Genomic DNA, 72,089 nt, shown 5'->3' with positions numbered 1-72,089 from the left:
AGAGTAGACTGGCAGAACAGAACGATGTAACAACTTGCCTACGTCTGCTTTCTAGTTATGAAGCATTATTTGCGAAGTTAAATTCAACATCTGAAAGTAAGGCTATTTTCTCTGGTAACTGGTGTTAGAATGGACCCTGGAGACAAAAGTTAAATCAAGCTGCTGTTCCACTGCAGCTGAAGTTGGGAATTAAGTAAGTTTTATGTGGTGCTGGCCCATCAATATATATTCATAATTCAAAATGGTAATTTTTAATTTTGGTTATGAGGAAAAAAATCAAAAGCTAAAGTTGTAAGCAGAAAAAAATACTGTTAAACAGAAATGCAATTTAGTATAAGAGAATACATTTATTTTGAAATGTAATTTCTAGGCTCATATCCAAGAGGCACTTTAAACACATAAGTAGAGTGAGACTATATATATATGCTGGCAGCTATACATATGTTTTAACACCTTGTCTAATTGGCAATCTCCATTGTTTATTGCTTGCATCTCCAAAATTACATCTTTACATCTGCATACAAAATCCATTCACTCTTTTTTGTTGTAATAGAAAATAATGCAAATTTATAGTTACATGTGAATTTCTGAGAGTATTGATCACATCCTTACTAGCTGCTTCTATGCTCTGCAGAACAAGGATTAAATAAGAATGATGAATAAATATAAACCTAGAAAGCAAAGTAGTCAAGTAATTTCCCTCTTTCACCCACCCATCTACCCATGTTTTACAGTGGGATGTGGATGATAAGGTGGATGCAGAACACAAACCCTACACTTGCCCTGAGGCATTTACAGTCTCAACAGGCAGTGAGTAAGACACAAGTTCTTGGTCAATAAAATATACTCATTGCAAAGTTGTGAAACTGCTATTTCTTATTCATAATTCTAGATTCTAGAGAACTGTCACCCATTTCACCACTGAATCATAGATTCATAAAATGATTCATAGAATGTTAAGGGTTTGGAATGGATCTTAAAGATCACCTAGTCCCAACCCTCCCTACCATGGGCCTCCCACTAGACCAGGTTGCTCAAGGCCTTATCCACCTGGCCTTGAACACTCCCAGCGTTGGGGTATTCACAACCTCCCCGGGCAACCTGTTCCAGAGTCTAACCACCCTCACCATAAAGAATTTCTTCCTAATATCTAACCTAAATTTCCCCTCTTTCAATTTGTGCCCATTCCCCCTTGTCCTATCCCTACAGTTCCTGAGGAAGAGTCCTTCTCCTCCTTCTCTGTAGGCCCCTGCAGATACTGGACGGCTGCTGTGAGGTGTCCACACAACCTTCTCTTCTCCAGGCTGAACAGACCCAAGTTTCTCAGCCTGTCTCCTTATGGGAGATACTCAGTCCTCTTAACAACTTTGTGGGCTCCTCTGGACTTGCTCCAACAGTTCCATGTCCTTCTTATTTTGGGGACTCCAGAACTGTATGCAGTATTCCAGGTGCAGTCCCACAAGAAGACCGGGTCCCTTACTCAAAGCAATGCTTCAGATATTGGATCAAAACACATATAAGTTCAGCAAAAACATCTGTCAGGCAGCGGTGGCTCAGGGAGGTGAAAACAGTCCTTTTTCTTTGTTGTAAAATCATATTCAACATATGAGGAGTCATTTTCAACATACAAGGCAAGCATGGAAGAAGCAGAGGGGAGAGTAACAGAGAAAACCAATGAGCCATGAGGAAGAGAAGATAAGAGAGAAACTGAAACCTCCTCACTCTAGATCAGGCATGGGGTTTCTGAAGCCTTACTGACAAGGAGGCAGGTAGTATTTTTTAAATGGGATTTTTACCATAATCCACCTGAAAACCAATCACAACTGCCCATTTATTGTGATATTAACTGAAACACATCTCTTTATAGAGAGAATGTCAGTGTGTGACAGAGCAATGTGAGCAACCATCACAGCCAACTGAGTTTAATGCACTATTCACCTAATTGTAAAGTTAGTGCCTACATTTGGTCAGATGAATCTTGTTAACCCTGTTGACTGTGTTGAGTTGATCTTCACAATTACAACTTTAGTCAACACAGTTGGTTCAAATAGAGAAGTCTCTGTTGCACAGCTCCACATTTAGTCAGATGAATGGGAAACCTGACTCCATTGAATCCACTTGAATAATTGCAATGAAAGAGATCATTTTTGATGTTGAGTGGTAGAGCAAGCCAGGGAAAAATCCAGACTTTAAAATACAGTCAGAAATTTGCAGCAGGAAAAAGAAGACAGTCTTAGCTGTCTGCACAGAATAAACATACTCAAGGAGGGAGGAACATATGGAGGACACAGGAACATCTTGCGCTAATCCATAAACTACATTTTATAAGGTTTAACATGCTAAGTAGACACAATTTAATTTTCAAACTTGACTAATGTTAGGAATAAAATGAGATTTTCTCTTGAACACTCATTGTCTTGATGTTCAAAGTATGTATCCTAAATTTAGACTTTGCCATAGATGTTGTACTTATTAAGTTATTTAAGGAATGGTGTTAGTGCAGAGTAAAAAAGTAACTTTACAGCAACCAAAATATCAGAGCCATAGTCTTTTCTCCCCCTGTCCCAACTTCTGGCCAATTTGGATAGTGATCACTTTAAGCCCAGATGTTACCTCATTCATTTACTCACATTGAATCAGTTGGCTCCTGCTCCCAATGGGAGACGTGTTCCCTCCCCTTTGGTATCACACTTGCAGAGTTACTGGTTGCTTGTTTCTCCTTCAACATAAAAAAGTGTATCATTTGTGTTCAGCTGTGAGTTGTCTTGTTATTCCAAGATATGAACATCATTTAAGCATTAAGAAAATTGTTACAGAAAATGATGAGGAAGGAAAAAGACAAGACAGATTTGTAGCAATGCGCAAAACCACAGAATGTAAAACCAACCTCTCAGATTGGAACTCATGAAATAAGTTTCAGCAGACAAGAAGGATATGTGGATATATACGGATATAGAAGGACATATCTGTTCTGAGACAAACTGAATAAAATCTTTCATGGTCACAAGTAACCTTTGATTTCTCCTATCATCCAAAAATAGGGATGTAAACACTACTGGTTTAAAAATACCCCAAGAAAATCAGATGAAAAAGCAGATCAGTAGTTGAAAAGCGACAATATTTCTCAAAGACTGCAAAGCAATGCAATTTAAATAGTCCTCACACACCTATATTTCAAAACTTCAGCACACAGGCAGAAAACTTAGTCTCCAGTGTAACCATGTTTTATTAACTTCTGATGCTTAGGTAGCAAAAAGGGTGATCACATTGTAATGGATAGATAGCTAAACTCCTATATTGTGTGCACCAAAACAGAGCGATACCCTCTCCTTTCTTCCTCCTCCAAAGTTATCTATTATTTGATTAGGAGGAAAGAATCCCTCATTCAGAACATACACAATTTTTTCTTCACCTACTGCCATTATCCTTTCCTGCTATCTTTTCTTAAAGAAAACAGAATTCTTCTAACTTGATAAATCAATTATTAAAGCTAAAAAAAATGTTTTAAATATTCTTTTCTTAGTCTGATTTCATTTTTATAAATCCATGTTAGATGCTCTTTATTAATCCTTTGGAAGTATAACCATGGGTATTTTTTCCCCTGCATGATTATGCCTTTGAATATGAACAAATTAGTCCCTCTATTAATCTTTTTATTTTCCATGTTAATTAAAAACTTGTCCAGATGGCAATGTACAAATACCTTTCATGCATATTTCTGGCTTTGAAATGCAATTCCCCACCTCAAAATACAGCATTTCTGTCTGCTTGGGAAAATAGCTCTCCGTGGTTCATTTTATGTATAATATTGTGCGGGGGAGAGAGTGTGTCACTTGGAGTAAAAGGAGTGGAGATTCATTTCCAAACCTCCCATTTTCCATGAAAAAATCTATATAACTACTTGTGAGTGTATATGTGTGTATGCATGCCTGGATGCCTCAGAAGTGAGAATAACTGAAAAATTCTTATCACCTTAATATAATGTATACATATAATCCTCAGCCAGGTGGTTAATACAAGCAGAAACCAGTAACATCAACGTATTTCACATCTCTTGAGGCAAATGATTAAACCAAGTTGGAATTCCCACCCAAGAAGTGCCAGAAAATCCATACCCTCATTAGGTCTGATTTCCCCACCCATGAGGAATGAGAAAATGTACAAACAAATATTTCCCTTTATTCAGGGAAAGACAAAACAGTAATATATTTAGCACACAGTAAAGAGCAAATCCTCCTTCCTTGTTCATCCACCTCCAAATGCCCCTCATACAGGAGAAGCTCTCTATCTGCAGGGATCCCTTTGCACCCAGAAGCTGCCTGCTCAGTCTGACCAGGCACTGTCCTGTCCCCCCACCCTGACTCTAGGGACTCCCCCATGGGTGCTTAGATCACTGCAGTCCTCTTCTGGGCTCCTCCACACCAACATTCTTGTTCTGATTGCATTCAAGGAGGTCTCACACTAAGGCATTTCTCACCAGACATATCCGTCTCACACTGAAATAAACCCCATCAGAATGGAAATAGCATTCAGGGTTGTGTGATGGAGACCTGTTTGCTCAGGAACCAGGTCTTTGCCACAAGTTAAAAATTATCTTCTCTTTTTCAAGGGCCAACCTTCCTGCAAAACCCATCCTGTCTGTGCTGGCTCCCCAGACATTGACAGAGGAACTGTTGGTAAGTAGTCAATGCGAACTAATGTCTCTTTGGTCCTGCTTTCTGCTTTTCACCAACAGTGGGATAGAGACATCTTTGTTTTCTTGAAGGGATAGATAGACATGTGTATGTATTTATTACAAAAAATATTGATTTCTCATAAATAATGTATTAGGAGCTCTTCAACTGCTCAAGTGACTGCTTTTTTTTAATACAGTACCCACAGTCCTGCCTGCATGTCGCAGATTTTACTATAACTGCAGTTCTTTTGCATGCATAACATAGTAACCAGATAAAAATGACTCTGATGAGTCAAGAATAAAAAAGTTGAAAACATTTTCTGTAGCAGCATGTGACTCTAAGACTGTTTGTGAAGGAGCCAACATAGTGTGCTGTCCCTATTTGAATATATGGCTTCAAAACACATTGCAATTAAAAGCTTTCAAAGAACTGGTTTAATATAGAAGATGACATCATATTTCCTTCCATGCCTCTTAACTCAAAAAAAGCAAACCCATCAAGTCAGGTTTTAATTTTCCCCCATTGATTCCAGATACCTGTTAAACTCAGCCTTAAGAAGAGATGTTACTCCTTCCTCCAAGGCTATCAAAGGAGGACAACAAACAGAATGACCTTAGGAATATGAACAGTGGCTATGTGACAAGAAAAAGAATGTTAACAACTTTAACCATACCTGATGAATTAAATGTTTACTGCTCTGTGGGTGTTTGGTCTGCAATGCCTGCCACTGATATCAATAGAGGTCTTGTTTAAAAACCTCAAGTTGGATTCTCAAAATTCAGGGGACAGACTGGACACTAAAGGTCTGTCTGTTTAAAAAGATGAAATATTTTTCCTCCTAGTTTAACTCTGATCACACCCCCTTGGAAAGTAAACAGGATCAAATCACTGGACGTCAGAGAGGAAAATGTCTAGATAGATGGTCTAGCTCATTCATGTGGCCCCATAGAAGGACTGCTCCTTGCAGTTTATTTTCTAGCACTTTGTTCAAACTGGTTTTCAATTTTGTACAAGAAATGTTGCCCTTTGGAAAAGTCTGCCAGATCCGTCAGGGCCTGTATTACTGTGATTAGTCTTATTTTTCCTGGTTTTTTTTTTTCCACCTACCCCAGGTTTTAGGCTGTTGTATTTCACTAGGGTTTTTTTTCCACTCCTTGCAGAAACCATTCTACAGGGAACCTTAATATTATTAGGAGTTGGGGAAGGAGAGTGAGAAATCCTGGTCTGTTTTGAAGTTGAAATCATTTTCAGAAATGCTATAGTGATTGGGATGGGGCCAGGAATAGACACATGGGCAAGGCTTTGCTCCACACACATTCAGCATGATACTCAGCTTAAGGGACTGTGGAAAAGAGGAAGAGAAAGGAGAGGAGAGCTCTGCCTTGCACCCTCTTGAATATGGGTTGCTGTGGCTGCTAATTTAACTACAAATGCTACCATTAGGAGTCTGCATGGACCGTAGCACTGCTTCAAAACCTCACTGATGCACTTTTCTGGCATATCTTACTCTGATGTTGTGATTTTTGACCTTAAAATAGCTCTATGTCTCTCTTCCCTCATGACAGTGGTTCTCCTCTAATTAGGTATGAAGAATTTAGTTCCCTCCTATGTCACTACTTGCCCAATTCAGTTGGCTAAAATGGGTGGAAAGAGGAACAAGGCTCAAGGCCCAGTTCTTTCATCTTAATTTTGATGCCTTGATTTTGGTTCTGTGTTGTCTGGCTTGTGACAAATTACACAAGTTTCCCATGTTTCATTTTCTTCGCCTTTAAAATGGGAATACTGATTTCAGCTTTTTAATGTACTTTGTAGTGTGTGGACATTAAAACACCACCAGGAAAAGACAGTTCTACTATTTTTTTATGTTTAGTCTTTTTAACACAGGTAAATTCCATAAATCATCAGCATTATCTCTCAATGTGAACACATCTTTTCTGTTGCAGTTGAAGATACTCTTCAACACATGCTAATAATATAGAATCTCTGCATACTATTCCTGATAATTTCTATAAAACCTCATTCTGTCACCAATAATATATATATTACTGAAGGCTGTGTGTCCTTTCTAGTCAGAAACTGCAGCCTTCACTTTCTTCTTTTACCCAGTTTTATATGTACTGCAACAGCTATGAGTAATTTTTGTTTCCAGATTCAGTATAAAGAAAAATCACTAGTTATGGGTCAAGCTATTATCTTCTCATGTTATGCTGCAGTCCCCTTTTCTCCTGCACTATCCTCTGTCCTTTAAATCCCTTGCTTAAAATCTCCTTGGTGATTTCTTTATTTCTCCCCCAAGCAGCCTCTGAGTTTCAGCTGGGCTTCCCTCCAAGGTAGTCTATTATCTCACTTTTCCTTTAAATTACTACATTCCATAATTAGCATTTTTAGGTCTGTGCTGAATAAAGGTGCACTGCAACTCCCAGATCTACCATGTGGTTACTGGGAGTGAATCTGTCTTTCAATGCAAGTACACAGAAAGATGAAGAGAATAACCCTCCAGGAATGCACCTGGAAAAGCCAACAACCGGAGTCAGGCATGTGCATGACATCTGGCACTCAGCAGCCACAGAGGGTTCAGGGCTGTAGCCTTCAATCTATGGGGTGACCCGGGAGAAGTGTGTCCTTAATGTCTCAGGTATGACCATGGTGGGAAATAAAGGCTCTCACAGCACAGTGATGGTATTTTCCCATTAGTGGGCAGACACCTGTGGGGACATGCGGCAATACCAGGTCTACAGCAAGGAGGACTTGTTTGGGCACTGCCAAGGCTCCTCCAGAGCACAGCACACAGCTCAGTACTCAGCCTCATGGAGGCATGCAGGGAGACAGAAGGCATCTCCTCCACCCTGGTGTCCAAAGTTTAGGCATTTAAGTGGTATCCAGGTACCTGGCACTAAGCAGTCAGTCTGCTTTTGGCACAGCAGGGCCAGCTCAGGTATGTCCCACTGTGCAACCTGAGCCCAGACTGCTGAGAAAGGGCTGTGAAAAAGTCAGTAGGACACTAGAAAAATTAAAGCACAGTCAAGGATAGGCCTGTTGGGACAGGGGTGCTCAGTTGCTTAAGGATTCAGGAGGGAAAATGGCTGAGTATGACTTCCTGAAGGAGGAAAGCAGGGAGGCTGGTCAGGATGAAGAGCAAAACTTGGGGCAGTGGGGTTGGTCAGGTCATCAGATCAAGTCACTGGTGTGGGCATAGCAGGTGGCAAACAGCAGCTCTGGGACATCCAGATTTGGTCCTTCCCCTGTTGGTGCTCTGTGAAGGCTCCACAGGTGCTGCACTGGTGAGCAGACATCAGCCTGACAGCCCATTAAATCTCACCTGTCCTTCATGTCTGTTAGCTCATACACTGGGCTACAAAAAACATGTTTTTCAAGTGGTCAACACCACTCTCCCACTCTTTGCTCCTCTAGATGATCCTTTGTTTTACGATCAAGTGTGACTTTTTTTGTTCATCCTCAGGAGCTCCAGTTATCCAAACCATGATTTCACTTACTCAGACATGGGAAGCAGAAGGCTTTAGCAAGGATTTAATCTAGACTTGGCAATTCTGGAACATCATATCACACATCTACAGTTTCTTTTATCTCTGTAAAATTATTTACTTATTGTGTCTTTTATTAATGCACAATGGATGTGCATTAGTGAAGCAAACAAAGCAGAATTAAATTGCTTTCCTGTCTACTTTTGCTTTATAAATCAATAAATCTGTGACAGTAATGTGTTTTAAACACACAGAAATGCTGGATACTTCTTTTCATACTGAGTTGTCCAAATATTTGCTCGTTATCCTCAGAATACTTATATTCTCTAAGCAAAAAAAAAACTATATTGTTTTTTCTTTTGCACTTATATATAAGCTTAGCTTTACCTCTTCATTCCCTTCTATTACCTTTGTTATTTTTCACAGATCAGTACACAGGTCCATATATTTCTTTAGTACGTTCTAAATTTTTCTGCAGAGCCATGTTATCGCCTCCCTAGACAATTTCCTTTACTTAGCAGTATAATCTATTCAAGTGGAAATGGGAAGTTTATGCAATATTCTCTCTAGACTTCTCTGAATATATTACGCTCTGGGCCACACTAGTTGGAGTGCACCTTTATCTTAGAAGCTGTGCAGCTGCAACACTTGCATTGGAAAGGACCACTGGAAACTCAAGGTCCTGTGACTGTGTGAGGCAAGGAGTTGAAGATTCTGTGAACACGAGATCACTGAAAGACTGTGTACATGTTATGAAGCTGAGAGGAGTAAAAAGAATAAAAATGTTTGGGGAACGCTCTACTGAGAACCCCATGAAGCACTGAACTGGTAACGGCAAGCGCAAGCAGAATATTTCTAAACTCATCCTTCATCAGACCATGATGGAATGGTCTTGTTCCAGTTTCTGATGCCTTCAGGTCTGGTCAGGCCCTCAGCAAGGCTTCAAATAGAAAGGGTGAAACAGCTTTTAGGTTCTCACAAGCCTCCTTCCAGTCTCATACTGAGCATAGGTTATTGAGAACAGAAAAGCCATATACATCTCGTTCGCATATTCATTTATAGGTGGGTCAATTGGAAGAGAGCTTCCAAGTAGGTCCAGAGCATGGTTTAAATTTAACTGCATGTATCTCAACTGAGACACCTTTATCAGTCTACTGTCACAGCGTTGGTATCATAGCCCTGCTCAGGCTCTGAAAAGGCTTTATGATGTGGTAGGCTGCAGCAGAGAGAATAAGACTCATCAACCCTGACAGTCTACTCCAATCTTTTATTCCTGTCCCATTGTGTGTCCATCACTCTGATTTTTAGCTCTACGTAGCCATTTTTTCTGTGACAAATGTTCTTACTCTCTGCCCTTACTTGATTAATCTTTTCACCAGCTGTACTTGTGTTCGCAGAGTATGTGTTGCTATGCATTCATTTCACCACCTCCACATCTCTGAGCATTGGCAACAATCACATTCTTTAAAAGAAAATCCTGTTAACTCATTGCATCCAAAGTATGAAAAAGAAATGTCAGTATTATGGATTGTGGCTAGACAATGATTTTGCTATGAGTGTGTGCACTGTACTAGGCAAAGGAGGGGCAGCATTGTGACGGAACACGATTCAGGATGGGAACAGTTCCAGGCACGGAGAAAAGCATACAGCAATTGGCAGGACTTTCATATGGACTTTACTGTTATTATGTGGTTTCATTGTATTCACGCTACACAGTGCACAACTGCACATGCCCAGGCTTGCCATGAGTTTGCCTGCTCCCTGCTTCCCCCACTCCTCCTCCTTTTGCCTGTGCCCTATTCTGATTTGCTCCCCCATTTGTCTGTCTGATACCCCACCCTATGTTCTGCCTCCTATCCCTGGCGGGACGGATAAGAATCGGGCACACGCCTGAATAAAGAACTCTGCTTGCACCCTTCCTCGTGTCCTGTCCCCTCTTCGGACCGCGACATATGGTGCCCAGCGTCGGGCAGAAAAGGTTTTTACACAGCATCACATGGGAACATACAACATAAGAACAGACAACACTTGGCTTAGTAGAGATGTGGTTCCCTCTGTTTGTTCCATAGTTTGTGAGAGTGCAATTATTATCAACAAATTAATATACTTGCCCAACAAATGCTGGCACACAACAGGCAGGATTGGGTGGCAGAGCAGCGAGACATTTGTGTGGTTAAATAACAATTAACTAAGGCCCTAGTAAGCAGTCCAGAATACATGCTGTATCTCCTGGGTTTTGAAAGAACAACAACATTTGTTGTGTGCGGAGAGTTTCCTGTCTCTAGTGGTTAGGGTGCAGGACTCTCACCGCTGCGACCCGGGTTCGATTCCCAGTCCCCCGGGCAGATGGAGCTCGTTAGCCTTGTAAGGCAATCCATCTAAGAGAAGGTCACTCTAAACAAACCTACGTTCTGAGACCCTCACTGCCACTGTCCAAGCTTGCTTGGCCCCGGCAGATGAACCTCAGGATTAAAGGGTGGGCTCAGTTCAGCGCACGCTGGGTCTCACCTAAAAAATCCACTGCGCAGGCATGGATTGACCTTTCCCAAATCTTCGCTCGCGAAGACTGGCCATTATTATTATCAGCTACCAGAAAAAAAGTGCCCACCCAAGGCCTTAACAGGTTGTGCTGGGGCCCAGGAGAGGTGCTTGTGCCCTTCCAGGCTGCATTACTGGGGCTGAGCACCATATTTTGTCCCATCAGTCACTTAGTTAAGACTTGTCTATTGGATGTGGCAGGTGCAGCTTGAGGTGTCAGTCGCCAACATCTGTATGTTCATATTCTGCTACTTCTCAAATGGAAATGTACAATAGCCTTAAAGAGAGTTTATTTCTGCCTTTGCTTTTAGCTTAAAGTATTTGAACAATTTACAGATAAGCTTCTTTGTTTTTTTGATTAGGTTTTATTTTCTCCTTTATATTTATCTCAAAGAGGGCATTATTACAAAAAGCTCCGAGGACAGCCTGTGCCTTTTTTGCAACTCCATAATTTTCTCCTTACAATTTTTCTTCAAAGAGTGAATAATACACTATTCAGTGCATTGAAACTGCACTCTGCTAATGGAAACACTGCCTGGAGCTGCTTTGAAATGCTGTCCAAAGCAGCCCACAGCATCGAGCAATCTGTGAGATGGGCACTGCAGGTCCCCTGTTATTACCATGTCCTGCCAAGCAATTTTGACATTCAGGGGAGCTTTTGCCATAAAGATTTGAATCTTCTGTGCTGGGTCTTTTGCGTCTCAGCAGGATATGTCTTCAAAACTTTGACTTAATTACTTAATGCATTCTTTCAGAACTGGCTAAGAGTCCTTACACAGAATCACCCTGTCGTCTGATGTCAGGACAACTCCTTCAGACAGTCTGTAGTTCTCTCTTCTGATTCCTTCCCAGCTCACTTTCCATCTTATGCCCCTGCTTTCCTATTCAGCTGCTTTCCTATTCAGCTGCTATGCAGGCCAGTGCTGCTCACTTCTACTTCCCATGTGCATCCTCATTTCAGCTCCTTAGAAAGGTCCCTCCGCCAATGCTCTTTGTTCCCCCAGAAACTGGTCTTTCTCCAACCACATAGTATCCAGCTCTGATAAACCTCCAGTTCCTGCTTGTGGCAATGGATTTGCCATATGCAGGATGGAAAAAGTCCTGTCAGATGGATTGGTGAGGAAAACAGCTCAAACATTATGGAGACAGAAGTTTTTACTGTGGTTCAAACATGTTTTCAAAATGCCTTTTTGTATTTTCTGCAGTGTCACTGTCTCCTTCTTCCCGACACCCCTTGTGAAGCTATTGTCTCACACAGAGTGTCCTGGGAAGGTGTCCTGGGGTGTTTCTCATTGGTCCCTTGTTAACCCCTTTCTATTGGTTGTTGACCCTTTACCTGATGGTTTTTTCTGTGTGACCCTGACCTTGTGATTGGTCCCCTTTTGACCCTCCTAAAAGCCTTATAAACCCCAACCCCACAATAAACTTCCTCTTTCGTCCGTCCATCCCTGTGTGGTCTGTGTGTGCTCCTTGAGGGGTTGCCGGGCCACGTGCAGGGGCGGGGGGAAGGGCATTCACCTCGCAGGTAATGGGGCTGGCACCCTAAGGCCTGGAGGTCTCCCCAAATCCCACTAATCCGCCGTACTGCTCCTCCACAATTTATTTTCATATTCTAGTTTATCACTTCAGATAAAGAACTATCAAGAAAGGTCAGTGAAGGTTTGTACTAACTGCTCATTCATTTCATTATGTATTTCTTGGCAACAGTCTTTTTTTTTTTTTTTAATAGTCATTTGTGCCGGCCGGGGAAGCGTGTGGAGTCTGCCAACATGGTTGGCTTCTGCGATCTTCCAGTAAGTCTTGCAGCAGCATGTCTCTTGAAGTCTCAGGTCCGGGAGTGCTGCGACCATTTGAGAATCCGATTTTATCACTTATCATTTGAGAATCTGATTTTTATCTTTCCCTGAAGTAAGTCGCGAGCTCCCGTGACCATGGAAAACAAGTCTGGCTGATGACCGAGCTAGTCACACGCACAGGGCTCGCTGCACTGAAGCTCGTCTCCAGGCACGTGCCAGGAACCGGGCGCTCGGAGGGGACAGTGTGGTGACTGGAACGCGGGAAGCGTGTCCCTGCAGGGACATGCTGAGCGCCCCGGGAGCCGCGGGGCGGGCGCGGCTCCGTGCGCTGCTCCGAGCGCTGCCGCAGCGGCGCGGCCGCCGCCGCCCAAGGACTACAGCTCCCGGCGTGCCGCAGAGAGCCCGCCCGCCCCGCCGCTGCCCGGCTGGGCTGGGCTGGGCTGGGCTGGGCGCCACCGCCCGGGGGAGCCCCGCGGCGCTGGGCATAGCGGGGGCGGGCGCCGGCGGTGGCGGAGGCGGGCGGGAGGTAGGTGTCGGTGTGTGTCTGTGTGTGTCGGTGTGTGTCTGTGTGTGTCGGTGTGTGTCTGTGTGTGTCGGTGTGTGTCTGTGTGTGTGTGTGCCGGGCAGGTGAGAGCCCCGCTGGGAGGAGGAGGAGGAGGAGCACGGGGAGAAGGAGGAGGAGAAGGCGGCGTGCTCCTGCCTGCCGGGCAGTGCGTGTGTGCCTGTGCGTGTGTGCCTGTGTACCCTCGGTACCGCTCGGGTCACTCGGTGGCGGGTGGATCCCGCTACTCCCCGCGCCGGCGGGCATCGCTTTCCCCAGCGTGGCCGGTTCTCGCTGAGGTCCTGAGAAGAGCGTGAGTGAGCAGCGGCTGTGAGCGATCACGTATGTGCTGTAGGCGCACATGTGTTTCCTAGGCATGCAACACATCCGTCGGGCTGCAGACTGCGCCCCGTGACACCGGGCGGCCTCGGGGGGGATGGGGCGCAGGCGAAGGGGGTAATAACGAATTAATTGCAGATGAGAAGTAATATCCGTCTTTGAGTCATCAGTCCTTGAGGCATAATTTCATTCCAAAAGCTCTTAATCGAATGGGAGATCTGCTATAGGAAAGCACTGCTTTTCCCATAGGATTATCAGATTTCTACTGGAGAATACAGATCCTGGATTATTGAGCTACATAGGATTTGCATGTTTCTCTCTAATTAGTCTGTGAATCTGATTGTAAAATTCTTTTTTTGGAAGGGGGTGGGGAAGTTACTTGCTTCAAAAACAACAGACGTCTCTTTTCTCTGACATTTTACGCAGTTTTTCTGGTTATCCTGTGCTTTGTAGATGACTTATTGCCTTAATGGGATAATGGTGTCAAAGGTTGATTAGACTCCCTAATAGATTTTGGATCAGCAAGAGGATTGCAATTTTAAATGCGTGGTTAAAACAATCATTGTTTGTCATCTCCCCTTGATCAGTTGAGAGGAAGGCTGATGTATTACATTTGCGTTATCTGCTCCTTGGTTTATTAATATGTCATCGTGAGGTTGTCAGGTTTGGTTTCGTTGTTGGGTTTTTTCCCCTCTGTTATTTCATTTGCAGACCAAAAAAAAATGAATGTCACAGAGGATTTGTTTAATCATTTAACAGCTGACACAAGCCATGTCCCTAACAAAACATTGGTGAAAGAGTAGAAGATTTCTGGGATACAGCAGCTCCAGTACTGGGAAGCCGCTTCTGCAGGTTAGGGGCAGCACTTGCTGGAGGATGAAGTAGCCCAGGAGTCAAGGCTCACCGGGACAAGGTTGATGGCTTGCATGGAGCTTCTCTACCTGGCCAAGGAGAGCAGACAGGTGCCCCTGGGCACCACTACCAGCTGGAGCCTGCCCTCCCCTCCCTACAAGCAGCAGCAGCATGAGGGGGGTGAGGTAGACCCCAGAGAAGCCCTCCACTGTGAAAGGCATTGCAAGCCCTTGCAGACAGGCCCTGTGGCTGAGCCCCCCCTGGCACCTCAGCCCTCATCCCTGGACACCTCACCCCAGGAGCACCTTGCACCTTCCAGCAGCTCCCAGCCCTGCCACCCACCTGAGCACTCGCCCAGGGAGGAGGACAGAGGGAAGAAGAAAGCCTGCTGCTGTGCCCAGGAACTTGAGACATCATTCACCTACGTGGATGAAAATGTAAATCTGGAGCATGCAAGAAGTCCCCCCAGTCCTACAGGTGGACATTGCCAGGATGCCCTTCTGCAGCAGCATTCCTGCAGGGAGCTGCCACCTGCATGGGTGCATGATTCTCCTTCCCTGGTCTCTGAGGAGGAAGATGCTGCCTCGGAGGCGGCAGCCGGGAAATCTGTTGACTATGGGTTCATTAGTGCCATTTTGTTCCTGGTTAGTGGCATTTTGCTGGTGATAATTTCCTACGTGGTACCCAGAGATGTGACTGTGGATCCCAACACTGTGGCTGCCCGGGAGATGGAGAGGCTGGAGAACGAGAGCGCCAGGATTGGTGCTCATTTGGACCGCTGTGTTATTGCTGGGCTGTGTCTCTTAACCCTGGGGGGCGTGGTGCTCTCCAGCCTGTTGATGATGTCCATGTGGAAAGGGGAGCTGTACCGGAGGAGCAGGTTTGCATCCTCCAAGGAGTCTGCAAAGCTGTATGGATCTTTCAATTTCAGAATGAAGTCTGGAGCAAATGATAATATGCTCGAGCTGTCATTAGTTGAGGAAGATGTGCTTGCCATAGATAATTAGTGTAGTCATGATTTTTAAGGGAGCATTTCTGCAGGAAAATAAGTTTCATTAAAGAAAGCAGATGCAGCTAAAGATAGCTGGTGATGCAGTTTGTTTGTCTGACAAGAATGGTTTTATCTTAAGCTCTATAATCAAATGTTTGCAATATATGAGCACTTGTAAAGAGGAAATGTGTCAGAGGAAATGCAAATGATGCAAAATAATGAAAACCACTGAATAAAAAAAATTGTGATAAGTAGGTTCCTCAGATACTCGTTTATCCTAATATAAAACATTCCACTGGTGTCTTGCCTATATAGTTTTCTTATTTCTCCATATAGAACAGGAATGACCTTGACACTTTAGAAGCCGTTAATTATTGCGCCTGCAGGATTATTAACAGTCTACTTGATAGAATGTTAAGAAGCAGGACCAATAATCAAATAGCAGGGCTAATATTTCATTAAAGAGATTCTTTTTTATTCTTTAATTTTCAACTGATCCCTTTTCTGTTGAGGGAAGAAAGAACACCACTTGGTCATGACTTGCCACAACCCTGCCATCTTTTCAAACAATTGTACAATTAGTGATGATTATTTAAAATATAAAATAAGAGGCAAAGGGCAGGAAACCATATGGCTCATGGTATTGGTAGGAGACAAAAGGCTCTTTCAGCTTGAGGTCAGTGGCTCCATTTCATTTCAGATTAGCAATGATTGATAGTCATTAACTTCTGATAGCTATAGTGACCCATATAAAAGAAGTTTATTTCCTGGTGGACAGATGTCTTTGTATGAAAACTGCCATAACTTGAATTAACAGAGCTCTTGTCTGGAGTCTCAAAAGACCCAAAGAGTAAAAAAGCATGGGTATGCTGAGATTGATTCTCCTTCAGTACAGATGCCAGAAGAAATTCAAGCTCAGCTGCAGGGCTTTGCTTATACTGGGGCTGTCTGCATCTTATTAGTCCTTTCTGAAACTTCAGTTTTATGTCACTAGGCTGTCAGCTTTCTCATAACCAGCAAGGAAAGGTCAGGAAGGAGCTATCTGAGGCTCGTTCAATAAAACCCAATTTATTTGTAAAAAATAAATCACCGGGAAGTACAAAGGTTAAGTATCAGGCAGTTTACTGGCTGACATGAGACTCACTTAACATAGATGATCAAGGGTACATGTTACTTTAATCACAGTTCTGTGGCACCATAGCTAAAAACCCGTACCACTGATGCTATTTCATCAGCAGATTCTGTGGAACACTGAAGGTGTGTTCTTGCAGTGTTGAGAAAACCAACAAAAATTGGCCTATGCACCACTGTCACTTCTTACTGAACAGTGGTTAATATATATATGTCCTCCTAACATGTCTGTCATATATATGTGTGTCCCTGACAAAACCAAACGTGAGTGAAGAGCTCTGTCTGTACAGTCTCTGCAGAGTCTTAGTAGAAGCATGTGATTCACTGTCACAGCCTTTTCAGTCATGAGTTAGGTTTCAAATATCAGGAGTATTAAATATTTTTTCAATTATACTTTTTTCCCCACTGTGACATACAAGAGAAGAGTTCTCTTGGGAAAGGGTGACAAGATTTCCTTTGTGCTTGCTTTACCCAGGAATATGTGGCAGCACAAAGTTCAGAATAAGAAGTGGATGGTGGAAACGTGGGTTTTTCACTTGGAGAGACTGAATGATGTTTTGCCACCTGGTTGCTCATTCCCTGTTTTCTGGCTGTTTCTGTCAGGAGATGAGTGCAGCACCCAAGTCTGGCACTCAGCCAGTTCAGTCCCTTGTGCTTGCTGGCCTTTGACTGAGGACTCAAGGATCTGCGCTGCTCCAGATTCATGCCTTTGGTTGCTGTAAATAGCAGAGCGTGGTACCCAGGCTTTAGCATTGGTCCTGTGAAAGAGATGCTGCTCTAGACGGTGCTTTTGTTCAGTGTCACTGGGTAATTAAATGAGCTGCCTTGTTAGGAGGTGCTGCTGCCTATTAGATGATTTTCCCAGTTTATGTCATGATACACGGCGTGTTCACAGGCAGTAACTCAACAGTGACCAGCATGTCCACAGTTGTCTTTGGAGAGCTTACATCCCTCTGGATATGTCATCAGGCATTCAGGATTGAATGTCTAGAGTAAATACCTGGAATATCTTTCAGATGTAAGAAGAAGCCTTCAGCCTGTTGTCATCAGTGAGAGTGAGGAAGGAAATAGCCTAGGAAGCAGGACACAGGAGGAGAGTTCCTCCTTAGCTGACCTTTGCCTGCTGGTGGGTATGTGGACGCTGCCTGCAGGGCTTGACACATGTCTTGAGGTGGGGTGTTGGGAACAGCACTGCTTCTCATCCTGGCCTGAGGATGGGAGGGGGTTGGCCATGGCCTCCACAGACCCAGGGAAAGCCTTGTCAAGCGAGAGGGTAAATGGTGCTGAGCTGGAGTGAGCAAGACAGTGTGCGGCCGCAGATGGGTGTCATGGGGGATGAAAACCCTTTCACCTGCCTGGGATCCTAGTGGGAATCACTGTTCTCATCTACACAACAGAAGCTCTAAAACTGAGGGTGGTGGTTTTCAGAGCTATTATTTTTATTTTTTAATGATACATATGCATGAAATTGGAGTACATTCCATTACTGCAGAAAGATGACAGCTAAAGCTGTACGGATCACAGATTTCTTGTAGGAACCATGGCATGCCTTAATGCTGATTATTAGCACTAGAAAAACGAACTCTCCCTCAACTGTCAGTATGTTATTATAAAGAGAGAAGTTTTCTGACACTTTGTAAAATGCCTGTCACAGATCATGAGCCTGCAATACTTTAATGAACCCTGAAATTTTCTCTGAGCATTTTAAGGAAACCTTAGTCAACCTAATAATCTAAATATACTCTGCAGGAGTGTGAGGAGTAAGAAAATTCAAACAACGGGACTAACAGAGTTTCTTCACTTTGGTGTTACTGTGTACTAAGACGTGAAGGAAGGCCTTCAGAGTGCAGGAATTTAGCAGATAAAAACTCTCAGGACATTCCTCTGACCACCTTTACAAATTACAGCATGGTGTGAGTTGGTGGTGCGATATAAAACCTCTGGACTCTCAGGTTCTTGTGCTGTGTGGTGCGACAGAAACCAAAGCACTTGCTGTCTGATGACCGATGGTGAAAAATGAATGTATGAGCCCACTGGCCAGTGGACAAGCCAGTGGACCTCACACGAGGCCATACCAAAGGCTGAGGCCAAGGGACACTGATTGCCCTCTCATGCACTCTCACAACTTGATTTCCCCTGCTCAAAATTTAAGTGCTTTAAGGGTACAGGTGTGGGAAGAATTGTTGGTGCTTTTTCATTGCCTGAGCTAAAGCTGTCACAGGGATCATTGGAGAGCTTTCTTTTTTGGGGATCTAAATTTTGGCATATACCAACTGGGTTTTAGGTGCCCTCTAAACTATCAGGATTCCAAGTACAGATTTCTGAATACCCCAGAAACGCATCAGGATTTATACCCTTAGTCAGTTCATTTCTGACCAACCCTAACTGCCAGACATGACACTTTCCAGTTTTCTACCTCATGACATGTCTGCAGGCTGGGCTCTGCTCTGGCCTCTGCCTTCCCACCAGAGGGGCCCCGGAGGTGCCTGTGCTGCAGGGAGGGAGGCAGCCAGCATCTGGCTCCCTGCTGCTCAAACAGCTCCCCGGTAACCCGTGTTCTCAGTTCCCTTTTCTTGATCAGACACATGTGGCCGAGGCTGGCCATTTGGGAGCTGCATGGCATCTGCTGGGGATGGATATTCATTGGAATGGAGGCCTGTTGCCACGTGGTTCCCAGCCCCCAGGCCGCAGGTTCCCTGCATGGCTCCTGGGCACAGCCAACCTCACCTGCTCCTTGCCAGCCTGAACTCAGCCCCATGGCAGAAATGTCCAAGACTCTCTCCTAGGAAGCTATGCTGGGTTACTGCTGTTTTTATGTGTTTACAGTTTTTTAGTCTTTGTAATCCTTTTAAAAATCTGTCTGCGATGAATATAAAGTTTACTGACTAGGAAAGCAACTGGTTTAATCTTGTAAAGCTCCTTTTTGATCCACAACAGGGCGAAACGTCACAGTCCATCATGAGCTGTTCAGTAGTGCATTTGATGCCTTATTACAATCACAGACGTGTTCTGTACAGAGTGAAAAATAAAAGTCTGTGAAGCTGTGCACTGTTGTCCTGGGCCTCTTTGCTCCTCACTGGTTCCAGTTTGGCTCTTGCCCTCCGTGCCGCAGGCACAGCCCCTAGTCCGCAGCTGGGAGCCCATGTAGGCAGCAGGGCCGCCCTGGATCGACCTGTTCCCAGCTCACATCTCCATCGTGTCCTGGCTGCACATGTGTCCCACCCAACTCCATACAACCAGAACAAAAAAGAGAAAAGGAGAGTGGGAGCAGCCGGGGCTGCTGTGGGAGCAGGCAGCTGGGGAGGTGCTGTGGCAGCAGGTGGGTGTTGAGCCCCTGTTCACCATCATCACAAGCGTGACCACTTCAGTACCATGTCCTCACCTTGGCCCAGCTTGGCTGTGGCCAGGGCAGGAGGGCAGATGGTGCCAGGTCCAGCACCAGCCATGGTGATGATGGGTGGGCATGGGGTCCCCAGAAAGCACTGGAGGTGATGGAGGATGCAGGGAGAGGCAGGAGCTGTGTTCCCAGGACGTCTGTGGGCTGGCTTCACCTCCCGTCTCAAGAAGAGCTGTGCCAGAGCGGGCAGCGATGGGAGGGTGATGGTGCGGGGCCAGCAGCAACCAGCACCATCAGCTGAGCAGGACTTCCAGGGAGCTGCAGTTTGCTCCTGGCTGGCTTTTTTTGTTCCTCTCAGATCTCCAGTGTACGTCAGTTAAGCACCTTAACTTCCTTTGACAAACTCTACTCCCTCCCAAATGCGATATGAAGGTGTGCCATGCAGGTTATGGTCTCTTTTCATTCCAGTGTGACAGGATCGGACCCTTCTCTGCCACTGTCATGTGAATCACCATGTGGGTGGGAGCGCTGTGGTGGGTGTGAGTCCAGGCTGGAGCAGGGACTGTCTGCTCTTATTACCTGTTTGCACAGGACTGAGTACAACAGGGCCTCAGTTCACAATGAATTGCTCTTACCTCTACAGCAGTAATAGATGTCTCCCAGAGGTGGCCAAATTGGCTGCAGTGACTGCACTGGTGCCAAATGCAGTCTATGGTGTGCAACTGATGGTTAGCAAGAGGTTAAGAGAGTAGATGTATTTATAGATATGAAAATCCATCAGCTTAAAGATCTGGGAGGCTTTGTAACTGAAAGCAAATATACAAATTAATTTTTACTCTTTTTAAAGGATTCTTCTTAATCATATCTTTTTATGCTTATGAGTCCTCGCAAGGTCAAGAGTCCTGTAGACTGCAGGGAGGTAAGCCTACTCTGATTTTCTTATCAGTTTAAATTGAATTGTGGGTGTTATAAATTTGCATAAAACCAAACAATACGAGAACTCTTATTTGAAATGAACCTGGTTAATATTTGTGCAAATGAAATGCAATGTCCACTGTAGAAACTGAGCCAAAATGCAGTTTTAATTAGATTTTAAATAAAAAATCATAGTTAAAATACTTTTGCAGACTTGCCATATTAAAGACTTGTAAAGAGCTCTCTGCTTATTTGTGTGTAGATTTGCCCACCTTTACATATGGTAGAAAATACTGAGCTATTGCCATTAACTGAGCTGCACTTCAAAGGCATTTTGGCCATTGTTGTGAATGAGAGCATTACAACCTAACACATGTATTTTTTATTCACCTGCACCCAGTGTATAACCCATAGCACTGAAAGTTCTTCCATCTCCATTGAGAAGAGATGCTGAACGGCACAATATATAGTATTTTCAAGAAGTCTCCTGCACATAGATGCCAAAGCTCTGTATAGAACATACAGTGCCCCCATTTTACAGATGAATCGAGAAACCTCCTCTGCCCAGAGAGCCAGCTGGAGAGCTGGAGAACCAAGGCTTCTTAAGTCCCAGTTCAGCACTGCAGAAAGGGCTTAATTAGTACAGAACCACTAGAATAATCCAAAAGGCAAAAGGCAAATATTTTTTTCTTTTTCTGAAGAACGATACTAAAGTTTAATTTAAAAGTACAAAATAATTTTAAAAATTTGGAAAAGGTTTTGCACATTGAAGGCATTTGTATTATAGTAAGGAGGATTTTTTACAGTATAAAAAAATCAATAGGCTTATGTTGAAATAATAAAACAGATATCATTTTATCAGCACAAAAGGACTCTCTTTTCCATAATTGTTTCTGCTTTGGCAGATGCGTATGCAGGGAAATTTAGCTATTGTTGAATAAAACATTTCCAGAAGGAAAATTGATTAAGTCCCTTTTGTAGAGGAAAAAAAATCAATTCTTCCCATTAGAAGGATCTAAAATATGTTGATCAGCTAGAAATGTAAATAAATTTCTTTAATCACTATTCTCCAACTGCAGTGTATCCATCTACAAGAGATTGTCTTGTCTCTTTATAGCTTAAAATAAATTTGGTTGAACATGAAGCAACTTCTGACAAACTAACCAGAGTAACCGTGCTCGAATGTAAATAATATGAAGTGGCTATCCTGACGTTTTGGTGTTTCTTTTCTGAAGGATTAGCTGTTCATGAAATGAATGTATACATGATAACAATATATCCAGGCTGGGAACAAAAGTATATTCACTGAAAGGCAGAATAGTAGAAAATATGTGACTATTTTCAGTTTTTATGTATTATTTTCTGGTTTCATGTAATAAAGACAGCACTGTCAAGATCTCTTGATTAGTAATGGTTGAGGGCTAATAAGGGTCATGGAGGGCTATTAACAGAAGGATGCAAAGTCTCTAGCTCTGTAAATCCCTAAGCTTCTGATTGCTAAGAGCTGAGAGAACATGCTACTGTATGCTTGCCCTACCCTTGGTTTTAGATACAGCAGTATTTGCTGCAGGCTACTATCGGAGACAATTTTGTGATAGATGGACCTTTGATCTGAGCCAGCCTGACCCTGTGTTCTCAAAACTTTATGGTTTGCCTATAGTGAGAATACCAAGCAGTTGTTTCACCACTGTGGCTTCCTTAAGAAGGAATCAATAAGTCACAGTCTTACCTTTGTTTTTCCCTCCTTACAGGAATGGTAACCATGGCTGGAAGAGCTCTTGAGAGGTCATTTTCCAGTCTTCTGGAAGTTTCACCCTCCATCAGTCCTCAAAGATGATTGCTCATGCCTGTGAAATTGCTTTACTCAACTCCCTAAGCACTCTGGGGTGAATTTTATGTCTCACATGATTTGAAGATACATTGTGTGTCTATATAGCCTCTTCTTCCTTCTACCGGCCTAAGTTCTTAATAAATTCTGGTCTATGGATAGCCTGAATAGTTTTAGATTTTTTTAAATGAGGTAAAGAAAGGCTGAAGCACTTCAGCCTTCTCAATGTCATTCTTAATTGTGTTTCTGTCTCCCTCCCCACAAAGGAGAAAACCTGTTCTTTCTTTGTCTTTTTTCGTTGTAGTATAAATATAGAGCACTTCCTTATGACCTTTTCTATAAGGATCTCACTTGCTTCCCCCCCAAAAAAGAAAAAAAAAATTATATATATGTCCTAATTTCCCCAGTGGGGAAATTTCTTAAATTTTATGTCACTGTCATGGTTAGACAAACCAATGTTTATAATTACTATTTTACTTTCATATTTTCACATATGCTTCTCTTGTTTCCTTAATTTTGGTTAAGGATTTGCTAAATTTCCTGAGTGTCTTTTTACTTTAAACTTCTGTTATGTGGGAGCATGCCAATTAGTGCTTTGAATTTGCTGAAGTTTCTTGTTCCTTGGGACCAATTGACTGGAGGCAGAAATAATCTGCTGTAGCAGCCCTATACAGTGCTTTTTTTTTTACAGGTTGTGCTTGGTGAACAGGCTGGTGACTGGGTTCCCCATTCCAGCCCACTTTCATTCGTTCCCCACTCAGCCTTTCTTCGATGTGGGCAGCAATGGTCCAGGACAGAGATTTTGTGGCACTCTTGCTCTTTGAGCCAAACCACGTTGCTAAGGAAAATACTACAGGCTCGTCTATGGTATCAAATAACAATGCATGGATATTGAGATGGGAAATATCTTCACTTCAACTTCACAGGATATTGAAACCAGTCTTAGCAAAGAGGCAAGTTAGAAGCAAAAATCAATATTGGACAATGCTGAAATGCCTCTGTTCAACTGCTGTTTTAAGTGGCTTGTACAGACCTTTCAAATCGTGTTGCCAACAAATGGAGGGAATACAGCTTTTAAAAAGTCAGAGCATTATTAATAGCATGCTTGACCTCCAGCTCTGCGTAGTCTACAAAAAAAGCATCATTTGTCATATGCTGCTGCCTTATGCCTTGTTCTGCAGCCCCTGTTGGGAAGCAGTTGCGCATAGGAGAAGTGTATTCAGAGAGTGAGGGTCAAAGCTTTAGATCCATGGACAGTAGGAGGGAAGGAGGGTAGGAACAGATCATGGTCAACCCCTGAAAAAAAAGGGAGGGGTGCCGGAACTGTTCACCTCACACATCATTCACACTCCAGTGGTATTTCTGTGAAAATGGATGCTGCAGCCACCACCGTGGGGTCTGAGGAGCGATCGCGGGCCCAGCACCTCCAACTGGGCTCCTCAGCAGGCTGGTCTGTCGCGCAGCATTTGCAGCACAAAGAAGCAGCCTGAACCTTTATTAACTTTAACCACTGTCTGAGTAACCTAAAGTGACAATCCATCTCTCTTGTTGCTGTTGCTAAGTCAGTTTTGGACAATGCCTCATCATCTGCAGAAAAAGAGAAGAGGAGATATAATGCAGACAGCAAGTTTCTAGGTAAAATTAGTCTGTCTGAGAAGGGGAGAAAAATGCCACATACTGGGCTAAACAAATCTCTGCATTGATTTCTGGAACCAGAGTCATTCTAGGAGCACCACAAATGTATGTCTTTATTTAGTGCTTGGATTCAAAGAGCTGTCAATCTTTCTGTATCCAGACAACTCCCATTTGTGTTCATGTCTGGGGTGGTTCAGGGTCATACTATTTCTGCTTGTGCTATTCTTGCTGTACACTTTGATGCCAGCTCCACAGTTCTTCAGAAGCTTCACACAGGTGAACAGAACCACTCAAACACCGCTGCCTTGGTGGCCGTGGGCAGTGTCCAGCTGACACATGGCACTACTGCATCTCCAAGAGTGCAGGCGCGAACCTTGGAAAAGGAATATGTGTCTGTTCTCATAGAGAGTCTTAAATATCCTTTTTAATATCCATGGAGATCTCATTTGTATATTGTCATTTGAGAGCCCGAATCTCATCTGTCAATGGGCATGCCCGTGGTGTATGCTCTGTGGCCCAACAAAGAACTAGTTCCTCCTCTTTGGCTGTCCTACCTATTATCTGGTTGTGGGTCCAGTGCATAGGAATAAAAATGCAATTCTTTTATACCTCCCTTCAATTCAAATGGGATTAAGCCTACCTTTCAGCTGGGTGGCCAAAGTAGCCTGAGATAAAATTTGAGGCCAGTAATAAGTTACTGCTCCTGCACAGAGCAAGATGAAAGGAAAGGAATTGTGACTCAGAGAGATAAACAGCTCCACAGCACAGTGGTAATAGCTCAAGACTGTGGTTTAAAATCATGGTCTTACTTACTACAGTAAACAGAACAGTTTTTTAGTGGCTTTATTTTTGCAAGGGTGAAGGCCTTGAAGGACTGACATGGAGAGTTTGTACACGACTTAAGAATTCTTCACTGAAACTGTCCTACATCCCATTAAAAATGCTAGGACACATAACAAGCTTATATAAATAACTAAAGTCATTTACTTACACAGGATGAACCAATGCATCCAAGTAAGGAGGTCTGTATCCAAACACCACAGGATGTGAATTTGTTAAAGCTTCAAGTGAGATACCATCTTTCTTTACCTGGGGCTGAAGTCTCCCTCATGGGATCCCCAAGCTAATTGCTATGTTCATACACGATGTTTACTGTCATGTATACAGAGCAATGTTTGATTTAGTTCCTGTTTTAAGTAAAGTCTTTTAAGCATTCACAGTTACCTGTGCATCTTATTATTTTGACTTGGTGACCAGAAGGGGGAAAAAATAAGAAAAATATGTTTCATTTTTTTTATCAGAGAAAGTATATGGGACTAAAAAGAAGAAATGGGAGGGAGATGAAGGTCTTGACAGCAAGCAGGTAGGAATATAGATTTCATAATGTTAATAGCTACAGTTAATAATTATTGGGGAAATAGATTTCACAATTTGTATTGAATTGATTTGAGTCAGCTTGATTGATGCTGTTGATGTACAGGAGGCTAGTCAAGACTGTGAGTCAAAAAAAAAAATAAATCCAAAGGCAGGCCTCTTACAGATTAGTCATTCTTTATCCTAGTAAGCCAATTTATCATCAATAATAAAAAGTCCTGATTTTGAGAGCAATGACTCATTTTCATAAAATATGTCCTCTAGTTATGTTCCGTGTGTTCAAAGGCTCCTATCCCTTTCCTGTTTTAATGGAGGGGACAGTCAGATGCAGGGAGTTTCTTACACCACACTGTATAAGACTAATTATTTTTCTAGTGACTTTTTTGAATTTAATTGCTTTGGACAGACCTTAAATTCTCTCTCACATCATTCAGTTGTCTTTCAGAATAAAAGTTGATTTTGCAATTAATTTGAGGACACTACACTCTTCAAGTACCCCTAAGGGCACAAATCACCCCAAAACCTTAGGCAGTGTCTTCATGAACAGCTGAACAAATCCAACAGTTTTGTGATGTACCGAAGAGGAATCTCGTTTCTTCTCCGTTTTTTCTCCTTCACTCCCCCCACCTCTCTCAGCCTTGCAGTCCTTCTCTGCCCTGTGTACCAGCCCTCTTATATTATAAGCCAGTGTTAGGCCCAGCAGAAGACTATTTAATGATTATTAACGCAATTTTTTTCTCTTATTTCTGTTTTCATATGTCCCATTTGCTTTGCTTTACAATATATTTCCCTTTCTCAGCTTGTTTCAGAACTAGTTACAGACTCATGAGCACCCTGAGGAGAAAGTAAGATGCTTCTGGGCATTTACTCCTCAGGGCACCCCTGTGTGCATGGGGACAGACAGCCCCTTGCTTCAGCTGTGCAAGGTTTTGAGCTAACTGGACACGGAGCCAGCTCTGGTCCCAGGCAGCACAGAGCTGCCGTGGTGTGGCACTGTGCCTGAGCAATATGCTGTGCCTCTTAGCATACTGCACAGCTCTGTGGTTTGTGGGGTGGAATTGCCTCATGCATAGTCTGGGCAAAGAAAGCTTGAGCTAAATGCAGCTGCCTCTATATCCTTACGACCTTAACCATCATGGCAATTGTCCTCACTGCTCTGCCAGCTCTGCCTGTATCCTCACCCCTCTCCTCGTTCAACATCTCCTCTCTTGTTCATTTTATCTCTCTCGTATTATTCACAGTCTCTTTGCTGTCATGAGCTGCATGTAAATGCTGAGTTTATTGTTCAAGATAATGCATTTGTGCTATCTCGATGAAATATGTGTATTCCATTCGGTTTATTAGCTAATTAAACTAATCTCAAGCAAACCTTCAGAATGCCTTCTGTTCTTCTGCAGTGAAGCTAATTTATCTTTATAGTGCTGGCAGTAGGAAAATGGTTTATATGCCTCTTCAGAAAAGTTTGATTCATATATTTTTATCCAAAATGTTTCAAAATAATAATCTAAAAGTCAGATTTGGATATTCAGGAAACTTTAGCTGAATGATCTGCAGCAAAAGAAACATGTGGGAAGTACAGGCATAGTCTGATCTTATCTCTCAAGCTGATAGATAAATAATTTGCCAAAATAAAGATTGATTAGAAGTTAAATAATTTTCTTTGCTCAGAAACATGTCCCAGTGACTATTCATTTACTTTGAGCTGATCAGTGTGTCAGGTTGCTTTCAGAACTTCATAAAAAGTACTGGTAGAGAAGCATTCATTTCACAGAACCACAGTGGAGGCTGGTGGACACCTCTGGAGCTCATCTGGTCCAGTCCCTGCTCAAGCAGAGTCAGTGAGAGCAGATTGCCCATAGTTCATCCAGTTGACTTTTGAATAACTCCATTAATGGAGACTTCACAGCCTCTCGGGGCAGCGTTTTCCAGTGTTTGGCCACCTGCACAGTCTTTCTGATCATTATCAGAATTTCCTGTGTTTCATTTTTTGCCCATTATCTCTTGCCCTGTCAGTGCACACCACTGAGAAGGCTCTAGGTTTATTTCCTTTATCTACCCCCCACACCCCCTCAGTTTTTGATACACATGGATAAGATCTCCCTGAGCCTTCTGTTCTCCAGGCTGAGCAGTTGACTGTAATAAAATCAGAACACCACATTTTTAGTCACACACAGAGGAGCACGGACCTTCCAGCAATGAGCACAGACCTTCAAACAACTTTTAGCACCTTCTGGCTGGGTCTAGAGATCTCTGCCTCTAGACAGATGAAAAGGGAAACACTGCTTCAAGGCAGATGTCTCCTAAAGAAAAAAGGTATTTATCGTTAACGCAAGCAAGCACTACAAGATACTTTGCTTTAGAAAGAGTTTCAGGTTTTTTGCCTTCCCCCAGCAAAACCAGAATATTTGGCTTAGCTTATGTCATTTGAAATTAAAATACATGAAATGAGAAGCTAAAGCTTTTTGCAGAAGAATGTTAACAGGTAATTTTATTATTTTGTGAATTTCTCCCAGTCTTTAGTTCATCTAAAACTATTCATGAACTGCAGTCTTTGACAACTTTACTTCTCATCACATCACTATTAACCATCCCCATCTCAGTTCAACATCTGTCTGGTGCCTTTTGATTTCCTCATTTTTGTGTGGATTTGATTCATAAACACCAGAAATAAAATGCAGTCATTGGGCATTGTAACTTTTTTCTTTTCAGCTGAAGAAAGCAATTTCTAAAATAACAGAGTCAGATATCTGGGGCATGTATCAGTTCATGCTTCCCATCGACAAAGGCATTTCATTATTTTGCCAGTTGCTTAGCTCATAAATGATGTAATGCACTTTCTTACTTTTAACTGTGCAGGAGGTGACTGCATGATAAAATCTCTCTCTCTCCTCTTAAATTTTAAGTGTCATTGCTTTTCTTTGTTCCTTCTTTCTTTTTTCCAGAGGAGATGTTCAGACCCTTTTGGATTAATACCCATTTTCTTGGCCTACAATAAAAAAAATCAGTAAATAATGATAAAAAAAAAATCCTCCAACTGGATTGTTAGCCTGAGTTAAAAATGCAAACAGCTTGTAATTAACTATGGCATGTAAAGAGGTTTCTTCTCTGCCCCTGAATCAGGGGGAGTTTTGCCAAGAGCTGTGGCCCACAATCTGCAAAATTCTCCAAAAGGAGGAAGTATTTCTTCCATACCTCTGAAAACATATAGCTAATGAAATTTGAGGTTACAATTGCAATTGATCTTGCTGATAGGGAGACCCAACCTGTGTTTGCTTAGTACCACAGTATCTCCACTGCAGTGTGAGCGCTTTCAGTTTCCTGCCCCTCCAGCAAAGCCCCAAGGGATGTGCTGTGCTAAGTAGTCCTCTGAACAGCAGGATGAAGCAAGTGCTACTTCCAGCACATTTTTGTCTCATCGCTAATTGAAGCTTTTCCAAAGATCTGGTTGCTGTCTCTGCTTCTTTGGATTGTCTGGTGTCTAAAAAGACATGAGCTGTTGCTATGCTGTTCTCTCAGATGGAGAACTTAAAAGGTCCCTCTCTCCTTTTCAGTTGCTAATGTTCACTGAATGTAGCAATATATGCGGCATTTAGCACCCCCCATGCCCCTAGTGTCAAATTGATTGGGATTGATTAATGCCATCAAACTTTATGGAAGAAAAGTTGCTAAGAGAAGAGTTCATGTGAATATATATATATATGGGGAAAGCACAGGATCCTCCTTATTTTCCTGTGTGGAAGTGGCCTACTGAAAAGTTACTGTCTATCACTAGGACGAACCAGGCTGGGGGTTTTTTTAATGGTTTTGTGCTTTGGTTATATTCACAGTTATAACAAATTTGGTTTTCTGAAGTATTTTAGTAGCAATTCTTGGTTGTTGAATGTGATTGTAATATATAAGAACTTGTTTTTTTATGTGCACGCTTTCAACATTGCCCATTTTGAGAGCATATTTGATTTGTTAATAAATCTTGCACAGAGATGAAGCTAGATTTTCCTATAGTAATTACCCATGAAAATTATATCAGTGCAGGCAGGAAGAAAGTACAGATTAAACAAGGTCTAAAACAAAGGCACTTTGAAGACCAAGTTTCTTACATTAGTCCCTCCTGGGAAATTTATAGGCAGATTAATTACTACCTTTTGCCTCTAAGTTATTTTGCAGTCTAATGGTATATATCCATAATACAGAGAGGATCTCTGTATTACCAAGCGCCAAGCTAGGAAAGCAGGGCATACTATTATCTGCAGTTCAACAGAAAATGATACACTGGTCTTTGACAAGCAAAGGACAAAAGGAGTGTTGTGATCTGGCATTTTCAAGCGGCACGAGTGAAGCAAATCCTTATCAACAGCACTCTAGCTCCAGCCCTTTGTCACAACAGAGTGAAAACCATTTGTCTGTATTGGTTAACCACGGGTAGACACACAGAAATAGAGGATGTTCTTGACTAGGTCTATCAATACTTACTGTAGACCAGAAATTGTTAGTAGAGGGCTACTGAATTCAGCAGAGAGATTTACAGCTTGACCAGCACTGGTAGTTTAAACAAGTTGGAGTAAGTACCAGGTGAGTACCAAAGTTTTTACATCCCTGGAAGTTTTGAAATCAAGATGGATGGTTTTCCTAAAGTAATAGCAATAATAACTATAATAATTATTATAATCATAATAGATACCCTCTGTACTGTGTAATACATGAGATCAGAGAGGTAATTACAGTCTCTTGTGACCTTAGATGCAGTAATTGATTGTAATTACTCTTCTTTGAAGCCTTATCATGCTTTACTGGCCTGAATTAGAGCCATGGGTTCACCTCATGCAGGTCATGTACCCTAACCACACTGCTTCAGTTCTCAACACATATTGTTTCCCTCCCTTTACATCCCTGCCCTACAGAGCAAGGCTGTGGAAGGAGCAGCCTGAGCATCTCTTCTCTGCTCCTATGCATCAGCCAAATGAGCTAGTGGGCACAAGGAGTGGAGTAAGGCCTTCCCTCTGCAGGAAGAAATGCAATATGCATCCCCTTGTTTTCCGGAGGAAAGGGGGAGGAGAGGCTATTTCCCAAAAAGCTACCTCTGGATAACAGTGTCCCTAGGTTAACTTGGATCCAGGACTCTGAGGTGTCACACTTACTTGGGCTGATGGCTAACAAGGCAAATTAGCCCCATATGAATAAAATAGCTGTCAGGCAGAATAGAGCCACACACATTTCCTCTGAAACGTCTGCGTGTGCCAAGAAAGGCAATCTGCTGGTACTGAGCATGCACAAAGGGGCCTTACAAAAAGCCAATTCTTTGCATGAGCAGGGCAGGAGGTTGTCATGTCCCATAAAACAAATTGCTACTGTTCATACCCCTGAGAACAAGCAGAAGCAGCAGCTGTTCTTGAGTGCTCTGACTCTCTTGCACTCTTTCAGGATAAATGGCTATTATAGAAAAGGCTGCCTCAGTATTTCTGGAATGCAGCTCATAGAACATCAGGTTAGTGGGAACAGGTAAATGAACCTTATTTACTTACATCAGAAACACTCTGTATTGTTAGATTTTGTTTTCTTCCAGTGTGTGATCAGAGTTTTACAAGGTCAAGTGTCATTTGACTACTAACATTCAATTTATTAGGAATGGGCAGGAGGAATTAGCCTAATGTCATCTCAGAACAAAATACTTTTACTAGAGACATCTTTTTCTATAGAAACAGGACTTCTGTACTGCCTCTGCTGCAGTTTCATATTAGTTATTTCTTAACTTCTTGGGAAATGTAGAACTTGAACTGACAGATGTCTCTCATTTTATTAAGCATAGCTATTATATAACATTACTTACCTATTGCTTCTTAGTTCACTTCAGTGATTAGCAATTTCTGCACCTCTTGAAGCAATGCAATAGAAATGAGAGCCAAAGGCAGCAGAGAACTTCTTCCAACCTCCTTCATTCTTTTGCACAAGCATTAGATTGCAAATGCCAAGCTCAAACTGGGTGTCTTCTCCCTGTGCCTAGTGTGAAATGCAGAAAGGACGAGCAGAATCTCCTTGGATTAATCTCTTACTTGACAAACAGATGTCCAGTTTCGAACCTAGAGTTCGAACCTATGCTGCATTATTCCAAGTAAGCAGAGAGGCAGAGGCTTCTGCTGAACCTCTCACAGGTTTTTTATGAGTTGTCCTGCTACAGCCCTTTTCTCCATGCACCAAGTGCATCTACACCAAACTAAGACCTAAGCCGATACCCACAGCACAGCCCACCTTACCTGCTTCCAAGTAACACTGATTTCTCAGCACAGGATCATGAACAGATATCAAGTGTGTCCTCTGAGAGCATTTCTCTGAGCAATAGGCTGGTTCCTACCCTTGTGCATGAGTACATTTGATGAATTTCCTTAGAAAAATGTAAAGTTGAAAGATACTGCTTAGAGTAGCCTGAGAGACAAATTAGGAGCTGGGGATGGAAAGCAGTGTAAAGGAATTCTCAGTAGACTCCTAGTGAGTCACAAGCTGCAGATGTCTCTTAGATGAGGAACAGTCCTGTAAGGCAATTACCAGGAGCCTCAGCACTTAAGCCACATGATATTAGATAAAAGACTTAAGGGAACTGTTTTTCACAGGCAGGAGAGAGAAACATAATCAAATCCATTATTTCCACTCAAGTGCATCTAATGCTATACAACATCTACATGTCCAGGGAATTAATTTTACTATTTACAATACCATACTGGCCAATTACATGACAAAGCTCTTATAAACCCTTCTATACTGTTTGTGAGATGGAAGTAGACAAAGAGCCACAGAGAGCCCTAAGATAAACACTGCCAAAAGAAAAACAAGAATGCATACTCTTACTAAAAGAAAATACTTGTGTAATGGAAGGAGGTGATGGTGGTGAGTAGGGAGTTAGGTGTTAAAGTATCTCCTATTAAATTCAATGTCTAACACTGGGTTGCTAGGGTTTGGTTTTTTTTAATGTCCCTAATTAATTATAATCCAGTCCCAGCACAATCACTCTAATATTACTGACTAAAGAAACATGTTAATAGACATAAAAAAATTAAACCTCAGAGCTAGAGTCATTAGTCTTGCCTTTGTATAAAATAAGGAAGAAATCAGGTCCATAATGATCTTCAGTCTTGCACTTTGAACATTGAGAATGAAGCAAAATAGTGTTCTTGAAGTGCTACAAAAAGAAGAAATCTCCTAATTATGTATTCAGAAAGTGATCCTGAAAACATGAGGGACAAAAAAAAAAAGAATAAAAAAAGGAAGAAAAAAGTATAAAGTAACTTGTAAAAAAGAATACTGCACATGAACAGCGACATTTTCCCAACTTTTCAATTTTCCTTACAGTTATATTAAGTCACAGAATGCAGTTCATAATTCATATGTTACTCACACATTTCTGAAGGCTGTTATTTAGCTTTTACAAATTACTTCTTGTTTTAATAATCAAGCAAGATCTTGATTGTCCACTATATCTCCTCAAAAATGTAGGATTAATCTCTTCAATACTTTTGCTGATATTACGTCCAGTCCACTTTTAGTGATATTCTCAGTTGCCTCACAAGCCTCCTGTTAGAGAGGGTTTCCTGGTCTTCCCTATCATCCAAGCCAGAATTACTTTTATCAACTAGTTTCATTAACACATGCAGGCAGTATCCTGTGTTTGAATTCTATGCATAGACATCACTCAAGAATTTATGATCCTTGGCTTAAAGTTTTCTTTGGGACATATTCTCCTCAGAGACATGTTTTACTTCAGGAACCCAATGTCTTTCTTCTGTTCATTCACTAATGCTACTGTGAGAGAAAACAGCTCAATGTTTGAAGCCATCCTTTGTCATATTTCGTAATTACTGTGGTATTTGCACTTCTGTAGAATGTCTTATCCTGAGGTCAATTCCCAATTTCTTCTCTTTTGGGAAGTCAGTGAAGAACATTTCAGAACCACACTGTTTCTTCCTTCATCTTCCAGTTTAATCTGATCTCTTTCCTCTTTATTTTTACCTGTAATTAATAGATCAGGTAAAAGTATTCCAGAATGGATGCCTGGGTTATATAGGATATATGACATAAAAAAGGAGTTACAGAATATGTGTGAACCTCTTGAGGTTATTTTGGCCAATATCTTTGTGAAAGAAATGCTGACTTCAAAGTTAGTTTAGTCTGCTCGGGAGCATGTCCAGCTGAGTTTTGAAGATGGACATTCCCCAACCTCTCTGGGCAGCTGCTTCCAGTGCTTGACCACTGGACCACATATGAAGAATATTTTTCCTTACATTTATAACCATAATATCCCATGTCACAAGTTGTAAGAGCTACCTCTTTCCCTTTATCTGCCTCTCCTCTAACCATGCCCCTAAGTAGCTGCAAGCAAGTGTTGTGACCCCTTCCTTACTACAGACCAGCTTCCTACATCTAGAAGCCAAAGCATTTACAAGAAGCAGCTGCGAGGGGTACAGCTCACACCTCATCTAAGCTTGGCAGGAGTTGCTGCGTCTCACAGGGGAAAGGAGTGTCAGAAAAGTGATCAAATGGGCACTATGTACCATCTCTACAGAGAGGCTTAACTTCTAATTTGGAACAAAAAATACAGTTGTAATAAAATATCACTTAGAAATACTTTCTGATGTTGAATGTAAGAGTCTAGGTGCTGGGTGCTGGAACTCAAAACATATCAAAAGCATCAATATGGCTGTTAGCACTGACCTGTTTTCCCTTTGTCTCAAATCCTACTGAAACACAGGAGCAGCAACCTTACCTCAATAAAAATGCTTCAGAAGGTCCTGTCCTCTACCACCACCTCTAACCTCTCAATTCTTGAGTGTTTAATATTGACCAAAGCTTTTGAACTTTCTCTCCTCCCCACTGTGAACATTAGTCCTGAAACATCGTAGTTTCCACACCATCCAACTGTTTTTAAAAGAAACCCAAAACACAAAAACTTTTCTCTGCTGCTCTTGTACTTTCTTTTCATTTTGCTGTGTTTGAGTTACCACAAATGAAAGAGGAAATAGTTCAGGCTGAGTGGCATTGACGCCGTATTAATAACTATCAGCCAAGCATTTACTTCTCCCTAAAGATTTTTTTGAGTAATTTTATTTAACAGTGAGATTTTAACATTTGACTTGATGTCTCTTGCAAAATTGATTAAAGCTTTAGTTAATCTTCTGTAAAATATACATTGAATTACAAGTGAAAAAAAAGAAAAGAAAAAGCAGAAAATACCCAGTACTTCTTGTCTATATTCTGTTGTCATTTCTATTTGAGTCAGTAATCACTTTCCATCTTTCACCAAAAAAAAAAAGCATTTACCTAAAAAAGATGCTGCTGCACATGAAGGAGGAAGAAGATAAAAATGCTTAAATGTTGCACTGAAGAGTGTTACATTAAAGATGAAACCCCAAATAAAAGCAGACAGAGACATTAAAGACATAACAAATTGCTTTCCTGATGCAGAAATCTTACCTATTCCATAGACATTGCTCCATCTAATGGGAAGTTAAAGTTCCGGGTAGTGCCTGCCTGATGTAATCCATTTGTGGATATGATTCACACCACTTTCTGGGGGATTTCTGGTCATACTTGGAAGTGAAGTTACCAGGAGATACACAGGGAATGAGAAGATGAATTCTATGGCAAGGGAAAAGAGCTTAGATAGAGCAGGACTGATTGAGCAATGGCTAAGAGAACAGAACTCATACAAGTTGCATGAACAAGAAAGAGAACTACAAACAGCACCTAGGAGTAATGGGAGCCTAGTGTAGAGGACAGAGAAGACATGAATGTCCACAAAAGTGGTTGCACAGGGATAAAGATAAGTTTGAGAGAGAACCAGGGGATATAAGGTGGAAGAGAGAAAAAAGTGCCACATAGTCCCAGTGTTTTGTAATTTCAGGGTACAGTATTGCAACGATGCACCTACTTCTCTTTATTTTGTTTCCAGTTGCAGATCAGTTGGAAGCTTGATGTACTCATGTGTTGTCCTGGGCTTTTCTTGGACTTCAGGAAAGAACATTAACTGAGTAGATTTGGTTTTGCTTGTTCCTCTAAATCTGTTTTTGCTAGGAGAGCTCTTAATGCATCATTGAATCTCACCCCTGATTCATCCTTTCCAACCTGACCTCAGAGGAACCAGGGACTGAGACCCAGCTCGTGAGCTATAACTCTGGCCTGAAACTAACAACAATTACCATCTGCTTCCCACAAAACTGGAAAAACAGAACCTCAGCTTTCTTCCATACTTCCTTGGCTGCCTTTCCTTCTCCAGGTTTTGTTGCGGGAACTGACAAGGCAAAGCTTGCAGCTGGGAACATATTGGCTTCCATGCTGATATTCCATCACTTAAGAAAAGGGTTAAGAAATTAAATGAGTGTTGTAATTCACAGAGAAAGTGTGTTCCAAAGTCCTCTGAAGTCAGTGGACTGAATCCCACCAACGTCACCAAGTACTGGCTTCGGGCCTTAGTAAATACAGTATTTATAAAGGAATCATTGTACATTGTGGGTGCAAAAAAGGATGTCTCAATAATTCAGAAACCACAACTGAGGAAGGAATAGAGGTAAAGATTGAGGCAAAGATTGCTAGAGGTGAAGGCTGAAAAAATATGGATGTTAGACCAAAGTGAGGTATGGAAGGGAAGTTGAAAGACAGGAAAGCGAGACTGAAGTTGGTCCCGTATCACCCACAGCTAAAAGGCAAACGTTGTACTCTGATGTGCTTCTTATTCCTTGAAACGCTGTTGCCTTTGCAAATTTCTTCATCCTTAGCTCATATTGACTACTTCTTGTCCTGACTGCAGCTGCACTGGTAAATTAACTAAGGTTTATGCGATCTGACCAAGAAGAGTTCTACCAGTCTTTTCAGCTCTTCACATATATGGACACATCCAAGCACACTGGCACCACAGCCCTTGTGTGGAGGAGCAGCCCATGGAGAGATGACATTGGAGTACCGTGAATGCTAGGATGTAACATCTCCCAGATCTGAAAGCTCTTAGATTCAGATTAATAAGGATGTCTCTGTACTTTGTGGAAATGTTTTAGTACACTGTATCTTCCCATGAGGGACTAGATGCTGCTGCTCCCAGCACATTCTGTGAAGCTCACTCAAGTGGGTGGAACAGATGTTCAGAATTTGGCCTAATCCAGTACAGCATTTGAATGTATTTTCTACTTAAATTAACCTGCATAAAATGGATTTGCATGACAGCTTGTCAAGCTCTTGTAAATCACATCTGTGGTCTTCTTACAGCCTTGTCTCCTCTCAGTGGGATCCACCACATGGCCTTCAGACATCGATGGGAACACTTTAAATTCTTTAGGGACCGGGTTCATAATTGCTGTCAGTGTCCATCGATCCTAGAAGAAACACTTCCTCTTTGCCTGCTTCTCTGGAATTATATGCTTGATATAAGATAGGCAGTGAAGGGTTCATCTGTTCGCTGGATAACATGGCTCTTTACACACTGAGTCAACAGGGACAGCTCTGCCTTTGCAGGCATGCAGGCATGTTGGATTTCACCTGAGGTACAAGAGCAGCTACCAGGCTGTCTCTGTGCAGCTTCTCTCATTCCTCTCTTGTGATTCCAAGGCCTTGATAGAGAGGATGCCCCAGTCCTCATGGCTCCAACTCCAGCGCTGTGGAAGAGCAGCCTTGCAAAACAACAGGGACGGTACAAGATGCGGCAGCATGGCAGTAACATTGATCCTTGGAGAGCTTACCCCCTGGGGGACTGCACTTGTCTGATTTTTAAGAGATATTTACATTTTTCACCACCTTTTTTTCATAAGGAAAATATCAGCAGACTACTGTACTGAGATTTTCCAGCAGGGAGCAGCATTTATTCATTTGTGAAGGAGAACAAGCTCCAGCCTCGAAAGGACCAGGCACCCGAAATAGAAATACAGACTCAGAAATCCTTTGCTTAAGAAAAAATGTTTGCACATAGACAGACAACCAGCACTGTGAGGGGTGAAGGAGGGAGAGCAGGTTAAACAGTTGGCATCAGTCCTCTCTCATGCTCTTCATCTGTGTGATGCCTCTGTAAGCACAGCTTGCTATTTAGAACTAGGGAGGTTGGATGCTCAGAGAGAGTGCCAGCAGATGAGCTGGATCAAAACATTCCCATTTAAGGAAAAATTTTCATTGAAAATCGCAGTGTTATTCTTGGTTCAGAATTATTAATTCAGGTACTGGAAATCCACATTAAGTTCTCACTAATCACGCGTGCATAATATTATCTCCATCCTAATATATAGCAACTAGGCTACTGGCTATTTTGAAAGCTTTGAGGTTTAAAAATGCCCTTCTAAAGATGTTTCTTACCAGGACACATCAAAAATTTCAAATCCACAATCTCAGAATTTTGAAATCAGCATTCCACAGAGATAGTCAGATGGTGAACAAGTGCAAAAGAGAATATTTTAGTACTTGAAAATGGGTAAAAAACTCTCTTTATCACATAAGGAAATTTCTATTAAAAAATTTATTAAAAACATATACCTTATTGACAGCACTGGTGGTACTGTTGCAATGCTTCCAACCTTGCCCCTATGCCCCGACTCAGCACAGCAGCCTCCTGTTGCTGCCCCCTGAGAAGCGGCTGTGTCCCAGTAGTGGAGTCTCAGAGTGGGTGAATCAGTCCATGCAGAGTTAACACAGTTACCTGTGCTTAACAGGTAAAGCCTGTGCCACCGACACCTCAGGAAGATGACAACAATGTCATCCTACCTCTAGCTGAAATGTTATATAACTTTCTAGAACGTTGGCCTTCACTGCAGTCAGAAACAAGCATAGTCACAAATTAGATTAAATAGATTTTTACAGGCACATTCACTTTTCTTTAGTAATATTTTTTCTCTTCATGTTGTGGCTAAAGATTTGTTTTAATAAGATTGTTATGATCGTTCGGTTGTCTTCTCTATATATTCCCTAGATTTTTTGCCTAGATTTATTTTTTAAGTATAAGATTACTTTGTTGAAACTTAACTTTACATGTCCTGGATTCATAAGGCTTGGTTCTGAGATAATAGCAACATTCCTGTAACATTTTTTTACTCCTTAAAGTACTTTGTCCTTTTAACAGTAACTCCAGATTAATGTAGCTTTGTTCTCTGGCATTTCTTATGACATTTTGTAATAATTAAAATGGTATATATGTTCTCTGTATGAGAAGTCCAAAGCCAGTACCAACAATGTATTTTCACTAGTTTGAAAACTGGTAGCTTTAGTATTAAATTCCTTTTATATTTTCAACTTTGAGAAGTAGTTCTATCAGTATAGAAGATTCTCCAAAACGCATCAGCCAATACTTCCCAAACTTTGCAACACTGGTATTATGCGGTGACCACAGTATCTTGGTAAATCTCTCTCTTAATTTGTAATGTGACAAACAAATAAAGATACCTGAATTAACTGGAAGGCTTGTGAAGAATAGGCTAGCATGTGGCTTGAAAGCGGGTGGGAGCAAGGGGCACATCTGTGACAAAGGGGGGAATAATTTTTCTGAGTGGATGGTGAGTCCAGCCCAGTGCCTTGTCTCCATCAGTCACAGGTGGCGATTTTGCAGATTTCTGAGGAAGAGATAGGAGCAGCACAAGGATCTAGTTTTACACGCTCAAAATGCTCTCATAGCCTTCAGCATCTGATAGCTTGAGACCTTTCTGAGGAAGAGTTGCTGTCTTCATATCTACAGCAATTTTTTTCTTCAAGAATAGATCCAGCTTCCCTTTGAACTCATGGGAACTGCATTCTTAGTCTCCTGTGGCAAGGACGTCTCCAGCTCCCTCACACCCTGAGCAACGAGCTTCCACCCTTTATCCTGAACTCATTACATGCTAGCTTCATTTGATAGCTCCTATTATTGTACCCGGAAAGGAGGCAAAATACATACAGCTACTGCACTTGATAGCTCTCCACCACTCACCTCTGTGGTCTCCTTAGTGTGCTGAAGATGCTTACTTGATCCTTAACAGGAGTGACCTGGTAGTGACCAGACTCTAAGGAAAGGACAGCCAAGGAGACTGACTTCCCTTAGGGCTACCAAGGCCACCAGGCCTATGGTGGCATGGCCACGACCAGCCCCCATGGATCTGCCCTCCCTGCAAGAAGAGTCAAGCCAACAGCTCTTGAGGAGCCCTCCGAGCCCCGCTGCCCAAGCTGCATGAAACCCCACATTTCTTTGCCTGCAGCAGATGCTGCTGTGTGGTGTGGTAATAGCTGAACTCGTTTTAAATGAACCACAGCCCAGCCACAGCAGCACAGAGCTCAGCAGAGAGTAATTGACTCTGCCTCTTAGCGGGGATCCTTAAAGAGTCATGACAGGTCCAAGTAATCCGTCAAAGAGCAGACTGAGCAGCCAGCAGTCTCTGGATGCTAATCCCTTATGAACAATAGACTCATTATATGCAAATTAACAGGAGAAGTGGTGATTGGCCACTGTATCTGCCCAGGCAACTGCCCCATTTAAAAGGAACTTTAAGTACCCTGAAATCTATAAGATGAAAAAATTAAGTGACCACATTCTTCATCTTTGTTTAAAAACAACCTGATTTCCTCAGACAGCCTGTGCGGGGATCCTATGAATGCTGCCAACAGGGCAAGCTGGAAATAGTGCTCAGTGACTGAAATCTGTGGGGAAAACAACAATAAAAAATCAATGCAGACACTGAATTTCTTCAACAGCTCTGTTTTTGATTAATTTTAATTCCCTACTCCATTACAGATTTACTTGTTAAATAACAGAAAATCCATCTGAATCCAGGCAGTGAGTTGAATATTTGTGGAAAAGATACATGGCTGGTTTTTCTGCATTACTGTTTTCTTACTGAGGAGTCAAAGCTGAACCTGAGCAGCAGGGCAGCAGGTAGACACTGCCTGCAAACCTGAGCAGGTTTCCACCTTGGTTCAAAGTTAAACAACAGCTCTGTGGTCAACTGCTTACTGCTTTCTCCAGTTGATATTTGACTGTTGGGAAGGTTAGGAGTTTACCAATGCCAGTGTGCAAAGCTGATCTTAATTAAAATATTCCATTGGAAATGTTTCATAAGATAGGAATACAAGACTGACGCCAGTTTGTCACAATTCACTAGACTACTTGAAATTTGGAATCAGCCTGGCAGGTAGCTGTACTGAAGCCAAATGGAGTCCCAGGCAGAGGGCTTGGCTTCTAGATGGGTGATTTTCTCTTTTTTTTTTTTTTTTAATGGTGCTTTAACATAAATAAGAAGCCTGTCTGGTCTTTATGTCCCTGTTTTTCTCATGGTAAAAACATGTAGGCTAAGTAAGTATGAACTTCTGTAGATGTGGAAATAGATACAGCATTTTTTAAAATTAGTCTTATAGGGATCATAGAATCATAGAGCCATTAAGGTTGGGAAAGACCTCTAAGATCATTGAGTCCAACCATTAACCCAGCACCACCATGTTCAACGCTCAAGTGTATCCCCAAGTGCCACATCCACATCTTTTTAACACTTCCAGGGATGATGATTCCACCACTTTCCTGGGCAGCCTCTTCAAAAAGCTGACCCGTCTTTCAGTCAAGAATTTTTTCCTAATATCTAGTCCAAACCTCCCTTGGCACAACTTGAGGCCATTTCTTCTGGTCCTGTTGCTTGTTACTTGGGAGAAGAATCTGACCCCCACCTTGCTGCAACCTCCTCTTGTGAGGAGAGTGAGAAGCTCTACCCTGAGCCTCCTTTTCTCCAGGATAAACACCCCCAGCTCCCTCAGCTGATCGTCACATGACTTGTGCTCCAGACTCTTCCTCAACTTTGTCGTGCTTCTGTGGACACACCCCAGCACCTCAATGTGTTTCTTGCAGTGAGGGACCCATAACTGGACACAGGATTTGAGGTGCAGCCTCACCAGTGCTAAGTATGGGGGGGGTTGATCACTGCCCTGGTCCTGCTGGCCACACTATTGCTGATTCAAGCCGGGATGCCAAGGATGGATCCAGTTACCCAAATATACAGATCTATTTCTGAAAATTTCAGCCAGAGTTCTACAGAGGTTGACTCCCTAGCTCGCCTCTGCACTTAATAGCTCAAAATCCCATTCTCATTTTCAGCTTTACAATGAAGAGACAATCTCTCTGTAGCTCACTAAAACACAGCTTATTTCCTATGCCAGTCCATGGATAATGCCCAAAGAGATGAAGCTCATGTGATGCTGTGGCTGTTGTAGTTATAGTGTGCTTCAGGAATGATAGGGAGCAGTTATCCAGCTGCCCCTTTTAGTCCTCTGTCCTACATCAGATGCTTTCATGATTGGTACCCTTCGATAATATATATCATCAATGTAAACAAAACAATTTGACATCCCCTTTCCCTGTGAAAAAAATCTACATAATTGCAAGGCTCAAGGCACCTATAGCAGATGTACACATTCATAAAAGAAGGGTCACCTGTGCTGGGGTTCTGTTGCCATATTTGAGTTTGATTTTTTTTTCATAAGAAAGCACTCAGCTCACAGGACCTCAACACCAGTGCTGTTACATCAGTGATGATCATACCATACAACCCACAGAACATTTTGCAGGCCTCTCCTAATTAAGACTAATACTAAACAGCTATTTCAGCTGTATTCATAAGACAGAGGAATGTGACTCAAAAAAGTACTTTGTACTTACATTGTGCTCTCCTTCCAAGGATTTTAGGTGCCCTCAAAAAGAATTCATTTACCCTCTCAATATCCCTGGGTGCTTACTGAAGGAACTACTTCACCACATTTACCAATAGAAACATTGACAGAGGTCATAGGCTCAATTTTCAGATGCCTTCAGTGCAGAAATGTGCATGCACAATGCAGGCATATTGCTGAAAACAATTCTTAATTTCATTAACTACATGTGGAGAAGACCAGACAAGCACATGAATGGTGCCTTCAATACACACCCAGCTCTTGTTTGGCCAAAGTAAACATAAAAATGTTTATATATGTTTGTAACCCCTAAACTCATGAACTTCAGGATTTAATGTCATGAAGGAAATCTGTAGGTGCATTTGATGCAGCTTTGGAGATAGCTTCAGTGACCCTTCTGTTTTACTACCAAAATATGCTGCTTTTTTCACTAAATCCATGCATGTTCTGGGAACTACTGAAGCAAACCTTTAACACAGATCTTTGGTGATGCTGCTACTGATGAGCATAGTGAGGATCTTTGTGACAAGCAAGAAGCACATGCATTTGGATGTGCCACACTCTGGCAGACTCACCTGAAATTCAGGGGAAAGTATGAACTACAATAACAGATACCTTTTTATTTTGCAAAGTCTCACAGAGAAAAATATTTTTCCATAATGCAAAGATCTGTCATTTTTTTTCATTTTGCGTTGTTCATTTTTATGATCTTCTGAGTAATTTCCCATTTAAAATTCTTTTTCTTCCCTCCACAGGCCACCATCCCCAAAAGTATCATATTCATCCTTCTTCTGACTGGATTTTTGAATGATTGTTTTGGAGTCTGGCTTTATCTCCCTGGAGTCTCATATCTAGGGATCAGCAAACTGGCTCATATAACTTACAAACTGACCTGAACCATAATTCAGCACTAAGGAAATGTTTTGAGGTTAAAAAAAATCAGTATGCTTTTCACATTCATATCTACTTCCACCTCCTAGAATCAGCTGGAATGCCAAATGATGCCAGGTTACCTGCTGCCTCAGGAGTTTGGATACAGTTTTGAAAGCCCCGTGGGTTTACAAAGCATCTGATTTCTTGAGTCCTTGTTTCTTCACCAAATTGACAATCGTTAATGACTGTCATTGAGAGGGTTTTCCCCTTTTTTCTTTTCCTTTAATTCACTTGTGCAATAATATCTGTGTTTGAAACCCTATGGGGGGGACAGTTGGAAGAGGATATCCAGAAAGGAATAGGAAACTCAGAGAAATTAGTAAAAAAAAACCTCTGTATTTTGTTCTTTACTCTCAAATCCACCACCCCCCCAAAAACCCCAACAAACAAATTCCCCAATATTCTTGAAGTGTTCACTCTATCTTTTATCCTAGATGAAAGATTTTGTGCAGCTTTCTGCTCTGTCCCCCTATTGCAAACATGTAAAAGTACACGGTCCACTACATTTTTATTGAGATAGTGGCTATAAATAAATCTCATCCAAAGACTTTCTATACATGCTTTCTATTTCCATCCTCAGATCAGGTGAGTCTAAGCTGACACAGCTCCACATCTCTGAGAAGACACAGGTGCCTCCAGAATAAATGGCTGGGTTTTGCCACGATGCCATTTCTTTTGCCTGATTTACCATGCATCTAACCTGTTCAATTCTTCAGAGTCAGACTGTGCAAATACACAGGCTCCTTCTCTAAGGCTGAAGGGAGGTAGCGAAAAATCAGCAGAGCAGTTTTGTGGAGCATATTGGTTCGGAAAATACCAGATGCCCTTTCATTTCTACTAGTTACATTCCAGTTAGCAATGACACTACTAAAATTCTCTCATTACCCTGTGTATAAGTGCTTTTCATGATACAGTGTTATTTCTCAAACAAAGAACATTTGTAGACACAGTTCCATCAAAACAAAAAGAAATACTTGATATTGTAATTTCTTGGCTTTCACTGAAAGGGACAGGAGCTTTCCATTGATTTTAAGGGAAATAGTCTCTGGTCCTCAGCTATCATAGCACTTCTAACATCTGCTAGCACAACTTTCTTTTTCCCTTTAACAGAAATGTATCTGTTTTCATCTCAGATTGTGCACACCAAGCTGACAAGGCTTATTTAGAATGCCTAGCTGGGTGTATGTAACATTGTTGAAATAACAGATGTTCCAGTCCTTGAACTAGGCATCAAGAGCGATAAAATCAAAACCCACTTGTCAACTGGAACCCATTTCAAACGTGGTAGTTGGATAAAATGTAACCTTGCTGCCTGTCTTTCTTTGGCTCTGGCTTCATAATCATATTAAAATCTGAGGAAAAAGAAACAATTGATGCCCAGTGTCTATAAATTATTCTTTAAAGACATCCCTCCTGCTGTAGCTGTTCATCTAACTTAACACATCTGCTGTTATGCCCATCAGCTCTGTTCCAGTGCTTTCCTTTCTGCACCACCCTGGAGTACCTGCTCCGAGGCAGTTGGCACTTGGCAACACTTTTAGATTTACAGACATTATTTAAAACTAATGAGCATAACCTTAACAGCTAATATTAAAAGACTGTGAATCTAAATGGAGGTACGAATATTGACAGCTTTTCTCAAAGGTTGCAAATCCAGTATTGGGACCCACTGAATATTCATTTGATGTGACAATTTTAGAACTACAGCTTCACCACTTTTAAGTGAACCATCTTTTTATATATTAAAATGCACTGTTTAGTTTTGGCTTTGATACTTGAGGAAAAATAAGGAAATTCACAGATTTTATATAACAACTGTAAGACTTAAGTGTTTTTCAGGGGAACTCACCCATGCATATTTCTATGTTTCAGCAGTGTTAATTCAATTAGCCTGAAACTAACTCAAACAGAGCATTATTGTCCACAATGGTGGAAGTTCTAGGATCTTCCTTTGAAAGCATTTTTATGTCCATGAAAACTTAATGTGAAAAACTAACTTAAGTATTCCTCCAGCAGTTTACAGACTCTAGTCCAATTCCCACTGAAATTAACAGAGCCGTTTCAATTACCCCTCCAGTAGATACAATATATTATGACAGTGTCTCAGTCTTCATTGACCACTGTTTAATTTGTCTTCAGCAATTATCCTCCCACTCCCAATCTCTTTGTTAAACTACTACTGACCTAATTTATCTCTCTTCACCTATTTTTACCTATTTCACAATTTCTTCTCCTTCAGACTACTTCATATTGGCCTTTGCTGCATCCCAACAGTTGATTCCAGCTCAGTTTGCCAAGACATCATCCTATAGCTGATTGGATTTTCAGTCCTCCCAGATCTCCTTCACCCAAAATTTAAATCTACTGTAGTCAGCAAGGCAAATATTGGGACTTTAAGATGCTGGCAAATGAAGTAGAAATACGCTTGCAGTCTGGGATTACTGGAACACTGGGAGCTTTTTTTTCACTTCCATCTTTGCTTTATGGATGGCAGAAATAATGTAAGAGCCACTTTGTCATTCGCACCTTTGGCAGTTCACTCCTTTGGAAAAGCAGCTGCCTCTGCCAAAGATTTTTATTGCTGGTATCACTAAGAGATTTACAGGAGGTGCAGGATGTAGGGAAAGAATAGGTACTCTATTTCTTGACTGACAAATGGTATCGTTCAATTTGATATTAACTAAGGACTACCAAAGAAAATGCTTTGGCATGATGACTTAGTAATCACTTAAACACCCTGTTGAATTAGGTGTCACAAATGATACTCAGCTTTAACTCAGCTATAAACTGGAGGGAGTTATAATGGCTAGAAGCCTATTATGACCAATACAAACCAAGAATTTTAGATCCTCAAAGTCCTCAGCAAACAACTGATAGCCTTAGAGTTGCCCGTAAGTCTGTTTCAATATAGTTTCATGGATATCACTATCAGTGTAATGATCTGCTGTGCGCAAGTATTGTGCTTACTCTGAGAACACAAAATTAAGGTGTTCCAGCAGAACACTTTTACAGAGGCCAGAGTGACAGGTATAAGAGTGCTGCCAGTCTCTGTGTGATGGTTTAAAAACAGCAGTCAGGAATCAAACAAAAGATCTGGTGGCCAAACTCTGTCAACAGCCAGTAACTGAGGCCAAGAGAAGAGTCCAAGGGCAGGTCAAGCATATAGTGATGATTCCCCAGACCCCCCTTCCAGCCTACAGCAGTCTGCAGCTCAGCAACCTCCTTTCCAGAAGAGGGATCTATGTGTTGAATAGCTCTTGAGGGACTTCTTTCCTTTTACTACAAATTTGGCTACTCAAGTTAGAAGCTACGTAAACCTTTTGGCATCCGCCACTGACCATACAACTGTGTGTTCCACAGCTTCCTTAGCAAGGGATTAAAAAAAAATCTCATCTTCTTCTTAATCAAAACTATCAATCAGTCATTTAATTTGATGTTCTCTATTTCTAATGTAGAGAGACAGTGAACAGCCATTTCATTCTTACTTTATTCTTTCCTTTATAGACATATGTCCTCTCTACCCTCATTCATCTCTTTCCCAAGCTGAAGCATCCTAGACCATTTATTCCTGATGTTAAAGCTTTTCCACACACTTGATCATTATTGCTGGCCTCCTGTGATTCTTTATGTTTAATTTCACATCCTCTTGAGATGTGACACCTGAAATATGTGAACTCCTCTGTAGATGTACAATGCACTTAAACGGAACAAAAATTTTTCTCGTTCTTCATTTTCTGACATTTCATTTGGTTTTGACAGTACTCAGGCCATGGATTTCTTGCTTTTACTTGGAGCTTTGCTGCTCTTACATACATCTACACTGAAAGATGATGCATTTTTAATAACTTTATTTATTTTGACTAGCTGGCATTAGAATAACAGTAAGAAAACAGTTTCATTTCGTACTAACAGCTCGATTTTGTCCTCTGACTTCCTTGTTGTCCCCAAGTCAAGTCTCTGACCTAAATTGCCCAGTATTCATTCTCGTTTTAATCTAGAGTAGCCAAGATTGCCACTCCAAATGAAGAATGTGTGCTTCTCATGATGTGTCTTCCACTGAACATTTTTGTTTTCTCACTTCAAAAGCTCACAATAGCAATAACCGGCCAAAGATCTTTTTAAAATTAAGAATTTTAAATCAGCAGTTGAAATAATACATTGGAGACATAAATATGTTAAAATAACAGGCAGTTTACACATCTAATCAGTCTCATTATTTTGTGCTTCACAATGTAAATTGTGTTGTATATTCCCAAGATTTTAACTAGGAGGAACTTTTTTTTCAGCAGGGTTTGGCTAATAGAGACTCTACCCATAGACTGTATGAATCTATTCATTCTTTGAATAAATTATTCAAACTATCTCAAGGTAGGATTAAATAATATTAAAGTAAACATTTTCGTGTATTCTTGTACATTTACTCTCAGAGGCCTTTTGTTTCTGCTAAACCATACTCCTCTCTCAGATCAAGAACAAACAAAAATTCTATGGATCAAAAAGGGTGAGCACAATGCCCTCTGATGTGTCACTAACCCAATGAGAACAACATCTGACAACAGCTGTGGATTTTGAATGATGCTCAGGTGAGCCCCAGTAGAGTTCAAAGCTGGATATCCTCTATAGGTTAAAGACAACACAGCCTAATTGCCTCACTGTGTTTGTCACCAGCTTGAGCATGAGAAGGGACTGGGGGAACAAAGTGTTGATGCACAGCAGTGAACCTTTGAAGCTGCCGATGAATTTTACAATAGTAACATCTGGCCCTCTGGTGAGAAAAGTTCTGTCCCACTCACAGAGAAATGCAGGCTTTGGTTTAAAAATGACTGTTGACAGACAGAAAGGTGAGGAGCTGCTTAACCATCAGCTTTTCTGCTTGCCACTGAAAGGGGACTGTATGCAGACTACAACGTTTCTAAGTTCAGTTTCATCAGTGAGATATATTTCCATTTTCAGCCAGTGGTATGAAGCTTCCAAAGGATGCAGGACATCCAGGGCTAGCACAGGCCCATTTTATGTAGAATACCTTGCCTCTGTCATCCACAAAGGATTTAGGCAGTGCTCTGAATTTGAAAGATGTTAATGTCATTTTAAATTTTATACTTCCTTCTGCCAACAAATATCCAACACTTCTTTCAAATATTGAAGCATTAAAAACAACTTTGGTAAAGATACAACATGAAAGTAGAAAAATCCTTTAAAAAAGGATAATTAAAATTAAATATTTGAATATAAAGCCAAATTCACAGTACCATAACTTTTTCTTGTCTGATATCAGGTATCTTTGAGCAGCTATCAGTATTGATGGCAGCCATCTTCACTGATCAACCAAAGGGCCACTGTTTTTTCAATAAGCAAGAAGAAAAAGTCAACATCTTTCCAGTTGGGGAAAAGAACTTTCCTTCTGGGAAGGAAGGGGATCTCTTCTTGCACAGACTTGGCAGTGGTTCTCTATTCCTCTACTACAAGAATTACAAGAGTGAAATAGAGTGGAAAACATCAGATCACCAAGGTCATGTGATGAATGAGGCTATTAGAGCAATTAGATGAGTTTTATCTGTTTTGCTTAGTAAAATAGAATTTTAAGTCGGCTCATCTATCTCATCACACTTGATTACTCTGGAGGTCAAACTTGCAGAAAACATTTAGAAAGGTAACAGCAGGAAAACTGCACATGTGGGCATCAGATTACTTGTAAACATATTTTGCCTAGCCTGTGCAAGAGAAGACTGCAAATACCCTGCAGTAAGGGTAAGATTCACTTGACCTAAGAAAATCTATCAAATGTTTAGGAGTTTAGTTTAAACCAACTCTCCAGGCGTATTCTGTAACCAAGGAAAAGAGCCAGACCCCTCCAATAAGAATAATTTCCTCATAAAATAACGGTCTAAAATAGGTGAGAAGAATCAGTCTCTGCAGATTTCTCTCTCTCTCTCCACTGCCCATAGAGCAAGCACAGATGTTGAGCTCAGACACAACACCTAACATTTTGATGGATGAAATTATCCCACACCCAGTGACTGACCAATGGCACTTAGCATTTCATGTTGATTCACGTCAAGTGACTAACGCTGAAAGACACAACTGGAATTATATCAAATGAGTTCTGCAGTAACTGCATCCACCCTGAAAAGGACCCAGGCTTCACATCGTTCAGCTCTAGGAATGCTTTGCTTAGAGCAAACCTTTTGCAGTTTGAAAAGCCAAGCTCATATGGGGCTGCATTAGCAAAAGCACAGCCAACAGGTTGAGGAAGTGTTTATTCCCTTTGGTTCAAGAGAGGAAGCTCATCTCAATTGCTGTGACCCACTCTGGACTCCTCAGTGTAAGCAACACCAACAGACTGGAAGAAGTCCAACAGAGGGCTATGGAGGTGATTAAAGGGCTAGAGCAAGGAGGGACATTCAAGAAGAGGCTGAGGGAACTGGGATTTTTCAGTCTTAGGAAGGTTAGGAGAAAACACTTTTGCTGTTTGCAACTACCTAATGAAAGCATGTACAGAACTTGAGCCAGATGCTTCTCAGTGGTGCAGAGTGGAAGAATGAGACACAAGAGACATAAATAACAGCAAGGGAAATATAAAATATTTATAAGGAAAAAGTCTTCATAATAAGAATGGTCCAACACTGGAAAGGCCTGTGTAGAGAGGCTGAGGAGTATCCATCTGTGGAGATATTCAACATTCAATCGACACAGGCTCTGGGCAAACTGAACTAAGTTGGGTCTGCTTTGAGTAGAAGGTTGTGCTAGATGATCTCCAGACATGTTGTCTAATCTAAATCATTTCTATGCAATGGTTGTGGGAGAAAAAAAGAAAGAGAATTTTATGGTTATTTTGAAGAATGGTATGGAATGTGACACTGAAAAGATTGGGTGATATACAAATCCAGGATCACAATTCAGGTAAGGTCATGTGTGTAGGATCGATCTCACCTAACTTTAGCTGTCCAAAATGTCAGTGTGCAGTCTCATAACGGAGACTACATTCCCCTCTGTAATTAAAAGACAGACAGACAGATCTTGAGGATGGGAATTGTCTGATTTATTTCAAACACTCATCTTACAGTGCAGTGAGATTCTCCATAGATTTCAGTCTTCCTACTGAGAGATCCTAAATTACTATCTTGGACTAGACACCACCTTTCAGGTAGTTTCTGGGGAGGATAAAACACATTCTTGTTTCAAACAATAGAACTACACATATATTCAAAGAAATATAGAAATTATTGACAAGAGATATTAAAAGTCATTTTAGGAGAGAGGGGAGTCAAAGTAATAAGCACAAAGGTACAAAAATATTCCATGTCCTTTCACGTCTTAGTGGACTTTCAGCAAAACCAAAGAGCAAGATTCAAGCTGTTAATAAATTTGTTCTGTTCCCATAGTACATAACATAGGGGAGTTCATTGCCAATAGGTACCATCAAGCCAAAGAGAAAACATAAATTAAATTTTAACATCTTTTATTTTGTGAGATTATACGTTCTTAAAATAATCTTAAAATTACATTGGCAATGCTGAAATTAAGGCAAAACCAGAAACCAGTCAACACATATTAATATAATAAACTGTAGAAAGTTACTTTATCAGAGAGCAGCACAAAATAATCAGTTTAAGGTAATGTGTTTTGGCTAATAAATAAAACAAGAAGAGATCCCAGACTAGGCACAGGAACGTAACTCAGCCTCTTCTCAACAGCCATATCAAATAGACAGAAGACTGGTAGTTATATTAAATTAAAAACAAAAATCAAAAACTCACCCATCACAGTACAAGTGACTTATTGATACGAGCTAGGAAATTCCTTGCATATTATTACATAGATGGTCTGCTCTCCAACATGTCTGATACTGACCACTCCCTTGTTAAAGCTAAATACTGAATTAAATAGACTAAAATTTAAGGGTGTGATCTAGTATAGAAATTGTTATGTTTCTGTGTTTAAATCCATTTTAAAAACTAACTCAGCATTAATCTCTTCCATTACACTGAAAAAAAAAGTCTTTCAGGCATATCCTTTCACTTTTTTAAAAACATATTCTACATATATACTTTGTATTTTGTACATTGTACAGACAATTCAGATCAGCAAGGCCACTATAAAAACCTAATCCTTCCACCATACAAAACTCTACACTAATTCTTGAGTCTGGTCAATCTCCTGGAGAAGGGGTGGTCAACATGCACCTACTCTACTTTGCCAGATTTTTCTATCAAATTATTTGATTCTTGTTTCCAGTCTCCCTGAGATCCCTGGGATGTAAGTAAGGGCCCATAGCAGCTCGTGCTTCAGTCTCAGCTGCCTTTTTTTAACAGATGGGGTTCCTCTTCTGTCACGTGGCTCCTCTTCTGTCAAAACCACATGCAAATGAAATTCAATGAATAGAGTTAGATGCAAGAACAGAGTCCTCTGGCCTGCTACACAGTGGAAGAATATTGATATTTTCAGCAATACATCAGATTCAAGTCCTCCATAAGGTGAGGTATGTGAGCAGCCTCTAGCTGCAGGGTCCACATATCCTCCACGTGGCTGGAAATTGCCAGAGCATGGTGGAGGACACCTGGAATTTTTTTTATGTGGGCAGTACACTGTCACAGTTGTTCCTGTCACAAAAGGAAAAGTGGTTCTTTTAAATATTTCTAGCTGTAAATAATTTATTATACATTTCTGTAAACTCTTTTTAGGATTCAAATGCTCACCATTAATATGATATTACTACCTGATTGTACTTTGCTCACTTCAGTTTCCTCACACCGAGTCTGTTAAAAATTTCAATCTGCTATCAACAGTATGTACCAAAAGGATTATTTACAAAAAAAAACATATGACTGCCCCTAAACTTTTTTCTAAATAAGTTAAATATACGCAGCTCTTTTAGGGATCAATTTTAATTTATTGATTTTTAACCCAGTGCCCTCTTGGCAGTTCTTAGTTTTTCAATGCCCTTTCTGAAGTGTGAGTGATGTAACAATGCACACTGAATCTGTATTGGTGTGGTGGGTTGACCCTAACTGGACACCAGGTGCCCACCAAAACTGCTCTATCACTCCCCTCCTCAGCTGGACAGGGAGAGAAAATAAAACAAAAGGCTCATGGGTAGAGATAAGGACAGGGAGAGACCACTCACCAGTTACCATCATGGGCAGAAGAGATATTGCCAATCTAAAACAGACTAGAGTAATGAGTAGGGGCACGCACCCAAAGGAGGCTGTGACCCCTTGGGAAGCCTGTGCTGGAGCAAGCTCCTGGCAGGACCTGTGGCCCACCGGAGAGAGGAGCCCATGTAAGGGCAGGTTTGCTGACAGGACTTGTGATCCCATGGGGGACCCACACTGGAGAAGCCTGTTCCTGAAGGACTGCACCTCATGGAAAGGGATCCATGTTGGGACTGTTTGTGAAGAACTGGAGCCCATGGGACAGACTCATGCTGGAGTAGTCCTTTGAAGATTGTCTCCTCTGGGAGGGATCCCATGCTGGAGCAGGGGAGGAGTGTAAGGAGTCTTTCCCTTGAGGAGTAAGCAACAGCTGAGACAATATGTGATGAACTGACTGCAGCCTCCATTCCCCATCCCCCTGCTCTGAAGGAGGAGGCAGAGAATTCAGGAGTAAAATTAAGCCCAGGAAGAAGGGAGCAGTGGGGGGAAGGTGTTTTAAAATTTCTTTTTTATTTCTCTTTACCCTACTCTGATTTGATTGATAATAAAATTAATTAATTTCCCCAAGTCAAGTCTGTTTTGCCCGTGATGATAATTGCTGAGTGATCTCTCACTGTCCTTATCTCGACCCATGAGTCTTTTGTTATAATTTCTCACCCCTGCCCAGCTGCAGAGGAGGAGTGATACAGTGGCTTTGTTGGACACCTGGTGTCCAGCCAGGGTCAATCCACCACTTCATATAAGTAGCAGCCTGCATATCCTACACAGTCTGTACAGAAAGCTGGGCAACTCTACAGATAAGCAGGATGGCTATGGCATGAGGATCCTTCATATGTGAACAAAGCAAGGTGCAACACAGATTTCTGCATCACTCACTTTTTCTTGATTTCTGTCTATCTTCTCCCAGGCTCTCCTAGGGGCTTAGTATGGAGTTCAGTGTTGCTCAATAACATCATTGTGCATTGGAACCTTTCACTATATGAAGTTATTTCAAAGTTCAAAAAAACAACATAAAGTTTCAATAGTAACAATCTGCTGGATAAATCTAGCTTAAAGGAGTGGAAACAAAATTTACTCATGACCTTTTACCATAAACGTTGTGACAGACCCTTTCTGGATTTGAGATTATTCCTGTCAATTTTTGAATGTCTAGGTAGCACTAATAACTGGGCAGCCTTCTCACTCATCACAAACTTGAAGACCCTCTGTAACTTTTTCTTTATAGTCTGTTATATCCTCCTGTTTTGTGCCAAAATTTGAAGAGGCAGCAAAGACTAAAAAATAAAATATGTCTGGGATAATACCTAGTCTGATATAATATTTATCAAAGTGCGATTTTTATTTTAATAAAAACAGTAGTAAATCAAATGTGGTGTCTGCTACACAGTAGAGACAATACAAAAATTGCTTATATAGAATCCAAATGTTCCCTGCTTGCAATGTACACTATAGGTTGATGGTTCTGTGATCTCTTTGGATACTTTTAAAAGATGTCTGTGGGGTTTTTTTAAGTCTGACATGCATGTTGCCGGAATTTTGCAAAGCCAAATTAGCAGGCTGGAATACTGCTGAATATATATTTATCTGACATATAATTCACAAGTCCATTAACTATTTTTCCTCTTCCTCAGCCAAAAAGTACATAAAAAAAAATTGTATTTTACAACTTATTTTTGACTAACAAGCATCCATATTGTGTGGAATCTCAGAGATTAACCCCAGACAAGAGTCACTTTGGTTCAATTTTTTAATGTCCTACACCAATTCAGGCATTCAGATATTGCTGACCCCCATTATAGACAATGCTGTAGAAGAATATTCTCCACACTCGTCATATTTATTAACATTTAACCATTTCAAGTAGCACTGCTTGCCTAAGGCTTTTAAAAAGTTAAAATTATTAAAAACAAACAGAAAAAGAGTTGAAAAATCCATAAAACTTCCTGTATTTGAATTTCCGTCCAATTTATTGAAAGGTTTCCAAAACCAAAATCTGATAATTAAATTTAGTGGATTTTTAAGAATATTTTAAAAAAAAATAGACATGAAAATAAAACTTTGTGTAGTGATAATTGACAGTGGATGATTAGGAACCATTAAAAATTTACAACACAGAGAAGAACAGGTTCAGCTGCAGAATGTATAGTAACCAAATAGAAGAGAAAAACATGAATACCAGTACACCCATGCGAGACCTTAACCAAAAAAATCAGCAATATGCTGCCCTCCCTAGTCAGGTGTGGTGGTTTGGAGCTGGCTCCCCACCAAGTCCCTGATACCACAGCAAAAGCTTCCCCCCGCCCCCAACAAAAGTCAAGGGAAAAGAGAAAAAAAACAAACCAAGAGACCCAAAATAAGAGAGCTAAAGCAATATATACATATATTTACACTTATATTACATTTATATACAATTACAAAGACTACATATACATAAGAAAGAAACTCCCAACACCCCCAAAGGGAAAGGGAAAAGAGACAAAACAAAACAAAAAACCAAAAGCCAACCAAACAAAAAACCTCCAGGTATACACAGTCAATAAAGAACTAGCCAAAGAAAACCTTAATACTTTCCTTGAGATGGCACAATCGCGCCAAACGCCACCGCCACACTATCAGACCCCGGATCCGCAGAAACAACAGGTCCCGTAGGCCCAACCAGGCCTCAGCTCCCACACATGAGTGGGTCTGGCTGCAGGAGTCTGCTGTCTCCAAACCTTGCCGGAAGAGACGAGAGGAAGAGGCTTCTCTCTCCATCTTATTTATATGTTTGATTACTTAAAGGAATAGGATGGAATACTTCCTTCCTTCCTTCCTGGTTGCCAGGAAGGAAGGCCTAGACTCAAAACCATTACATCAGGAAAGATCAATCCAAGCTGTAGCAGAAAATGAGTCTATGTAGGACATAGAGGTCAGAAAGGGAAATGGTGTATCCACCTTCCAAGAAAAGAATATGAATTTGCAGTAACAGAATAAACAAAAAAAATATATGACTTATTTCCTAGGGTATGATTGTTGTTTAGAATTTCTTTGAGGGGAAAGGATAGGCAGGCAAAAATATTTAGGTACCAGGCAACGCTCACATTAAAACTCGAAAAGTAAACTTATCATGAATACACTCTGAACAAAAATTAGAAGAAGGTTTTTGACCATCAGAGGAAAAAAAATCTCATTCAATTCCTATTAGGAAGTCTGGAAACAAAACCTATCTCCTTTTAAGTTGCAGATTCAGCAGTTCAGAATACAGGCTGTCTTTGTCATTAAAGAATTGTGCAAAATGTTCTGAGGATTTACAGTCTTCTGTAGTCCTATGAAATTCTGTACTCAGAAAACTGCATTGTTTAACTGCAGTAAATTGAAAACTAAAACTTTCAAACACTTCTTAGTGCTTTTGCTACAGAAGGACTCATTTAATGGGAGAAATATGGTATCTAAATAGAACTACCATGATAGCAGAGTCACTCTTGAACAAAATGGGATTACTGAGATCATTTGCATTGCCATCATTCACCCAGAGTTACTCAAAAAACTCACACATCTCAGACTTTGGCTTGGGACTCTTCACACATCTAAGTTGATTTGCCTGTAGGACAAAATTCTCATGGATTTTGCATGACTGCAGCAGAGATTATAATTGCAGTTTCAGAGAAAAATCAGTCAGTATGATACTGATACTATTATTAATAATTCTTGTAATATGAATGTATTGAAACCATTGTTCTGCAATTCCATGTTAGTGCAATGTTTTTCCTGGAACCAGCATTATAAAATTCCTTACAAGAGTTGCATTCTCAACACATAAAAGTAAGAAATTCCCTGTCACCAGGGAATTAATAAAATTATTCTGTAAAAGGCCGGTATTTCAAATTATATGCAGGTAGATCCATTAGGTGCAATTAAAAAGTCTAAGCAGTTTGCCTAGAATCTCTGGCACAAGTAAAAACACATTCAGCTCAGGTTGTCTGTGAAAACTTTCTGGACAGTCCCATATAGGACTGTTGTGTCTCCAAATTAATGATAAGCTGCAGATGCCATAGCATAGTTTCCCACCCTTGATGACAGTGCACCTTGAGAAGACAGCTCTGGACCCTTGAGGCCAAAAAGTGAAAGAGATTCAAAAGACAATAATAATATGTTTACAGCAAGCAAAATAAAAAAAAACCAAACCAGGAATCTCCTTCTGTGACTATTTGAGAAATTACAAAAATCTTTTGATAGAGCTGGGGCAAGATAATGTCTGTGGGTAGAGAAAATACCCTTTCTGGGACATGAGATACATCTGGACAAAATGGAGAAGCTTCACCAGATCTGAAACAGAAGAGCAAAGTTCAAGTTCAGTATTGGCTGAGGACCTGACAGGACAAGCAGACTCATGTCCACTAATAGTAAGACTTCAAAACCAAAGCACATGCATATAGTAATTTTTCTGGCAAACAAACAAAGGGACCAGCCTTTCAACAGCAGTATCTAGTGAAGGCTGGGCCATTGGGAAATATGGTTTCAAATAATTTATTTAAACAAGACAAGATTCTGATCTCATTAGACTGGTGAAAATCCAAAGTAATTCCAAAACCTTCTAGTCTGGGGTTCAACAACCTTAATATGGAGGGGAGGGGGGAAGAGATCTCCCTTTTTAATAATATTGACATAAGAATTCTGTTTGATCTTTGTGGGTTATGCTTCAAACATTGTTTCCTTTTATTAATTAGGAAGGTTTTTATTTATTTCTACTTTTTACAGTATCATCTTTATTACTACTTCACTTTTGCTGTCTTACTGTTCCAAATGCCTTGGAGTTTTCTATTTTCTAGTTCCACCCTTCTCAATGGATTTACAACAAAATTTGTTGTATATGAAGATCAAAGCATTCATCCTTAAGCTAGTAAACTTTTCAGATGTGAAAAACAATGTAGAAAAAAAACAAATACAAAGGTTTCTTAAAAAGCAGGGTGTGTGTGAAAGATGGAGACCAATTGGGCAGCCTCAAGTAAGACACATACCGGCAGCTGCCTCTGCACTAGGGAATACAGTTATATAAAGCACATGTTCTTCCAGAACCTCTGAAGATGTCACGAGCAGTTCCCAGACCCCCCTCTACCACCGCTCAGCCACATCAGCCATCCCCATTGTCTGGAAGCAATCACACTGACCTCACTGAAATTTTCCACATGCATGTCTGTGGGTGCTCTGCGAAGTCTACCTGCAAGGTGGGACCCAAACTCCATTTGCTGGAAGCTCTTTCCCTGCCTGCCTGAGACATATGGAAATGTTGGTACATACACTGGAGCTGGGGAAAAGAGTGTCTGTAGCCAGGCCACTTGCCCCGAGGCAAGGCGAGAGGCCCCCTGGCACTGATGTGGCAGCACAGACCAGCAACAGGCTGTGCCCCTCCAGCCCGTCCTTCTCCTCCTCCCCAGTCCCTGCCCATCCCCAGTGCCGGAGGACAGCCTGTCGGCACCGCGTCAGCTCTCCAGGCAGGAATCCCACTGGTATCTCTGACGAGCTACTTGAAAATGAGACAGCCGTCTCTACAAACTCGTCCTCAATTTCTATTGAATGATTGATTGTTTTTAAACTAGTGCATTGTATATTTTGGGAAAGAATTTATGATTTACCAAAAAATTTCCTGCTGAAATAAAGCCAAATGGAGACTGATCTGGGCCAAGTTGCTCAACGTCCACTAACAAGAACATGTTTTTCTTTTTCTTCCTTTCTTGTTTTATGCATGTTTCTGGACTCATTTCATCAGCTGTCAGTAGTTAAATACCATTTCAGAAAAGGGTTTATTATTGTAATTTCCTCAATTATTCTGTTTGTTTCTGCTATGGTCTCCTGAAACAAAATCAGTCAGCTAAAGATTTAATAATATATTTTCCCCTGCTGCTCCTCACAAAGGGCCTAAGCCTTCAAGGTGCTCTGTTTCCTGAGCTGGTTTGCACCTTGAAGACCGTGACCTTAACTGAGGGCTTTTGCCTGTGTGCTCCACTATCGCTCTCCAAGGGACATCACTGACTTCAGTTCACAGCCAGCTCATGTCCCCAGACCATACCCAATGGCACAGCAGTGCATGATAACCAGGAAAGGAAACCGATGAGAAATGAAATGGAAAGCAAGAGCCCTTTTTCATCACATCAACAAAGAAGAAAACCAGAACAGATACACGAAGTGGTGAAAGCAATCCAGCTTAAATATACACTAGACAATGGGTTAGTTTAAGCAAATGTAGGTGTTCCTCTAACAGTATGTATCTTTTGAAATGTTAAATTAAATGTACATTAAAATATTAGGAAAAAATCTGATATGAAAGCTATATTCTTTGGAGGAGAGAAAAGCAACTATTTTTCATGTAAGGCTAAGCAGAGCAGAACCCACCCTCTGGCAGATGGGACATGCTGAGCACATCGGGGCTGCTCTGACACCATGGAGGTCAATGGAAGGCTCTTGCTGGATCTCATAGGGCTTTGGATGAGAATCCTGGCCATAAATGATGGTGGAACACAGCAACATGAAGCGACATCAGGCAGCCCTGGTGCTCCCTCGCCGCTCCCCCAAAAACGAGACTGCAACACAATGCATGACAAAGGCATAGAACGAGGCAGCCAAAAAATCATGAGCCTCAGATGTTCAGAGTGTGACATCTGCTTCTGGCTCAAGCCATTCCTATACTGAACTCAGTTGCCTTTCCTCCAAGACACCCAACAACAGATAACCTCAATGTATGGGTTCCAATACCGTTTATCTTAAATACAGGCAGAGATTATTTGGCACACAATGGAAATGTAACTATTTAAAAATCAAAACTAAGCAAAATCTATTTACAGCTTTGTAATTGCCCTGTGAATCATGAATAACCAGGCCAAAGCTTTCAGTGTCAAGATATTCAAAATCATGATTCAAGCCTTGAAAACAATCATTTGGCTATAAAAACTAAGGTTTTTAAAAAGTAATAAAAACTGAGCATTTTTTTTTATTAATGTCTCCATATTTTGGCATTTGTACCTCTGCAGTCATTAGAAATGGAAACTGACATCTTTAAAACACAGCTCAGATTCTCCCTTGTTCACTTGATGTCAGGGGATGGGGCTTTTAAAGGAGCAACCAACAATTCTGAGTCCAGCAATAAATTTCCAAGTCTAGTTTGTGTTTTCAGTACTCCACTTGGTCAGGTTAAACAGGTACCAAACACAGAGTCTCATATTAGAAACACGTTGCACAGAAACAACTCGGTGTTTTGGTGTTTCAGCATATGTGTTTAACTCACATAACTTTGATGTCATCCAGAGATGGGAGAATGAAGTGCCTGTTGAAATCATCAGGAGTTTTTCAGTGTGTCTCAGGGCTTTGCATCATTCATACCTTCTGCATGAATTTAATATTTAAAATTGATAAAAACCCCAATAAATAAATGTTGCACTTTACTGCAAAACCATCAGAATTTACAGAACATTTGTAAATCAACACCTCTCCACTCTGTGCAGTGCAACCCTCCCTCGTTTCCTTTGTAGAAGGTAAATTCACTGAGGCAGGCAAAGCTGTCAGTGCCTTTATGTTTGTACAATGTCCAGCATGGAGGAGATCTGATGGGGCTGTGTTTGGTGTGCTACTTTCAGTTTGCTCTCACCTCTGTACTTCAAGGCTGCAGCAGGCAATAAAAGCAAAAGTGCCAAAATACTGCAAGTGTGCATAGTCTCACTTCATTTCTAGTCTACCTGGAAGCAGAGGTATCAGGGACTTTGTGAGCTTCCAACAGCCCTAAGCCATTCAGATTAGATAAACTGCAGATAAACATCTGAACTATGTTGTTTATCTACATGAAATCAAATCTTTTGAAGTTCATCTATCCCTTTCTTCAGCTGCTATTATCTGTTGCTTTGACATCCTGCATCCAACCCTATCAAAGTTATGTAAGCTCCCTGTGATGCTCATAAACAGCCTCTCTATCATTTGTAAAAATGTAGCCTCTCATTAAATGCATTTATGACTTCAGCACTTGATGCATACAGTATTTTATTGGCTTTTTCTCAGAAATGCACATTCATTTTATCGTCTGATACTTAGAATAAGTATTGCAAATAAAGAAAAAAAATCTGTGTACCACATAGAAAAAAACCCCAAAACATACAAAAGCTTTAGCTATGCCAAGATTGCTTAATTCTGATTAGCAATGACCATTAAGCAATCATTTATGGATTTACTGTGAGTGTTCATAGATACTAATGGGTTTTAGAATTCCTTGGGAATCCTTAAAGGTCAAAGGAAGAAAATGAACTATGAAGTGATAAAAAATGTATTAGGTGACTAATGGACAGGTTGTATATAGAATGGTTCCAGCAGAAAACGTTGAATTTTACTGCTCAGATTTAAGTAAAAGCAAATCTTGTGAGCAGTGGCCCTTCTCCACTGAAGAAACTAATGAAGAGAAAATAAAAATTCTTCATGGAGAGGCACTACCTGCTGTGCTTTTCCCTGTCACTAAGAATACATAGGATAAGGCAAGGACACTGATACGAAGTTAAAACTTATTTGATTTTTTTTAGGTAAATAGCTCTTCATTTACCTTCAAGTTTCTAACGATACATTTACATTTTTGTATATTTTTGCACTATGCATATTTATGCATATTTTTACACATTATGCCGTTCAGGAAACTCAAAGCTCTTCCCAGTTTAGTGAATTTAGCTTCATATCAGCATTTTTGCCCTCACAGGACGGGAGGGAGTTGTAAAAGCTGGAAGACACTTCACTGTAGGCACGATCTCAGATCTAAGCCCGGGCTTGTGTCTGTCCCGGGCCAGCCCCACCTTGTGCTCCTCAGCACAGCCCCGCACCTCCAGGGCAAACCCAGCTCCCGGGACTCTCCGGCGGGACTGGAACCAGCGAGGGCGCGTCAGTCCAAGTGTCCAACCAAACCCATTTTGCGCTGTCAGACGCGTTCAAAAATCTCTGACAGGGTGAATTTGTCTCGGCAGACCCCGGGCCAGATCAGATACCGCGGGCTGGGGCTGCGGGGGCCGGTGCCAGCTCCAGCGCGGCTCTGTCTCCCCGCAGCTGGCGGAGCGCCAGGGCCCGGCACGCAGCCCGTGCAAACACCGCGGTCCCGGCTCCGCCTAATTTGACACAAACACGGGCCTGGTCCGCAGCAGATTTATACGGGAGGATGAGTCAGCCGTGCACAGATACATTATTAATGACTGCGGAGCCGTGTGCGAAGCAAACATCCAGCTTGAGAGTGGCCCACAGAGCTTACTCAGCCCTCCTCCTGGCTGAAGTCACTCTGACCATGAAGTATTCTTCCCGGTACCATCACTCAAAGAGTGATGACAAATCCAAAGGGGTTTTTTGGAGGCAATTTTTAAGTATTTTTGCATAGTGAATGGCAGTTTCACCGAGCAGGGAAATAGATTTGGATTCTTGTTAGAAATACTTTTTATTCAGAGCAGAAGAAAGAAATCAGAAGTAAATATAACCTGGAATGTGATATATGCCTATTACCTACATGAATTCTGACGATTGATACCACACTACATACCTTTAAAGTTATGTTATGAAGATGAATTGCATTCCAGTTTTTGAATAATGATCCAATCAGGTGGATAAATACAGCTAAAACTTTTAGCTTGTCAGCAAAGTTAGTAATCTAAGTAAAACTGTCCATCTATAAGGAAAATTAGGGAGGGGGGGCCATAATTGGTAATTTTCTGAAGAAACCACAGCTTTGTCAGGTTTGCATATTTTTAAAAATTAAATTACATGCATATGTGTATAGGAGAAGCAAGGCAAGGCACGGCAAGGCAGAGAGCAGAGGAAAGGACAGGAGAGAGGAGAGAGAACAGAGAAGAGAAAAGAGAGAAGAAAGAGAGAAGAGCTGTTGACATCAATATTTCCAAATCAGCTACACTGATTTCAGAGGCTAAATGCACAGGAACAGATGAAACCTGCAGTGCTGCCAGCTTCCCCCTTCCCTCTGCTTACCCTCTTCTGCCTAGTAGTTAATTACATGCATATGGGTTGTGAGACTCATGTTCCTGTCTTCCTGCTGCCTGATTCAGCACAGGAGGTTGATGTGAGTTCTCCCACTCTCCGCGAGGGTGTCCTACCTGCCAGACTAGGAGGTACACTGAGGAGGAGCTGCTCTTCTCAACCTTTCCTGCTCAAAACTGCTTACCTATTGCCTGAGGCAAAAAAAGCTGTGGTAGATAGACTGAGGAGGGAGCTGAGATAGTCGACATGCTAAACAACTACAATAATCCCAAATTATTTATGCAAAGGACAATATCTTCGTCTTAAAGAGTTAAGACAATCAGCCCATAAAACCTTGTGGTGCAGTACCAAGTCCAAGGAAACACAGGAGAGACTCTTAGACAAGGACCGTAAATACTGAGCCATATATGGCAAGACTATTACCCTTCACTAGCTTTATGAATGCAATATTTTGAGTTTATTAAGTGTGCTATAAATTGATAGAAAGTGTTTATTTAGCAAACAAAGTTTCAATACTATGGAAAAACTGAGTGAATATTGAGTGATTTTCTTTTATTTTTAAATTACAATTTATATAAGGAAGGAGGAAAAGGAAAGAAAAACTAGCGAAGTGAGTGGATCCAACGGAGCAAAGCAACTGGGGATTTACCATGGATAACATTGTATGCATGAGTACTTTTGCAGAAGAAAGATCATGCTGGAGGAGCCAGTTTGCTAGACTTCAGTATATGCAGGGTAGGGGAAATCTTTGATGAGTTCAGGAAGCAGGTAAGGGGTTTATTTTCTTTAATCTCAGTCAATAGCAATGAATAAAGTATCACTGAAAATGGCCTAAGAAGTCTACTGGATGTTCATGTCTAGAAGGAGAACTGTGTAACTGATTAGTGGTTGTCTCTATGAAGCTGTATTTAGTTGGGATTTTTCCTTTCCAAAAAGTCCTGACTGACACTAGTAAAAGTTGAAAGGAGGATGGATATCTGCAAGGATAATCTTTAAGGTGTGTGTAGTACTTTCACAGCTATTAGATCAAAGCCCTTTAGTGAACTATTTTATTATCAGACTTATAAATCAGCCTCAGTTCATTTTACAAACATTAGTACTGCCATCAATTACATGCATTTAGGACTAATGGTTTTACAGGAATGTTAATAGTACAACTTTATTTCCTGAAAACCATCACTGAAGACTATTTAAAGGTTATTAATTGCTATATGTAGCATGCAGAGTTATTTGTTTCTGGTTTTAAACTATCAGTAAGTTGGCATGTAAGTACATTTCCTAACCAAGTTAAACTTCATGGATATCAAATGTAGTAAATGCAAAACCATTTATAAGCCATCCTTGTCCAACTTTCCTTCACAGGCATAGTCTAAGTAGACCACAGACCATTCTGCTGCTGCCCTTTAAAACCCTTATGGACGTGCTATAGCACTCTAGACACTGCCACCGTCCCTTCAGGGGACGGCTTGGGACAGACACTGTCCCCAGGCAGACACTGTTTTCCCAGGTGGAGACGAGTGTGTGGTCCCAGCCTGTTTGCTCAGGTAGTAGTGATGGGTGCAGCACTGAGACATGAGCAAACCATGAATAGCACAAGCAAATGCTTGAGTGAGGGTTTCACAGGAGAGAAACTTCCTAGTGTAGGAAGTGAAACCTGTTGCAGGGAACCTTTGGGCTCTGATTCATTCCGTACCTCAGAAATTCTGAAGAATTCCTACATTTAGTCAGGCATATCCCATTTTACTATTCAGCCCCCTAATCATGCGGTATACTCCTCTTCAGACGCACAGATTTAGCCCCAGGGTACACAATACAAATTACTAAATATGATGTTCCTCTTTGTGTGCTGAAATCGACTGCCTGCCCCATCCAGATCTACTCTTAGCCCACATTGAGTGCTACAGTTCGGCTTCTGATATACTAAATAATAAAACAACCGAAACTCGAGATGTGAATGTTGCACGAGCTCATCTTATCTCCTTTCTCTTTCTAACTGTGTCATGAACCTGAGATCTCGGTTCATTAGTTTAAGAGGCTGTTTACACGTAAGAGCAGGAAGCAAAGACAGATCCTTTGAAGCATGTGGAACTACACTAATTTCCACTAGCTGAGGAGACAGTCTCAAGAGAGTTGTCATGCAATCTTTAACAAACTATGTGGTGTGCAAAGCAAACTTCAGATCTCAAAGACTGCACACTATTCAGCTTCCATCAGGTCAGATATTTATGATTACCTCAAAGTTTTGCAAAGTAGGAGTAGAAAATACAGAAGAAAAATCGTAGTTACCTTTCATAACCCATCCCTAGGACACAGCTTTTAGCTATGTCAAGCCACAAATATACAGTTTCGATCAACGGCCTTAGTAAACCATGCTGCCTAAAGGAATTTCAGTAAGTTGTAGGTACCATTTTACAGCTGAACCTTTATGTCAATCCTTCATTACAGAGTGGTTCAACATAGCCATGACCTTCACATCCCCCTTCAGATTGAATCTGTTACCCTCAGTGAGTAGAAAGGCTATAAAGAAGCACCTGATCATAAAATCCACTTGGAATGCTTCCTTAAACCTCCACCAATTATCCATTAAAAAATCTGGTTTTTACAGGCTTACTCTCCTAATGAAAACCCAATAATAGGATATTTTTTTAGAACTATTTCTAGTTGCCTGGAGAAAAATTTTGACAACTTGAAATAATCACTGATTGATGTGACTAAATAAAATCATCTGAGTATTTTTATGGATAATAAGAGGCACTATCTTTTTCTTAATAAGCAGGAATCTGATCTAAAAGAAAAGATGTGGATGGCCTGACAATCACCTCCCTAGATCAGCCACTAACCAGCCTTGGAAAATAAATATAATTTATAAGGTAATGATAATAATATAGAAAAAAATGAATTTCATTCAGAGGAGGCTGAGACACAATGAGATTAGTTCTTCAGCTAGAAGCCTTTTAATTTGCAAGGAGTTCTTACACTGTAAAGGAAAAACACACCAGAAGTAGCTGCAGCAGAGTTTCCAGTGAGTCACCCTGTGAAAGCCAAGCATAACCAGGAGCTGCTTTGGCTTTGGCAGTCTTAAAACAGCCCAAGGCAGGAAGCTGGACCATGAAGACAAAACAGCCACTCAGGGGGAGATTTGAATATAGTTCTGTAGTCTTCCTTTAAAATAGAAGCAAGTATGATTTTTTCTTCGTCGTTTCCACTTGCTTCTCTCCCCTCAAAATAAAGTGGGAGCTGATTCCTCTGGTTTTAAATACCAGCTCATTGTCTTCGCTTGATGTTGCATTTGTCCTCGTCACCCTTCCTCCCAAGGTGCACTGGCATCACTGTTTGCAGCCAGTGTCTGGATGTTTTGTTGAATTTTGTGTTAACTGCTCTACATGCAGCGTCTGCCCTTGCTGTCCCCTGGCGCCACGCTGACAACCGTCTGTGACGACCTGTCTCGGTGAGATCTGTGACCTCACCCTCTGTCCTTGTCACGTTCAGCTTAACTGAAACTCTCACACAGCTGACCACTATCCTTTTCTCGTAATGTTGGCCTATTCTACATGCCTTTGGTGTAACTTCTCTCTTCTATTGTGCAGAGACAGAACCTCCAAGGCAGTTTCTTCCCCAGGTGCCAGCTCTCAAGTGAAGGAGCACTGCAGAGCACTCTCTCTGACTGTAAGTCATCTCCCCTTGTTCATACTTCATCTGTGGAGCTTCTCCCCAAAGCTTACTCTTAAATAGCTTTGAACAGACAACAAAAGTGCTTGTAGTTAACTAAATACAGGAGGAGTGACAAGATAAATCACACAACACTTGGCTGTGACCTTTCGCTGGTCTTCTCACACAATTAGCTGTTTCCACTTACTTAATGCATTAGTTTATCTACTAAAAACTTAATCTGTGTCATGGAAACTCACATCATATTTTGTAAAAGAGATCCCAGTGTGAAAATTACATCATTTTGTAGTATGTCGGAATTTTGCACCTCACCCTTTACAATTGTTAACCAAAAAAGGGCAACCTTCATGTAAAGCATTTCTATTACTACAGGCATAATGTCACACTCATACTTCATGCAGTATGAAGTTCCTACAGATCAGAAGACTCAAGAATTAGTTATAACTACTGGTTTCAGGCAAGAAAAAAACAAGAAAAGTCAACCTGGGATTTTGAAATTATTCTTATAGATCAGCATCACATAGAGAGAGGGATAAATTCTGCTTCAATCCAAGGCTAAATACCCAAGACCAAAGCTGAAATTTAGCTACTACATGTGCCAAGAGGCACTGACATTTTATATGTGCTGCAGTTTTCACAGGGCTAAAGGTTTGATGAGAGTGGCTGCAATGTCCTCCTGATGAGCAGTGAGGCCCATTGCTCATGCTACAGTGCACCAGGACCTGCAAATCAGGACTGGCCATGCCTGTAGCCTCCCTGCCAGCCTCCCCCTTCTCCTTTTATTGTCTCATCCCGCCAGTGAGAGAAGGGACTCCCTCTGCCAGGATGTGGGGGAGCGGAGCCCAACTCCTCCTTTTAAACATGAATTGGAGCCAGTCAAAGGAGCAGCCATATTTTGAAAGAAGGGAATGACCACAGGCTGATTTCCAAATGGCTTGCTGGCAGTGACTTTTAGAGGAGAGCTGGAGGCCCTGTGCAGGAGACAGAAAAGTTTTCACACTACAGGGTGAAATGAGTGATCTGAGACATATCCTTGCCCTGAGTGTATTCCGCTCACAGGGAGAGAGGTCTGCTCAAGGCAATGCTGTTCACTTTGTGGGTGCCTGTCCTTGTTCCATGCTTTGGAGAAGAACCTAGGGATTTGATTTGGGGATGTTATTATGATTCGGAGATGCTATTATAGTCCTGTAGCTATGGGGTCTTTAGTGGAGATTAAATGAAAAAATAATTAAATTCAAAAGGATTACAGAATCCATGCAGAGCCAGATATATTCCTTAGCTGGGGGCACCCGAACTGTACTTACAGCTTGCTTGTTCAAGTCACTGTTACAGCTAAAAAAAATAGATATATTTTTGGTCTAGCAGCTCTAAAAGGAAAGTCGACAGCTGAGAGACAAAATATATTAATTCTGAGACTAGTTTTTGGCAGGACTGGGAAGACTACTGAGATTGCCTGAAAAGTCTCTGGAAGTTCGGCACTGTCCTAGCAACCACGAGAATGACATTAAAGAGACCAGATACAGACCCTGTCCAGACCACAAACCCCACATGTACTGATCCCCAGGTCCACTGGGCTCTCTTAAAACAGCTGACATTATTTTCCAGCTTTTTAAATTTCCAGCTTTTTTAATTATCCCAGCTTTTCTAAGCTGACATAAATCTAGACAGTGAGCTAAGCCTGGAGACAGGAGAAACATATCCAGTTCTTCAATTCCCCACTGTATGCTGTGATGGGACTTGAACTGGCGAGAGGTTTGAAGTGAAGCTGCTCCAGACTTTCTGTGAAGCCAGCATACCAGAAGACCTCCAATCCCTAAAGCATTTTTTTATTACAGAACAAAATAACAAATCAAACATTAAATTCAGTAAATAGGGGAAAACTCTGAATGTCTGGATGAGACTGCTCAAGTAAAAGGCTTTAAAGCAAAGCTCCTTGCTGTCCTTGCAGGATGGGATGGATCCTCCAGCTCTGCGCCCCAGAGGTTTCCTGAGCTGTGCTAGTTTATGTCATCTCCACTGCTGCTCACAGCTTCTTTCCTTCAGGAGCCTCTGGGACCTTACTTTGCTGCAGACATGCTCATTGCTCCTCGCTGAACCTCTAGACCCCAGCTACACCCCTTCCAGCAGCTGCATGGGGGCAGCTCACAGCCAGGACCCCTACCCGTGGTGAAATGGCAAAGCAGCAGTTTACCTCTGCTCTCACATTAGGAGAACTCTCACTTTGTTTCTCTCTGATTCAACGCTATTGGGCTAAAAGAGGGCAACGTGGAAAAGGTTTAGCTCTCTCTGTTTCACCAGTTTCTGTTTCTTCTCTGAGCAGATTCCATACCTGTAAAATAGCTTGGAAGGGAAAAAGAGGACACAAACCCTCGCTGGCTGCTGCTGCTACAGAACCTCTGGCAACCAGATGATTTTGCACACACACACATAGTTCTTACGGGGGAAAACATGGTTCCTGGTACTCCTGATAACTGCAGCCCCTGGTCACTGTCCCTTTTGCTCCTGATGCACTGTGCCCCATCACAGCTTCCCTAGGCAGAGAGCAAGAGCCAGCAGGCAGGGATATATTGTTGGTGGCTGCTGCCTGGTGCTGACGTCCCCTCTCTGAGCTGTTGTCCATGTTACCTTCAGCAGCAAATGGGGAAAATTCAAATGAGTGTCTTGGCATTACCTTCAAATTCCAGATCCAATATGCTTAATATAACAGAAAAAGCACAAGAGAAGGGTATAGACTGATCTTCATCCCTCAGAAAAATTACTAGGTGACATCCATCTTTTCTGTGGAGCCACTGAATGAATAAAAGTGATTCTTGAGATTTTTCCTTTCTTCCCCCAAGAAAACAGTCAGGAAGAAGAAGAGATTTGTGTGTTTTATACTCAATACTAGAGCTGCTTGTGTTCTCATCTTGAGATCAAGGGAGAACATCAAATCCATCTTCTGATTTTATTTGTATTAGTCATAGTGTGATGAAGCTGGAGGAGGCAAAGGAAAAAAAAGCAGAACTGGCTTTAATCTCAACAGGAAAACTGGTAGTGGAATATAAAAGTCACCAGAGTCCAGGTTTTATGCTAATGACTATTTAGCAAATTGACAGAAGATGGAACAGTGGAAACACAGAAAAAGAGGATCGCTGAGATAGGAAATTTTGGGTTACGTCCAGCTGAGCAGACACAGAATTGCAAGCTAGAGACCCATGTCTCAGGAGAAGGGATGTCCGTGTGCTGCAGTGGTTGGGACAAGAGAGAACTCATGGGTGGAAGAGAATTAGGTGTGCTCAGGCAGCACCTGGACAGGCAAGAGGGAATTGTGGGGAGGAATGGAAATGTCCAGTTTGGGATATCATAGGTGTTGCACAAGCTGTTGCACATACTGGGTGCAAAACATCAGACACCTACCAGGCACTGCTGGATGGTGAGTTCAAACAGCTCCCAGGTAGAATTTTAAGCAAGTTCAGGCTTTGTCTTTGAAGCAGCCACTGTGGTCTGTACTCTACCTGTGAGGGTGCAGAAGATACCATCTCCAGTTATAGTTCCAGTTCATCTTAGAATAGTTTCTGTGAAAAGATGCACAAGAGAAAATGACTCCCATCAGCCTGGCTGAGTGCTGGTGGTGGCTTACATCCCATACCCCAAATTACATCTCTATGCTCTTCTGTCGGACTAATGACTGAGAAAGACAAATACAATGTGTATTTCTCTGGCCTCCAAGTTCCTGCGTTCAGCTCCTGAGAGATTTTTAATACATACAGTGCAAAAGCCAGAACTGGATTAAATCCACTGTAATGAGTAAAAATACTTCAAGAATTTGATCTGATAATGTTAATGAATGGTTGAAGAGTATGTGTCTTGAAGACATCTCAGAATTACCTGAAGAAGGATTAGTTCATTACACAACTCACACACATCAGTCATTTAGCTCTTCATAGATCTCTTAGCGAAGTAATTTTCATGATCCTTGATTTCTACTTTCCATATGAATTTATTATCACAACCGAGTGATTAATACCAGGCATTATCCAGAACAATCCCCTAAAACAGGAATTCACAAATTCACACCTTTTTCAGTATTTCAAACATGTTTGAAAGCTTTATATTGGTTTTATATAGAAAAAGTTCAGGAAAAATATGCAGCAAGTATTCACTGTGTTATTTGGACTCAGCTTGGTACATTTGGCCTTCACAGAGCTGCCTGAGGCCACCATACTTCCTACTACTTGAAGAGGAATGTGGCCATGCTGCTTCACAGGGAAACTCAGTATTGACTGAGCAATCCAGTGTCTTTCAGGGAAAGAAAATCTGTATGTATCATCACAGCAAAGAGAAAGGTTCATTTTATCTTTACCTCTTACTGATTCAGTATTAAAATCAGCTGGTTTTACATGCAGTTCAATGGACTTATTCCTGGACTTTGGAGATCTGAGGACATGAGGATCGTGGTCAAACCCTTCAGCTCCAAGAGTTGTACAAATTATTTCTTCCTTAAGGAGGGTTGGTTCTAGATTTAATTATAAAAGTGGGAGACTCTAGCTTATGAACTACAGTTTCATCTGCTGAATAGGTTGTCATTCACGATGGCTTACATATGCTATAACCTAAACATCGTACAAATAGACACTATTTGTACCAGGATGGAGAGTAAAGGCTGAATCTCAAATCTTGTTTCTGCCTTTTCCTTGGTTATGTTGATAAGATGAAAATAAGAACATTAGTTAAAATGTTTGTAGTTTATGCACTGTTAGCACACTGTCACATCAAAGCTACGATTCTGCTAAAATGAACTGCAGTGATGAATTAATTAAATTGTGCTATGTGAAGAACTGGATATCACATCTGTGCATGATGTTTATGATACAAAGAAGGATTTGAGGAGTTTGTGACCAATTACCACATCATAACAATGATATTCAAAAGAAAGGCAACCCAGTCATTTTCCACAGGCTCAGCTGTGCACCTCCTTCTGCACCTGCACAGGGCAGTGAGTGGGCACCACAAGCAAAGGGAGCAGCAAAGGCTAACACAAAGGTGCAAGAGGTAGTGGTTTGACTGAGCATCCCCAAAGCTTCAGCCAATGCAGCTGAGAGGGTGGTAGCAGGTAGTAAACTGACCCTGAAAAATAGATAGTGGCAACCTTGTTCTTCCCCCCCAAAGAGCAACAGGGAGTAGGAACTGAATTGTGACTTTCATTGGCAATTTGATCTTTGCTATGGTCCCGAGGCAGTGAGACCATGCCCTGCCCCTCACCTTAGTGTGGATTGCAAAGTCAGTACTAAAGGAGATAACCAGCTGTAGGTCTTTCAGAGAGCCTGAATTTAATCCCCCCAGTGAGAGCATTCAGTTATGTACTTAGAAAGGAAAAAGGTTTCTACACGGTATAAATCCTTGCTTGATAATCCCAGAGCTAATGGGGAAGGCATTCGGTAGTAAACTACAGTCTTTGGACAAAGACATCTGTAACCAGACCGGAGCTCTATGATTAAACTCAAATTCACAGATTGGTTACATGCAGCTAATTTTATTCATTGAGAATACATGACCCCCCTAAGCGGATGTTTAAATTAAATAAGAATATTGATGACAAATGTTCAAAATGTAAGACAGATGCCTGCAAATTTTGGCATGAAATTTGGAACTGCCAAGAGGTTTGGGAATACTATTCTGGGGTCATTAGGAATTTAGATATCCAAAATGTTCCCCAGCTGCTGATCTCTTCAGAGGCTGCTATACTTGGTCCTGGAAAATTATAAAATCAGTGCACTAAGTGATGCTATATACATTGCTGGGTTGGTAGAATGCATAAGCAATTGGAGAAACTTTCCCCCTTTTCTAGGAAAAATTCACTGAAGAGAAGGCTGTTGATTTGAGTCTTGGTTTATACAAACAGTGTTAAAAAAATAAAAATAAATCCCTGGTTCTTTAAGAAATTTATGTTTGAACTGTCTAGATCTGGTCTTTTGTAACGTTTCTGAGCCCAGGCGTGACCACTGGGAGTTCAGTTACATATTGTGTTGTCATTTCCCACGGGTGCACACAGATCTCCTGCTGCAGTCAATGTCACCACTGCACTCCTGCCACCTGCCCCTCACTGCTCAGCTGCTACCTATGGAAAAAGTTCTTTCTCAGGTAAATAAACAGAATGAAATCACAAAGAAAAGAGGATGAAGGTTTAGTGTTTACACAGACACAGGTAGAAATCCCCAGAGCGTGTGTGTGGGTCCAATCTGACACCCAGAAAGTTAAGGGAAAGAATCTCATGCTATTTTAATTAGCTTCACATTAGATCCATAAGTGCT

The 72,089-nt window shown here is 41.4% G+C and overlaps 1 protein-coding gene and 1 long non-coding RNA gene across 5 annotated transcripts; one reads left to right on the top strand and one right to left on the bottom strand.

Moving 5' to 3' along the window:
• Positions 1–11,985: 11,985 nt before the first annotated feature.
• Positions 11,986–15,466, top strand: TMEM74 (transmembrane protein 74). 4 transcript variants are annotated; one of them, XM_017806548.1, is made up of 2 exons: positions 11,986–12,345; positions 14,132–15,466. In XM_017806548.1, exon 2 carries the CDS (start codon positions 14,290–14,292, stop codon positions 15,229–15,231), a length of 942 nt encoding a protein of 313 aa, XP_017662037.1. In that variant the 5' UTR covers positions 11,986–12,345; positions 14,132–14,289; the 3' UTR covers positions 15,232–15,466. The 4 variants fall into 4 exon arrangements, with proteins under 4 accessions (XP_017662037.1, XP_017662036.1, XP_017662038.1 ...); XM_017806547.1 differs by having other exon boundaries at positions 11,986–12,355; XM_017806549.1 differs by lacking the exon at positions 11,986–12,345 and adding an exon at positions 12,969–13,018.
• Positions 15,467–50,028: 34,562 nt separating this feature from the next.
• On the bottom strand, positions 50,029–54,885 carry LOC108493196. Its single transcript, XR_001873397.1, has 3 exons — positions 54,712–54,885; positions 53,029–53,127; positions 50,029–51,345 (listed from the first exon to the last, which is right to left on the bottom strand). It is a non-coding gene; the product is annotated as an uncharacterized LOC108493196 (long non-coding RNA).
• Between the last annotated feature and the right edge of the window lie 17,204 nt (positions 54,886–72,089).

This window comes from Lepidothrix coronata, unplaced genomic scaffold (genome assembly GCF_001604755.1).
Source record: "Lepidothrix coronata isolate B3197 unplaced genomic scaffold, Lepidothrix_coronata-1.0 Scaffold15, whole genome shotgun sequence".
In the NCBI taxonomy this organism is placed as follows: Eukaryota; Metazoa; Chordata; class Aves; order Passeriformes; family Pipridae; genus Lepidothrix; species Lepidothrix coronata.
The sequence above is the reverse complement of the archived record's forward strand: the minus strand, read 5'-3'. Positions and strand labels throughout refer to the sequence as shown.

Bases quoted from the DNA above. Each gene is read 5' to 3' on its own strand.
- TMEM74 (XM_017806548.1), top strand. From the start codon at position 14,290: ATGGCTTGCATGGAGCTTCTCTACCTGGCCAAGGAGAGCAGACAGGTG.